The sequence below is a fragment of the Strix aluco genome, chromosome 3 (genome assembly GCF_031877795.1).
Source record: "Strix aluco isolate bStrAlu1 chromosome 3, bStrAlu1.hap1, whole genome shotgun sequence".
NCBI classification, from domain to species: Eukaryota; Metazoa; Chordata; class Aves; order Strigiformes; family Strigidae; genus Strix; species Strix aluco.
In genome coordinates this window covers 29,607,313-29,672,947 of record NC_133933.1, presented here as the reverse complement: position 1 = coordinate 29,672,947, position 65,635 = coordinate 29,607,313, and the positions used below count along the sequence as shown (strand labels likewise).

Sequence of the window (65,635 nt, the reverse complement as noted above, 5' to 3'; positions counted from 1 at the left end):
TCTGGGCCCTGGAATCACATCTGTTTTTTTCCTGTAGTTATTGTACACTAAGCCAGCAAGCACAGCCCAAGGATTTTGTTTTGTTTGTTTAAAACCTGTTTGCAGCCATGAGGTTTTGAAATTCAGACTTCTTTTCAACTGTTGAAGCAACACTCTGGGATAACATATCACAAAATCAAGGCCAACTGCTTTCCAGAAGGAGATATATCATAAAATAAAATAAATGACAAAGAAAAATGTGCCACTGTAAAAGCAAAAAGAAAACAGTGCAAGGTGGTAACATAAGCAAACAAAAAAGCAATGAAAAAAAAACTGTACAGAACTCACACCACTCTTTCAATCCACAAAAATACTCAAATAAGGGCAGCCGTAGTGGAAACAACACAACAGCACCATCATCCAGCGGCTTCATTCTTCTCTTATAAAAGTGGATCTAATATTAAACACTGCAGCTCCTTGTTAGAACATGAGGAACTAATGCTAGCCACACACTATGAATCATAGTGAGTTTCTATCTGTATTTAAATTTTCTGGACTTTGAACAAAATGACTTAACAGCTGAAAATACAATCCAGTTCAAATTTCTAAAATCCAATTTCTGCCCATCCTAGCAGTTCATAGCTGGTGATGGGTGGATGTGAAGGTACCAGTGATGTGATGCAAGCTCTTACTGATTGGCATGGATAGGTATTCAAGCAGACAGTTTCTCTGAACTATCAGTTCTTAACTTCTGTGTTGCCCAGACATGATGACAGGAATCTAAAAGTTAATTACCTTGCAATTTTCCTTCCTTAAAAATATTTTGTAAGACTGACTTCTGGCTCCTGTTACATGACTGTGGGAACACTACTACTCCCTGTATTTGGTCCTGAATGGCACTGGTAGTAGCAAGCAATGAAAGACATCTCTTCTTACCAACCACAGAGATAAAGCAGGAGAAAGAAAAAAGAGTGGATTTTAATGTCAAAATTACCACATATATTACAGATTCCCTAAAAGATATAAAGTTCCACACTGTCCACTCTGACTTAACAAAAATATAATTCAAAGATAAAACAATAATTATGAATAAATGGCAACATCGAATTTTGCATAGGTAGCCATATATACTGTGCAGACAAGGCTGACTAGACTTGAAAATGTTTCTATGAGACATGTAGACCAAGCCCTTACAGTATGGAAGTGAGGATTTTTGTCCTGCATAAAGCCAAATTCAAACACCAGTGTTCATAAGTCAAGTTTGGAAAACAATAATGATTCTTACATGGTCACGTAACTACATAATTTAGAAACTTCACCAAATACTGCAAGTCTCACTACACATTTGGCAATGCTGTGTAGTGGAAATAAAGTGACTCCATAAGCCAGGGTTATTTGGGGTATCGATGTGTCTTCCTAAATCAGCTTCATTTTTTTAAAATAAGTGGCAGGTCTGACTTAAGAGCACACATTCCTTGAAAGTGGAACAAGTCTTCTTTTCAGAGGGGTGGTGCCTCTGTACTTGTGTGAAAGGTATAATCCCATTCATCTTGACAAGAAGTCTGTAGGATTATATTTTTACAGTTCTTCAACCATGAGAACAAAAAACCAAATCACGCTAGAGAAGACTTCTGCAAAAATCACAGCGGTAATAAAATTATGCACATTACAAATTGAACACTTTACCTGATAAATAAAAATCATAGGAATTTATAACAAGTGAAGGAGCTGTAATGGCAAATTTGGAAAACCTATTTGTTAACTGATTAACTATGTGAATAAAGCAACAGGCTTTGTAAGTTTATTTTGCAAACAATACTACATTTTTTTTCTCATACAATATGCACTGTTTGTGTCTCATGCTCATTTTCTTCTACCCTCAGACCAGAAACAGCACTACAGCAAAGTAGTCAAATTGTGACCCACCACTGGTAATACTCTCTCATTTTGAAAACCGGGACCCTATCCCATTCTGGAGCAGAGGATCACTGTGCTTCATAGAGGGGGTGACCCAGTCCAGGACCATGCCTGAGAGTCAGGACATTATTACCACTGAGAAGTTAATATTTCTTGGGTACACAATAAAGATTATCCATATCGGACTAATGACCTCTCCTGGCCCCCATGGAAGAGTTCGGGGGGTGGACAAGCAGTGTTACAGAATCCAGCAGAGCTGGGACCTGCCTCATATGTGACCCTGGAGTTGCAAGGGAGCCATGGGGGCAGATCCTGTGCAAGCTGAGGGACAGGCCTCATGGAGCTCCTTGGCTCAAGGGCAGCCATGGTGGCTATGTCTGGGCACAGGTGAGGTGTAGCTCAGGTCATGGTTGAATGTACAGGGGGGTCAGGACAAAGTTCCAGGCCCCTGTGGGGCTGACCGGGGCCTCACATTGACTGATGTGCTAGTATGTAAAATGAAGGTCATATTATTTCTCCCAGAAAAACTTGATGGCAGCTACATCTTTGCCTGCTTTCTCAAGGAAACGGAGCTTATGCAATCACACCATCTGTCAGTATGTCCGTTAGATGTACCCCTACAACAAATCCTGAGTCTGTTGGCCAATTTTAACCACATCTGACAGAAGGACAGGGGTCTTAAAGATAAAAGTTCTTCTGAATGTCATGCAAATTGGCACATGGGTTGTGGTGGGAAGACCACAGCGGTTACTCCAGCATGAGAAGAGATCACTATGAGAGCTCAACAGCCATGGGGTTTTTGGCTGGTCAACGTGCAGCAGACCTCAGAAGCAACCATGGCACCATCTGCGTCCTGCCCACAGGAGCGCTGGGGCACCGGGGAGGTCATAAGGACTCACAGGGGACATCTGTGGTTAGTAAGGTGCTGTAGGGCATTGGACACTTATCATAGGAAACCAGGCCCCATTAGTTCTGCTGTACAGCTTGTTGTTCCTTTCTTCAAATTAATCCACAGAAGAAAGATCCTTGTTAAAGGTCACAGCAACAGAGATTAAACCTGCAAGAAAGTGTTGTCAAGAAACCAATACTTTAAAGTCTAATAGTTTCAAATGCATCACACTGACATGGTAGTATGACAGTGTTATACTACTCTAAAATAACTCACATGATCTGTAGATGCTCACGTAATCTGTAGATTACCATTCTGAAGCTCTTATTCAAAAAAATAATCCTACTGCCTTATTGTTATTTGGAATTTTATGTTGGACTAGACCTTTACAGGCCTCTAACTCACATGCAGCAATGAAAGAAAATGGAAGAATGTAAGTAGTTTTCCAGTGTTTTCTCCTGTGAAGATGAACAAGCATCTTAGGAAGCCAAGCACCTTAGAGAGCAGTAAGAGAAATCCAGTGAGCACACTAGCACCAGTTTGCAGTCAGTTGACAATGACATCTTCTAACTTTGAAAACATAATAAAAATTTGTATATCCTTGCCTTCTCCATCCCCACCAGCATCTTCTGCAGAGAACTACCCTAATCACCAGGAAAACAGCATGCCTTATGGTACCAACCAGAGGAGGATGTGGTCTGTACCCTTGGGAAAGCCCAGAATCATCAATTCTTGCCAGATTAGTTGAAGAGGAAGGGAAACGGAAAGTTTCAGAATCTGGATGGCAACCATGAGAAAAGCATACTGCTTCTTTTAACCATTTACTAACTATAATTGGGAATATATAGTTTATTTTCTGTAGAAGAAGAAATTGAGACCAATATTATTTTGTTCGGTTCTGTTTATTTATACAGAAGGAAAAAAATCCTGTGTTTTAGAATGAAAAAGGAATCAAGCAGCAGGAGAGACAGGCTTTGCTCACAAATCCAATCCCCTGTATGGCTAGCACTCTGCCCAAAGGTCCTCTTTTTTTAAAAAAAAATATTGTTAACATTGCCAGACTATTGGTACCTCTGTGGCTGTGGCCATCACTTTCTTACTGCCCTATCTCTGTTTCTCTGCTTTTTCTGCCCTTCCTCACGCAACCACAAACCTTTACCAAGCAGCACTCAATAAAACCTCTTTACCTGCATATGCTTGTACATTAGAAAATAACTCCTACAGTTTCAGTTATCTGGTCCATAAAAATCCCTTTTTTTTACTTAGTTATTACAACTTACCTAAACTTATTAATACTACTTACTCCTCTGAAGGCCTAATTAATGTTTAGACACAGCAAAATGATAGCAGCATGCAATCCGATTAAAAAGACACTCAGCATGATATGACCTATGAAAGTAATACAAAGAATTTAAACTCTGGTCTGCAGAGCTAAAAGCAACACTAAATCACATAGTGCTACAATTCCTACAGTGACAGATTGTTTGCAGTTAAAAGAGATCAGTGGTGAGTGAAAACAGCAAATGTAATACAACAAATGGGGGAGGAGGGGCAGAAAAAAATAAACTGATTAAGAAAAGACTAAAGAAATTGCCAGATCTTCAACTAACTATAATCGGTATATTTTCAGTGAAGGCGATGAACTTATTTAAGGTAATGGAGCTGAGAAAATGGCCCAAAACAATTATTAGAAATTAGGATAGTCATAAAAGAACAAGGGGGGAAACAAATAAATTAATGAAAACTAGTTTCACTTTGCATTATCTAGCAAAAGAAAAATACTTTAAATAACATGCTTATTATTACTCAGATGACCAGAACATTATAATATCCTAGTGATAAATCTAGTAACTGTGCTCTTCCAAGTGCTGCTGGCAGTCTCCTCTCGTCATCTGCACAGACTTCCAAGTCTCTTCAGACCCACAGTACTACTCCTTGAAAGCATAAAGTAGTTGAGCTGTCGCACCCACTTTCTAAGGCGTGATAAACAAAGAGCCAGTGCCTAGGAAGTGTCTCTTCCTAAAGGGAGAACAGTTGGACAAAGGGAAGAATAGCACATAGTTTTGCTGTTTGGGGTAATAGAGTGACCCGGCCAAGGAGTAACTGTAGGCTGTGCAAATATATAATGCAACTGAGCGTGAGGTGATTTCCAGGTGTTTCATAGATTAAGTATACTTCCATTCTGATAAATTAAAGTTTGTTGGAAACCAGCCCTTGGCGTTAAGAACACACTCTTACCCTCAAAACCAGGGCACTGCTTGTGCATGGCATACTGGGGACTTGGGAAGGGCAGCCTGGGCCAGGTGCTGATCCAGTAACATAGAGATAGAGGTGGGAGAGTCCCAGTACCTGGGAACAGTCCCTGCACCGTTTGATTTACTTGTATAGTCATAGGCTCTGGTTGCCAGTGAGCTTCATGAATCCTTTTCTATAGCTTCAGCTTTGTACATGTTTTGGCCTTTAGAAGCCAAAGACCTGGCCAAGTCATGCCCAGCACCTACATGAGATGATGGTCATGGTAAGCTACTTCTGTAGTCAGTGTAGAGAGACAGGTGGTCTCTAGAGAGCAATTCAGCCCATCTGAGATGTGAGTTTCCACTACAGAGTGCCTAGCTTGCTCCACTGACTAGAGGGAGCCTTGGTTAGCAGGCTTAACGTTTACACACCTCAAGTAGGTGCCTGCAGCTGCATAGGTTCAGGCTGTGTGTAAGTCTCTGGGTGTCTGTGCAAAGCAGGGTTCATAGCCATGTAGACTTTGTACTGAACTCTGAAACAAGTGACTTTGCACTTAGCTCACAAAAGAAATACACAGTCATGCACACAATAATAATAAACAATATTTTCCAAGCCTCCATTTCCACAGCATTATTTGGCAATATGTCAGACATCCTCTAGCATATCTACAATCTTCTTGCATTTCACTGCTTCTCGTCAAAATCAAGATTCCTTTCTCTGACATTGTAGGGTCTCATAGTTAAATTGCACCTCCTTTCTCTGCTTCAAAAAATCACCTTTTTTTTCCCATTCAAAACCTTTGAAGAACTTAATAAATCTTCTCCTTTGTTCCCTCTGTGAGTCCCTCTGGGACTGCCATTCTCTTAATTTCTGTTCCTTCTTCCTGTTTGAGAACTTTCCACTTTATCTGGTACAGCCATTAAAGACAATGGCTCTTCATCACTCTGACAAGTATGTGGTATAGACCCAGTCAGCAAACCGTCTGTTACACATTAAAAATACGACATTCATAATAACATTGTCCAAAATTCATAAGATGTGTAGAACATGCTGGCCACCCCATATGCCTGGGATCAAACAGCGTTTAAATGTTGTCTAAAAGGGATGTTTTAGGGTTTTTTTTAAGACAGATTGCAGCACTCATTTCTGAGCCTACTTTAGTCCCATAAACAGCAGCTGATCAGACAAGTCAATTAACACCAATATTTAAGTAAGACTTCGGTAACAATGATTTTGAAATTTCACCCTTTTTTTTCCCTACAAAAAAAGTAGTCAATGGCAATAATAAAACTGCAGAACCAAATATCTGTGTTTGAAATCCCCACTGCTCTGTTGGACAAACAAACACTAAAGAAATATACAGTTTTTTGTAGTGTTTAGTAATTATATGTGTAGACAACAGCCCATTCAACACTGGACTACAGTGAAGATACTTTTTAAATAAGAAGGTGAGAACTTATACATCCTCTGAAACCTCTGTGATAAAAATTGCTGAAGACAGAAAACAATTTTTGATCTAAGGTACATATTTGGAGGTACGAATGGGTCATTTCCAACCACAGAAATTATAAATATATGCTGTTATTATAGCAATTTGACTACATTATTTTGGAAATGCAGTGAATATCAACAGAAGTTGTCAGAAGAAGTGATACCATCTTCTATTCGTTAGAGTGATCTAGAATAGTAGTCAACTGTGCCTGTATTGAATAAAGCTGGAAGACATCTTTTAATTATACCCCTCTCTTTTTCTGAACACTTCAATTTGTACAGTGGAAAAGCAGGCCTATGTTCCACAGCATGACATCTGACCCATGGCGCAGTACAGCTGTTGACATGGACAGAATAAAAACATACTATACAAGAAATTCAGGACACAGTGACAGTACTTTAAAAACTCTCAACTCAGCAAACTTACTAGTGATGCTTCTTACCAGCCATAAAAGTCCAAAAGTCAGAGTAATCATTCTTAGGTTAGAGAGGAGCAACAAGGTCAATGCAACAAAGTCTATTTTTTTAATTCATACCATTGAAATCATAACAGCGCTGAATATTTTGGGATCAGTTTTACCAACGATTATGTTGAAATAACACTTAACATTTTTCTGCCTTATTTTTCACACACTGTATCAGCTCAGGTGCATTGATGCAATTTTGTGATAAATGCATGTTAAATGTCTTTAATCTACAAAGTAATCCATGTCCAAACCCAATTATGGTTTTCCTTGATTGCCTTAATTTATCAGACATGAAATACTCTCCTATTTCATAAGTTTCTAAGCTGCTTCAAGGATGTGTACCAGTGGTGGCTCCCCAGAAGACAAGAAGCTTCCACAGGCAGTGGGGTAGCAAGCTGGCAGTGCATACAGTGACAGCGTGATGCATCCTATGGAAACGGTAATTGCAATTATTTTTCTTATGAAAGCCCTCTCAATCATCATTATTATTTTAAGACAAGCAGAGTAGACCCAGGCACAGTGCTACACTTCATTGCACTGGTTCCCAACTAATGAATGCCTGTAACACAGGTGAGGCATGGAGCAGGCTGATAAATTCTGCGCGACTCATGCCAGCTCTGGGCAGAGAAAGTTCAGGACAGACTCGTATGAATGAGGGCCAGAAATCATCCTGACTGCAGCTGGTGGAAGTGGTAGGAGAGCAGGACACCACCCGGGTGAAAAAGGGAGGGGAGGCAGCAGCAGCAGCACCCCCCACAAGAAGCAGCACAAAGATGCTGAAGGCAAGGAGGGGAGGAAGGAGGCAGTGTGCGCAGCACAGAGGGGCACCAGGAGGGAACATCGATGGGCACCAGCAACAGAAAGGCTGGGAACCAGTGCCTTGTGTGATTTCCTGCTCATGGCGGGACAGGACCCCTACGGATCATTTCATTAACTTGCAGAAGGGTACAGCAAATGCATCTGGTTTTGTTGGAGATACTTGGTGTTGAGGATTGCATGGACCTGGGAGACCTGACACCAAACTCTGCAATTATTAGGCAGATAACTCAATGAAGAGCTGCTGAAGCGGCCCAGTGCAAAGGGACATTGCAGACCCTTTTATTCTGTCAAATCAAGGGACTGTCTTGAACTTAACTAACTCTTAACAGAATAACCAGAATGGAACATACAGTATAAAATTAAATACAAATTTGTCATTTAACATAATGCAGTGGTAGGACACTAGAAGCAATCAGACAGGCAATGGCTATGGAGATGGATGTTAGCCTAGCAAGATGTCTAACCCAAGCCAATAGTAGGTAGAGGTATCCTGGCTGGAAGTATATATATTTCAGAATATATAAATATCTATACCAAATATATATATTTAAGATTGTATATATGTATAGTCTTAGTCCAGTCCTATCCCTGTATACATTTAATGTTTTTAACTGTAGCAGGGAGATCAGGATCATGAGTTGCCTTTAGAACCAGTCCTCTCAGAACAGCACCAAGTCTTACTGGCAGATCAGCTTGTACTTCAGATGACGACCTGTTCTGTAAGAAAATGCATGGCTTTGCTTTCCAGACACCCACTTTAACGATAATTCTAAAGAAAAACTGAAATTTAAAAATAGATTTTAATTTCAGAAAAATACATTCCTGCATATTTACATTTTTTTTTTATTATAAAATCTGGCCTTCAGGCTCATTTGAGGAGTTGGTCCTTAATGACATGTTAGTACATTTTGTGTCAATGTATCTTTGTCAGCTTTGGTGGCTTTATGGCCTCCAAAAATTACAGTAGAGAAGAATCAGGCCACCAGTTTTTACAGAAGGGGGAAAATGGAAGAAGATTCTGAGATACCCCTGTATGAGGGCAGACATTACTAAACAGTTTAGCATATTTTTCCTTCAAGGTCTGTTTTATGTTTTAACTTATTAATCAGTGAGAAATAACCTAGAAAGGAATTACAGCAGGTGCTTGGTTATACTATAATCATTCTGCTTCACCTCAGACAGTTCTGAGGTCTATTAAGACAGAATGTATTCTGAATTTTTTTCTTTCCTTAAAAGCTGGCAGCTTTTTAACGAAGAGATAGACTGGGGTAGCATATGTAGTCATTGCAATCTGTTCTGATCAGTGCTGGCTAATTAGGGTTTAGCTAATTTAATTTTGAAAGATGGTTTGGGTTAGAATCTGAAAACTCTTGTTTAGTAATACAAATGAGAACTGAAAACATATGTTACAATCGAGAATGAAACAGCACTTGTACGACTCATCTTAATGGAGGCTGTAGGTGTCACTGACAGCAGTTCATTTCACAGTAACAATTCTGACTCAAGGAAGATGATGTCTTTTTAAAATGTGAAATAACCTACTGGTCAATTCCAGTGTTTGAAAAGGGACACTAAAAATGAGAAGGTCAAAGTAATCAGTGATGGGCTCGAGTGGAAAACCTTCAGAAAAGGCTTTATTCTCTGTAAAATATTTTTTCCAAGGCTTCCATTTTGTTTCATTTGAAGAAATGTCAATTGAAATTTCTATTAGTTTGACTAGCAATATGGAATGTTTTTCCCAACACCTTGAACTAACCGTCTTTCCTAGGACATCAACAGGACAAGAAGTTCTGCCATTGCTTGTTGGCATGTTCCTGAAGGGCTAAGCAGGAATGGTAGGACTTATGCACAGGCAACTTGTACAGCATGGCTATTCCATGGCGCAGTGTGCTTTGAGCCAGAATAATATTAAAGATGTTCTCATCATTTACTTCATAAGGGTTTAAAATTATCTAAGTGTTGTCCAGTATGCTCCTTCCCCTGTAAAGATGAGATTTTGAAGAAATGTGGTCAGGTGAGATGATGGCTTTGGCCTGAGAGAATCCCATCCCCATCCTGCTCCACCCTTCCAGGGAAAAAGTGGGTTGGGACTTCTGAAGCCAGCTTTGCACTGAAGCCAGGGTACTTTGTAACAGCATGGTAAACTCCACAAACTTTAGAACATATACTGAATGGCATTCAGTATGAAAACTGTATCTTTTTATGATTCTACATGACCGAGTAAAGATAAGTATGTCTACAGGAAAATTTCAGGTTGGAGTCCATTATATTTACTGTGATCAACCCTACACTGTTAAAAATGTTATATATTAAAAAAATACAGTTGACTCATCTTTTAAGAATACTCAAACATATTTAATATTCCTGACATTTGACTACCTGTTTGCATTCACAAAGCTCTTTCTTGAAAGTGGAAATATAGCACTACTTTCTTGGCAATGTTTAACTTTCTGCTTCTTAAATAGTAAAGCAATACTGCTATTTAGATTGCAAGAGCAGCAAGAAGAACATTTGCTCTCTTTAAATCTTCCCTTTCTGAAAACATGAGGTTTTATTTATTTATAATATGTGGAAAAACAATTGAAAAAAAGTAAAAAGAAAAGTAACAAACTAGAGTTATGAACTGAAATTACGATAATGGTATGAAAAGGCAAATATTCAGAGGTTAAAAACATGCTATGTTGACAACTGGTAATTCAGGATGAAATTCATCTCTTCCAAAAATGGCAAGGTTGCATACTGTCTAATCACATTTGTACTACATGAAGCTTTATTTCTCTCAAAATCTCTGTCTTTTTGGTTGGTGTTGATCTAAGACATTAGAAATGATTGCAATCTACAGCAACAAGGGAAAAAAATCAGTTGTTAAGCATGTCTGACTCTTGGAGATAATTCAAATGGAAAAAAATCCAGGTCATTGGCCTTTTTAAATAGACCCCCGGCAATATTTACTCCTCCATAAATAGCACAGTCACATGAAATAAAACTGTGTTCAGTAAAGCCTGCAAAACAAAAGAACAATTTACAGACTGAAACACAAACTGTGGCTCACGTGTTCGCCGGGTAGGATTAAGTGAGCTTGCTGCACGGTCTGTGCTTAGTGACTGTGGTGTCAGATCCGCTGGAAGGAGAGCAAGTCAGGTCACCGAAGGTGCTTCATCCTTCAGCGAAAGCAGGGAAACGCTGGGGTCCTGCTCTAGACAATGACGTGAGAGACAGCTTTTGCTATAATGTCACATTTCACCGTGGCAGAAACAAGCACCGCTGCCTTTACCATAATGACTAAGAGCACATCTACATAAGGAAAAATCACAGGCATTACTGTGCTGCTTTAAGTCGACCACTGTGGCTCTCCTGCTACAGGGAAGGCAGTACATTTCCCCAAGGTAGACCAATCCTAACATGGAGGTACATACTTCTGAAATCTCAGCAAGACCATGCATTTCATCTGCTGGCAAAAATAAATATTTTTAGATGTTACAGACAAAAGGACAAATGACTACATTACTATAAACGTTATTTACATCTCTCTAAAGCTCACATCAATCTCTTCTGTGTGCTTACCCATGCTTACCACTTTATTTCAAGTCTTACTTCTTTTTTCCCCCATCTAAAGATCCAGCTCTGGGAGTCATGTTATTACGCAAGAACCACAGCTGTCTTTTATTAGCCTCTTTTGCAGCTCCAATACAGTTGAGAAAAACTTGAAAACGTGAAAGAACTGCACACAAAAGCTGCATAGCCTATACGATAAATTAGTAGTATCTACAAGTGCATGTGACTTGATTTCATTCATTAACCTGGGAGGTAAAGGACTGATTATAATTAATCAATATTTAAGACTTCTCCCTACTAATAGCACTCATTCTGCTTTTGCAAAAAAGGTTTAAAAAATGCCCCTGGAAAGGTATAGTTTGAAATTGAGCCTGGTTAGAGAGGACAGATTTGCAGACAATGGGTGCCAGCCCACTTGTTAGTGGGCCACGGAGAACTGGCTGTTCAGCAGACTTGGCTCTTTGTTTCCAGTTGCTAAATCACAGCAGACACAGATGAAAATATAAAAATACTTTTCTGCTATTATTCTCCAAGGAGAATAGAATTACAAGGGAATAGAATTACAATTCAAGACGCAAAACCAATTCCTTACAGAAGTATTTTACACTGTCAAAGTGCTCAGAAACCCTGGTACAGCAAACTCTTTCCACCTTGGATTTATGGAGAGATTTCCCAATCCTCTTCATTTCTCTTTGTTACAGCCTATATATCTGCTTTACATCTCTTGGCTACATTTCGTACTTTTCTGGCTGCCACATTCATTAAGTTTCCAAGAGCAGCTGATTCTTAGCATGCAGTAATTCTTGTTAGCCCGCTGAGAAGCTGACAGAATAAACCTTGCTGTTTGTTTGTTTAATTCCCTTCACTGAGCATTAGGAATTATTTCTGAAAGAACTCAAGCTTCCAGGTGTTCGCTTTTACATGCAAACATTTCATAACAGAAATAGTTCCCTTTTATTTTCTAAATGCCATGTTGAACAATCTTTATAGAAGACTGCAATGCTGAGGATAGCGCTCAATGGCATTTACAAAGGTCTGGTTTGCCCCAGACAGAAGCGTTTAGAAAGTGGTAGAGGAAGGGCTACAGTGTTTTGTAGTGGTGGTGGTTGGTTGGTTAGAGGGTGTTTTTTTGCATTTCAGTGAATACAAGTGCCCTTTGTTACATTTAAAAATACTATGAATCTACTCCTCTTGCTGAAGATCTTTCCCCATTTTATATATAAAATGCAAACAAATATTCAGCACAGAGAACAGATTAATAAATACACATATGCTCATGTTCTGTAGCTTTTTGCTAAGGAAATGTCATTATGGCAAAGATGTTAACTGACTTTGAAAGCTTAGTTGTAAACCTATATCCCTAAGGGATGCTTTGCCTCTTACCGAGCCAGAAAGACTGCTGTTGAGTTCTCAGCACTGTTTCCACCCAAAAATGATGGTTCAAGACATAGGCAAAATTAAGGAGTTAATTGGGATACATTTTCATCGGACTATCACTTATGATAATCAGTGTACGAGTGTGTGTGTGCCTGTGTGTGCAAACTTCTTATAATACATTTTTTATTTGTAACACAATCACACCGGTTGTCTAACAGAAAATTTAATTTAAAGGTTTTTAAAATAACAACATGAATCAGAGCTAGTTTTAACAACCCATTGCCTGCACATACCCATACACATAGTTTTGCCTGGAAAGACTGTAATGACGTATTCATAGGTATGCCGAAGGAAATCGAACTCAGGGCCCTTACAAAGACGGTCTCACCAATTAATCTCTGAATTCCAATCCCAGAATTTCAAATCCTGCTTTGGGAGGAAGGTGACAGATGGTCCCTGAGATAACCAGTGCTATATTTAAGGATTTATCAAGCAGAAGACTTGGGAACTCTTCTGCTAGATAGTGACTAGCTAGTGCAGACCACAGAACATGTAAACATACAGTTTTACCTGAATTATGTGAACAGCTCATTTGGTTTTACTGGGACAGTCCAAGTGCTTAAACTTAATTCCATGCATGCTTGAAAGAGCACAGCCTTAGCCCAGAAGGTATTTTAAGTTAGTTGAAAGACCCCAAAAAACTGATGGGGTGGTGCAGTAGTAAATATAAGCACAGTTGCAGCCAACAGGGCTTTTCCTTAAAAATTTTCATTTTGAGAAGGAAATAAAAGTAAGTTTTCATAACCTCTCTCCACAAACATTTCTGGATGAGGGTTCACCCACTTAGGGCATCCTCTTTACTAAAATATTCCTCCCACTGTCTCTGAGAAGAGCTAGATTTCTTGTAGCTTGGTTTCCGAGCATCTGTACAGAGGAATGGGAAAGCAGACCTATAGTTAACTCCTCGTCTGCTGGCAACCAGGCAACTCCCTGTAGCAAAAACTCGGTAGCAACCTGGTACTCAAAGCACCACACTTCTAAGACAAGTTGCTCAGGATTCTGTAAGTCAATGATATGTCATGTTCTCATGCACCTTTCCAAAGGTCTCGCTCTTGGGTAAAGATGCTAAGAAAGTGCAGGAAATAAATCTCTATGACTGAATGAAAAGAACTGCAAATGTGACTTTTAGTTAAATCTGTTCCAGAATGTTGCTCCTCCGTTTTGAATAATGATTATGAATGATAATGAGCTTTCTTCCCAGTCAAGTTAGAGACATACATGAGGTTTTGCAGAATCAATGCTTCAGCGCATATTGAGGGCTCCAACTTAAGAGTGGGAATAGCTTGGCATAAAATTACTATTCACAACATTCTCTGTGGCCACCTCAGACTTTTATGAATTGGATCTGGAGCCAGCGGCTTATAACCTGGCATCATCACCGTGTGCCTTTAAATACACTCTAAAAACCAGGGGGTTCAGAAGCTGACTCAGAGCAGCTCCGACAGCTGTGTAGGAAGCAGTATGTGCAGAAAGCGGGGAAGGGCAATCTTCAGCCTTCTCAAACACAGCTATTTCAGATTGCCAGTCAGAGCTCCTGCTTTCATTTTTTTCTCCAAATACCCCAGTCCCACAGGCCTGTACATTCCAATGGCTTCTTACATCCATGTAATTCCACTTATTTCAAGTGTACGTTAATTCAAACATTACCATTTCAGTTTGGGAAACTGTAGCTGGCCTACAGAACTGCTGATGATTCTTTTCTGAAACAGAAGAGTTACATTAAAAAAAACACAAGAAAACTCAAGAGCTAAAACCACTTTTCATTTATTTGAGAGAATGAAACAGTTTCTTTTTGTTTGGCTGACTCACATTTCACCAATGCTTCTTTTATGAGTGATACACGAAGATACAGTCTGAAAATATCTTCCAGTACAATTAGTATGAAAATCCCATCATTGCAAAACTACATCTATTATTTACTGAGGTCTTTGCATCATGAATTTCAACTCAACAGATTTTTACAACATAGTTTTAAACAGCACGGCAGCCATTCCAAAGCCTAGTAACTTTTTTAAATCTCAGAAAAGTATTTTTACGTTACTTAGTACTTATATAAGGCTTTTCATTAACAAATTCAAAAATATTTAATTGATGAAACTTTAAGGTGGGCTCTTTTACACTAGGGACAAGCAGCAAGGCTTGAGTTGCCAATCAACACTATACAGGACACACTGGGCAGTGTCACTTTCTAAAAATGGATGCAGAAGAAAATGACAGCTGTTGGAGGGCAGGCAAGAACAGAGGAACACACCGATACAGGGTCTGGGCCTTAGCACTCTGTGAAATGCAAATTAACCACGTAAGGGTTTCCTTTACTGCAATGAATACATGAGCCAGCAGTTTAAAGAACTAGTGTCTAAAGACTGTCTTTTGTAACACATTAAAAAAATGAAATAAAAAGTCTATACACCTACAAGAAAGATAACAGTATATTACACTTACCCCCTATCATTTCTAGATACGCTGTATCCAGAATTGAGTCTGAAGTATACAGAAAAGAATTCTCTTAGAGTACTCTCCATCTATTTCCAAAGGCTAAAGATTATTTCACCAAAAGCAAAAAAGACGGGAGGTGCACAAATAATCATACATTAAAAAGTTAGTAAAGATTTTGCTGACAAAGGAAAAAGGAAAGAATGACAGAAGGAAACACAGACAAAAGTTTATATTGAAGAGGCTTCCAGAGTCAGCTTGTATGCTTGCATAAAGCTATAATCTACACTTGGATTTTGATTTTACATATAAAGATTAACTCATGAAGGCATTTAACAAGCACGTATGGACGTATTTATGTCCCACCACAGCTACTGAAACTTGAGCGTGTATTTATAATACTACAAATACTTATTTGCTGAATTGGTACCTAAAACTATGTAGTGAGAAGAAATGTGCTGATGTGCATAAAACTTATCTCTACGTGAACAGCTACAAGCTAAGGGCTCCCACGTTTGCAGTTCAAAAGGAGGGGCTGTTCATATACGGAAGCGGGACCGAGCAAAAGTCAGGCTTTAATGCAGCCCTGTACTGCATGCACCATCATGATTTACATCTGCTGCAGCAGTCACAGTTCTCATTTCTCACAGCCTAACTCCAGCCTCCACCATGGAAATTGTACAAAGCAGAAGAATTAGTTACTCCATAAATATTTACTCCTTGAAAGTTAAGCACGTGCTTGTTTCAGGCAGTTTTGTGCCTTCAGCCTGCAAAACGAGACTGACTCAGTGCGAGAAAGTAAACGCCATGGTAACAGAGACTCCCGAGAGCCAAATTCATCTGGAGATGTGAAGACGACCAAAAACGCTGAGGTGCCAGGCGGGTGGGCAAGAAGTAGTCTGAAGATGACATGAAACACATCCGCGCGCTGCCGTGGCTCCCGGGGCGCCCTGCTCACAGTTAAACACCGCTCCGGCGGTTTCCCCCGCCAGCCAGGAGCATCATCTCGTTGCGGTGTGCGGCTGCTAACGGCTCGTTGAAAGCACCAAGCGCGAGTGCTGCTTTCCCAGCAGCAGCAGCTCCTCCAGCACTGCCAGGCGAGCCCCGCCCTGCCTCGCAGGCCTCGCCCCGCAGGGCACACCGGAGCCCGGAGCTCCGGCTCACTCACCGCGCCCACGGCCCGGCCCCAGGGGCGGAGGCGTGCCTCGGGCCCCGGGGCAAGGCCCCACGTTGGGACAGCCGCCCTCTCCGCTCGCACCTCCTCCTCCTCCTCCTTTTCGCACCACCCCCTCACAGCCCACACCCGGCCGGGGCAGGGCGCCAGCGGCGGGAAGAGAGCCCCGGCCCGGGATCCCGGCTGCGCCGGCTCCCCGTCGCCGACCCCCGCGCCGGCTCAAGTCTCCACACAAGCGGCAGCGAGCGGGCTCGGGCTCCGCAAGGAGAAAAAGGCCTTCGCCGCCTGCGACGGCGGCTGCAGCCAGGGGAGGTTCGGTAACGGGGCGGCCCGGTAACGGCAGCGTCGCGCGCCCAACAGCCCCGCGCCGCCGCTGGCCGCTGGCCGCTTCCCCCGCCCAGCCCCGCGACCGCCCTCCGGCGCGGATTGGCCGACGCTCGCCCCACCCACCACCTCCACCCCTTCCCCTTCCTTCCCTCGCCTTTTACGTGGGCCAGGAAAACCCCGCCCACCCCACCTCCCTTCCTCTCGGTTGGAGAAGCGTGTTGTCAATCACGCCATCCACGGTGCGCGTACCAGCTCCCGCGTCCTCCTCAAAGCCCTGAGCAGGGGGGGGGGGGGGGGTGTTCCACGATCGTCTTCTTTCATTGGCTGCTCGGCGCCGTCAATCACCCAGCGCCGTCAGCGACGGCGGCTCCTCTCGCCCCTTTGGCGGTCGCCTCCGCCCCGCCCCTTCCCCCTCCTTCCTCCCCTCAACTCCACTCGCTCCGGCAAGTTGTGCGGCCGCTCGCCCGCCGGCTCCGGGGCTCTGGCGGCGCGGCTGCGGCGGGCGGAGACACTCCTGGCGGCCCCCGGCGGAGCGGGAGGGGGCAGGATGACGGCGGAGGCGCGGGGAGCGCCCGGCGGCAGTTGAAGGCGGAGAAGGGGCGTGTGGAAGCGAGCGACTGGGGAGTGGAAGCCGCCTCCCCGGCGAGCTCGGCCCAGGGGCGAGTCCGGCCGATGACAGCGGGCTCGGCGCGGGCTGGCGCAGGCGAGACCGACTGAGGGGGGCGCGGAGCGAGCGAGGCGGGAGCGGGGCAGCGGCGCCGCCGAGCCCGGCCCGCGGCGGCTCTCGTCGCGCCTGCCCTAAGGAGAGTGGGAGCCCGGTCCGTCCCGTGTCCGTCGTCCCCCATTCCACCCCCTCACCCCCCCGCGGCGGGAAAGTTTGGCGCCTGCCCGCCCCGCCGGGCAAAGTTGTCGTCGGGTTTGTTTGTTTGTTTTTCCCTTCCCTCCTCCCCCCCTTCCGGTCTCCCGCCGGCCGCCGCTCTCCTCCGCCTCCCCGGCAGCCGGCTCCGCACGGAGAGGAAACGGCGAGGGAAGCAGGAACTGAGGAGCCAGGCGGCAGCCCGGACCCAGGAGCCCCCCGGCAGCCGGCCCCGCCGCCGCCCCGCTCGCCGCTCGGACGCCAGCCCTCTCCTCCTTTCTTCGCGTCGCTGTGGTGTACGCGGGCAGGGAGGACTTGGCTTTCTTTTGGTTTTGTCTTTTTTTTTTTTTTTTTTTTTTTAAAGCCCCTTTTTTGCTCGCCCGCTTCTTCCTCCGCTTTAATATATGCTTCTGGAGAGCGACGTCCCCCCGCGCCGCCTCACCGCCCAGCCATGTCGGCGGCCATCTCTGCCGCGGAGAAAGTGGATGGCTTCACACGGAAATCGGTGCGCAAGGCTCAGAGGCAGAAGCGCTCGCAGGGCTCCTCGCAGTTCCGCAGCCAGAGCAGCCAGGTGGAGCTCTCGCCGCTGCCCCAGCTCAAAGGTACGGTCCGGCGTCCTTCCCGGCCCTCCCCTGCTCGCCCCAGCCCTGGGGCTACAGGTGCCGGTGCTCCCGGCCGCCCAGGGCTGCCTCCTCTGACACCGCTTTGCCCTGTCGCTGCCTGCCCTGGCTTGTCCCCTTCCCCCGCACCCTCTGGCCGTCTCCTCCTCCGCTCCCGGGGCTTTCCAGGTGGGGACCCCGCAGGAGCAATTCTGCGTGCGGATGGGCTCGGCTCCTCTGCTCACGTAAACAAGTGTCGTACAGGTCGGTTCTCGTTTGCTGCCCCGGGGACTGGCTCCATTAACTCGCCACCCCTCCTCGGGGAGATTTAGGAGTCTTGGGAGGGCAGGTGTGCTTTTTGAGGGCTTACTGCGGAAAATGGAGACGCTAAATTGAGTTGAGAAGTGCAGGGAATTGAGCACTAAAACCTAGGAGCGAGCTGTGGCTCCTCCCCCGGGGGATTTTGCAAAGAGGAACTCTGTGCCTCTGGCATAATATCCTCAGTTACCGGAGAGAGTTTGTGTTTGGTTCCTTCCCATCACTTTTGGACGGTGTTTGAATGACGCTTTGCCCGTCTTGTTTTAACGTTCAGGAGTTGCCTCAGAGACCTTCTACGTGGTGCTGTATGCGAACGCTCACAAGTGAATGGGAATTGTAGATGCTGGCATTGCTGACGTTAAAATAGTTAGGTGAAGGTTTTAGCCTTTGTACTGGAGCTAAAATCTGAAAAGGCTCAGTTCGTTAGATTCCAAAAATGAAACTAAAGTTAATTGCAACCTTCCACACCTTTGAAAGTCAAAATAAATTTCTGTGTATTTCTTCTTCTAAGAATTACAAAAATTATTAGGCAGAGAATATAAACTTGTTATTAAAGTATTTGACAGGGACCTGGAAAATACAGGAGAGAGATTACCTTAACATGACCCAGCGTATTAATTTTACACTAGTGTTAAAGTCTTAAGGTTTTTGAAGCTGTATCATATGATGGTGGAAAACATCTGATGATTTGCAGCAAATACCCCAAATCTGAATGAAATATGGCAAAATTAAAAATATTCCTAGATACTAAGTAATTTTGTTTCTGTTTGATATTCACGGCTTTTACAGTCATGAGTTGTATTTCATGACAATTTTTTCTTCCTACTTCCGAGTGGCAAATGTACACGAACTATAAAACTGGCAGAAATGTTATTAAACACAAATAAGCTTGGGTAGAAGAGTAACAAGGGGAGGTTGTTGTTTTGGGTTTTTTAGCATGTTTGTTGCAGCAGCCTTGGGTTTTACTTTAACAACAGCAAGGGTGTTCTTGCTGCTTGTTTTGGGCTTGCTTTGTGAAGTTGTGTCCTGTCTTGGTACACTAGTTTGATTTGAGGGATTTATAACCGGAATAATTGGTTTGAAATCAAGATTTAGTCACATGCTGTTTAGACAGTATATTTTCCTCAGATTAATTTTATAAAACCACACTTGAGACCTTGTAAAAAGCACTTGGTAAATATTGCACATAGGTGGCAGACTTCAGAAAGTTTGAGTCCTGATCCAGCAGACAGTTAAACATACATACTTTATGCAGGGAGTATTTCCAGTTTAACTCAGCAAAATGTCCAAGTTTACATTCTTTGCCGAGCTGTGACTTTTATATTAATTTTTTAACTCAGTATGATTAAATCTTACAGTTTTGTGAGTGTGGTTTTACAGCTTTTTCCTTATAACACAGAGAAGATTTGCATGGGATCAGCAGCTCAGATGTTCAGAAATTTGAGGCCATAAACTATCAGGAATTTCTTCAGTTATGCAGAGTTGTACAGTAGTTTGAATTGTCTTAAATTCTTAAAGGAGGATCTCATCTGTCTTTATGCTTATGATTTAAATTGCCCTCTAAACCTGCTTCAGAACATGAATTGTGGGCAAAATACACTTTTGTGAGTTACAGTATCCTAACTAGCCAGTCAGCAGAAAGTCAGACAGTGCTCTTCTGCGTGTTTTCTCCTTTGGGTTTGTGATGTTAGATTTGTCCTGAACACAGCTATGGACATAGGATGATTTCTCTCCATCTGCTTGAGGGGCTCCCTCTCTCCCTTCCTCTTTTGAACCTCCCCTGCCCCCCAAACCTAAAAAGCTTCTAGGAGGGAAGTGTTTGCTTTCTCTATAAATGTATCGTTTTGTAAAACTTCTTGTTCTAATCACGTATGTCTTGGGAAGATGAAGCTTTGCTTTATTATTTAAAGTTAATATGGAATTCAGTAATAGTTGCAATGCTGCCAGTGTAGTATCATCTACAGAGTAGTAGATGAGTGTTCCTAGGGAGGGGCTGAAAAAGGAAAGTACAGTCGTACTGATGCCTGAGGGTGCTTGGCATACACTTACGAAATTAGGTTAAGACTTTTTGCTTTTCCAGATATCTTCAAATAAATGGTTAAATCTGAGGTGTTTGAAGCTTGTATTGGGAGAAAAGAAGCATTTTGTAGATGAAAAAGCAGTTTGGTATTATGCTGCTGTAAAATATTTCATCTTGTTTATAGTTACTGTCTTGTTTCATCACTTTTAAGAAAAAATATTCCGAAGTAAGTATAAACAGTATTCTAAAACTCCCCAATGGGTTTGTGGCCTAAAATACTTACATCTACTTTACTGGAAGGAGAGATGTTCCAGAATAAAAATAAAAATTACCCATCCACTTTAAAACCTACCTTCTTGGGTAGATAGTGTTGTGGGTTTTTTCCCTTTTATCTAGGGACTGTTGTTTGTTTGCCACTGAAATGGCCAGATCAGATTGTGTAACATGCTTTCGTAGTTGTGTTGTTTGAAAGCCTGTACATATTTCTGGAGTTAATTGTACTGATGGTGCGTATTACCAAAATTCCTTAATTTTACTGCATATTCTATGACTGCTAGGAGAAGAACTATATCTGCAAGTAGTAGGTAACAGTCCCAAATAGTAGGTACTCTTCACTTTGGAGGTTTTGTTGGGGAAGTGAGATTGAGAGGAAGGGCAGCAAGACTGTGTGTTGTCATTAACATTTGGCTTATTTTTGTGTGTGATGATATCTATAATTTTTAGATAAAAGCTCAGCAAAACCTGACTCATGTCAGGATACATAAAATAATTAGTAATGTGTTCTTCAGTTAAGTTAGCAAGTTTCCTGTGTGTTTGTCATTTAGGAGAGTGTCCATTTTACTGTACTCTTTAGAAGCTGAATAAGAAATACTGAAGACCCAGTGACTGTATTTAAAAGAAAAAAACCCTCTCGTTAAACCTGTTAGAAGTTGAAGTTGCTTCCCCCCATCTCCTTTTCATTTCGTTACTTTATAGTTTACATAATACAAATCCTTTGAAAAATCTGCAGCCAAGTAATGTGCTGGTTAACAGCAGGATTTTATCACTTCATGGGCAATTCTGAGAGTGGTGAGTTTAAAGAAATCTGGCAAAGGAAGTGTTATTTTTAACATCTTAAGAAGCGGTAATTTTGTCTCAATAGCAAGTTGTTTTAAAAGGCTGTGATAGCACATGCAGTTACCTTAATTTTTGAAAAAAGAGATACAACTTGACCTTGGAACCTGATCTGACTCATTACAGTAAATGTATGCATACTTGTTTGTCATTTTTGGTTGAAGAAGCATGTAAAAATACAGGTGGAAAATGGTGAATAGAAAGCACAACTTGTTGCTTTTATTTAGTACAATTAATATGGTCTGTCCGGTTGTAAAGCAAATACACTTTTTTCCCTGTGTACCAAACATGTCAAGTGCAGCTGGAATGAATAAACATTTCCTGATGCCTTTCTGTGATCTTAATAGTGAATATCCATTTGGGAAGATGCATGTCACCACAGGCTTAATTCCTATATCATGCTCAGAGAATAAATATATGAGAAGAAATTCTTAGTATTCACTTCCAAATTAAACTGTCTCCCCACCAAGAAAACTCTGGCCCTTACAGCAGAAGAACTGGAAGGTGGTCCAAAAATCTTTCAACCACAGGCTAGCGATGGTTATAATGATCTCTGTGGGGCTGAGAGTTACAGTGGTGAAGTATACTGGAATAAGACATTTTTAAGAAGACCTTCCAATGTGTAGTTTTAACATTGAAATACGGGATCTAAAATAGGTGTTAACAATAGTATTTTCTGTACTTAAACCCTTGAGAGAGAGCTTGTGTTTGATTGAAAACCAGGTGTTGTGTTCAAGCTAAGCTTTTGTGGAAACATTACAGGAAGGCCTAATAAGCTTGCTTATGGGGAAAATTTTAACGTTATTAAATCTACCAGGGTCAGTTCAAACCTTAAACTTCGAATGTTTGGAGTCATATACTGTGTGCTTCAGAGCAACAAAACTAAGTGGAGTTAAAAACAGCTGAGAGGAATTCTCATATTAAATTGGTTTTGCTCCCCAAAGGAAAATGTCCCTCAGAACCTGAGAATGGTTTACTTTTACTACACCCTTAATAAATATTTGTCAGTGAAATGACAGTTTTCTGTCTCGGATTTGCACTTTATCTTGTATCCTTCATGATTCATGGTTATTTCCTCTTCTGTAGTCCCCCATCCTCTACCTTCTGAATTCAACATCTCTTGCAACTGCGATCTTGTTGGGTGAGTTTTTCCTTGAGAGAGATGATCTTTATTTCAGATGAAGAATGAGGATGTTCTGTGAGGAATTTAGGTGTAACTCTTATGTATAATCTCAGCAGGGCATACTATAAAGTAGTCAAACTTCTGTTTAATGAAGTTACAATCTTGAGAAATAGAGAACCTATAATAGCTAAAAAAGCTTCAAGAATTTTTTTAATATTCTAGTGTAGTTCCATGAAAAATGAGCTGTTTAATTTTTTTTTTCTATATTAAGGAACTGTTCCTAGTTTATGGAGTGGAACATTTAGTCTTTAATTCTTAACAAATTGACCTTTTTTACCCTTAGACTTGAATTTTTGGTCTTAGAATATACTTCCATCAAGAGCAACTCCTAAATATAGAGCCTATTGACAGTCTTCACATGAACTTTTCTATTTAAATCTTGCACATCTTCTGTGTGCCAGCTTAGTATCAGATTTCTTTTTCCATATTCATTGCTTTCTAGTTTAGTCAGATATTAGTTTTGCAGGTGCTGAATTTAATGTTAGTTGCTGTAGGAAATACAAATGGAATTACTTATTGCTCCAGGCTATCTGATGAAAAGAAGATTACTTCAATCTACAGATTGTATTTTTTTAATATCTATCTATCTTAAAATCATTCAGTGCTTTTGAAAAGGTGTCATACCAACAGTTCTGGGCAGATTAATTTTCCTTTTAAGCACAGAAGGGGTACGTATTGTGTTCTTATGAAAAAAGACACTTCCATTGGGAAGGATATAAAATTCAGCTTCTATGCCATTGTAGTCCTGACTCCTGTTTTAATCTAGCAGGCTAAAATTGTATTTATAGTCTCATAACAGCATGTGGATTTTGAAGGTTGGAACCACAGCTGAACTAGATGAATAGGTAGTAAATAACATCTGTTTTATAAGACTCCCTTGGCAAAATGCTCTACTAGAAACTGGACCGACAGTGACAGCTTCTTTTTAATGTCTGAATCATTGATTTTTATCAGAGAGTCACTGAACTAGTTTCTGTTAAGTTTTGCTGAGTTCATGGCCAATGAAGTATGTTGTCTACAAGATGACTATTTCATAGTATACTTTTGACTTAAAGATAGAGCTCATCACAATTAAGGTCACCTACAATTTTCCTTCACAAGACCTTATTCTCAGCTGCTTACAGCATTGCTAAACTGTTTGGACTGAAGTTTTCCATGCCAAGTATGGACAGTTTTATTTGGAACTGTTTCTCAGGCTAGCTTTCTTAGTTTCAGCAAAAACAGTTCAAACTGCTTCAAAGACTAGAGGAAAAATAAATTGCATGGTGTCAGTATTAAAAAAAAAAAAAAAATAAACTAACTGCCTTGAGGTTTAATGTTTGCTGTACTTCGGAGCTTAGCACATAGGTCTTCATGAAAATTGATCTAATTTGATCCAAATTCTAAGACATGCTCAGTAGCAAGACTGGTGATTCAGTATCTACTATGCTATTCTGTATAGATACTTTAATATCTACCACTGCTCTCATCTACTATGCTCAGTGAAGCTACTATGCATGGCTTTTCTTTGGTTTTCTCATCTGTAGTACTGTTAGGCATGGCAACGAAGTGTATGGAAAACTTGTATTTTTTCTACAAGCAAGACCCCAGAAGTGTCTTACAAGGGAGGGGACAGAATGGAATTGGCGGGCTGGTTAGAGAAGCTGAAGTGGGAGGAGAGGGCAGAGGCTAGCTCTTCTCCAGTAGCTGCAGTAAGCTTAGTATTTTGAGTCTCAGCACTCCTGTGGACATCTGGAAATGTTTCTTACTGTACTCTCTTCTAGTTTCTTCATAGTTTTTCATTGCAACTATGGTTTTTGAGTTTTCTGTGATGTTCCTAAAACTTCTTTGGCTTAAGGTTTTTGTCCTGTACATTAGGAATTGATTGCAGATGAGTTGGCTCACCAAATGAGTCTTTACTTGAGAATTTAAAAATGAGGAGAATGTAACTGCAGTAACCATGATTAGAGCATGAAATTAACTTTCAGTCATTGTGCTCCTGGCTACTATATGTTTGGGGGGGGTGTGTGGGAAGTGAAGCTGAGAAGAGCGGATGGAATGTAGATGTAGGATACTAGGCCTTGGTATTTTAAGGGTATGGAGGCTATGGGAAGAGACAGCAGTCTGATTGGAATTTTAGGTGACCTGTAGCCTGCTAAAGTAGTAGCATGTATTGCTGCTGTGAATATGATGAAGGGAAAAGGATATAGATTTTTTTTTTTTTTAAAAAAGATTGTGCTGTTGTGTTGCCCAGCTGCCATTGGGAAAAGATTTATATCTTGTTCTCATCTTGAGTTTCCTCTCTTTGCCATTGTTTCTTACTATCTTACCAAGCAAAGCTTTGGTGAAATCAGTAGGTTTTTTGTCAACTTCATTGATATGATAGGGTTCAGAAGAGAAATATTAATTTTGCTGTGGAGCTGGGAGGCCAAGGTGCAAGTAGCAACAAAAATAATATTTGTACATATATATTCAAGAATAGTGCTGCAAAAGGAAGATGTTCTAATTCTAGTAAGTGGTTTTTAAGCCTTTGAGAATTAAAGGCATTAAAGCTACTCCCTACCATGTCAGGAAAACTTTCAATGTATTGTACAAGTTTAATTTTTCAGATTACTCATTAGAAGTTTATATCTGAGACCATCACACCCTTGGAGAGCTGACAAGCTGTGAATAACAGAGGTGAAAGCAGCAGGGTAGATTTTTCTCAGAAGAACTGAAAGAGGAGGTGAGGTGAGTGAGTTCAGAGAAGGACAATATAGCATGGGCCAGGAAGGCTAATCTGAAGAAGAGCAGGAATAAAAAGTCACAGCAATTTGTCTGAATATGAAGCTTTATTTCTGCTGTTGCTGTATTTGAGAATTAGCAGGGTGCATCCCTGCATGAAACAAGTGAACTTTTAGAAGTGATTTAATAGGTTACTTTGTTTCTGTAGCTGGTTGGTCCTTTAAAAATAAAAGCACAGCTTCTACTTTATTAATTTCTTCCCAAGTAAAATTCTAAGGGAAAGTGTAGGGGAATAAAATGTTTTTTTTTTAAAAAGATATTCCAATTTAGTGTAATTGGGTAAAGCTTTTGAAGAGTGTAATGTGTCTTCCATTAAAAATTCTATGCTTACTTAAAATATGGCATACATGTATGACTGAAATCTTGTTAAGAAGCATAAGTTTTGGTTCCATGTGTATGTAACAGCAACAAATGATGAGAATTTAACTTAGGTTCTGACTTACATATGTGGAATAAACTTGTGCATTTCAGCGTTGTTAAGATTCTGTAGGAAAACAGTCATTATTTTGAGATGAAAAATTAAGATGCAGATGTCAGAACCCCCTAGAGAGGCATAGACTGGGTCCCACAGTACAGTCAGGAAGGACAAGATTCAGTAGCTTATATTGGTGTGTATTTTCCCTTAAGAGTAGGAAGCAGGAACAAAATAAACTCAGTGCATCAATATGGTGTAAAAATAGCCAAGAGATTTTGCCAGATGGGAATATACTTCAGTGTAGGATCCCTCATTACTGAACACTTGATGTTTACAGTTTTTGATAGAAAGAACGTAATGGTTAGAATATGGTTAAAATTGATTTAAAAAGTAGCTCAACCTTCTATTTATGAGGCTAAATGTTTAATTTAAGTGAACTGGGTGAAGACATCCTGCAAGTGCTTGAATATTCATCTGCTCGGGATGATCTATTCGCATTGAGGTCAGTGGGAGTTAGGTCACTGAATGCAGCAGAACCAGGATTTCACCTGTGTTTCCAGTCTAATTTAATCTTAGTTCTTCCTACTGTAACACTTATCATTATAAAGTATGTCATTATCTTATTTGTCTGAGAGAATTGTGAAAATTAAGAAACAGTGGTTTAGCCAATTCATAAAGTATATATTTATTTGAAGAGTTAATCCACTATCTGTAACTTCCACCTGGATTTACACGGGGATTCAAGGGAAGAGGAGGAGGTGTTTCCCTGGTTTTTGAAAAGCTGGATTGCATGTTTCGTCTGGCACAGACTTCCTATTAAATTATTCCTCTATATGTGCCCTTCACACATTTAAAATAGCTGAATGCTAAATTAACTGCAAAATGAGTTTCTGTACTTCTGTGAAGTAATGTTTAAAAGCTACCCCTTGGTTTCAAATAAAAGGTATTTTTATATTACACTCAGCACTAATTTTGCTGTGTGAAAACAACATGAGTGTCTCTTCAGTTGCTGGGAAAATGCAAACAAACTTGATTTGTAATGTTGATTTGCATTTTCTAGCGTGATGTTGAAGTTGGTCTAGTTTGGTGTCTTATTCAAAAATAATTTTATACTTAGATAAGGTGAGGAAATGATTGGGGAAGAACACAAGGTAATAGATTTAAAAAAAGCCCAGTATCCCACACTAGATACACTTATGGCATACTTCATTATCAATTCTCGCTAATTATAAAATACCATCATTTCGGTCAGACAGGAGTTTTGCAGTTGACTTAATAAAAAGGGAACTTACTCAAATTGTAAATAACAGTTTCTGGCCTTTCAAGCTTAAAAAGTGCAAATCAATTTGTTTTGGTCTTCTGGTCAAGCAAAGTGTTTCTGTTCCTATGAATAGAGAATGCTTTTACTACAGTACTGTATAATGGGTATTGAGCTTAAGTTTTTACTGAGTCTGTGTGGCACACAACTTTGTCACCTGCTTTTCAGCTGTCTTTTTCCCCTGGTAATGTACATACAGAGTACTACAGCTGTTGGGGGGTGAAATAGGGAGCAGAGCTTGTTCAGATTATTCTTCTTTTAATTCTTAGCAGGGTAGATGTGAAACAGTTCCTTGAGTCTGCCTTGTCACAACATGAAGGCTTGTTTTACATCTTCAAAATTACATGTGAATATCCGAAATTGTATTGAACCCTTACACTTCAATAAATAGTATTTCTTTAAGGGCAAATGCTTGTGTTTGAGGAAAAGTGTACTTAACAGTTCATGTGTCAAGAACAAGCAGCATCATACTGATTGTCCCTTCAGATCTTTTTGATTTGACAGTCTCATAAACTGGTCTGTAGTTTCTTCCACTTTCTGTAGAGTCTTTTGAGTCTTGCTGGTGGCTAATTTTTCTGGCAGGTGAGTGAGTTACCAGGAGTAACAGTTACCAGGAGTTGTTGTGTGCCAGCTTCTCTGTGGGTGCTTTCAGTTTGTGGCTAATACAATGTAACCCCAGTTCGACTTTAGAGAGGACCTGTTTATATACCCAGGACTTTACCTTGACCTTTATTTGCCCTCTTGTTAGGAGGACTTCTTGAAAGCCTGTATGTTTTACCATAACAAAAACCTTTGTTGCATTTCAATATAACAAAAGCTATTTAGGAGTTGTGTTTTCTGTTTTGGGAAAGCACTTTTAATTCTCAGGCCTTTGTATCAACTTTTGTAATTTTAAGTTAAAAGTTGCCATCTATCCCATATTCACATCTGAGAAACAGTTTCCCATTCCAGAAATCAATTACTCTCTGGTCTTTCCCAGTTTAATGACCTGTCTGTGCATGTTAATTCTGTGATGGGATTTATCACCCTGAAATTTAACACTATCTTCCTGAAAGAAGCTGGGTTTCCATTTTAAATTAATTTACGATCACTATTACTTAATAATCATGAGCTATTATGCCTTTGTCAAGCCAGTGAAACCATTATTTGGGCTAATGTCTTGCATGCAGGAGAGAATGCTAAGCTCTTAGAGCCTCTGGTTATATTCAAAATAGGCCCATCCTGGCATGTGATCAGTCATTAAAACTGCTTGATGGGTTTTAAATGAGGTCAGCAAATACAGTAGCAGCGTATGCCAAAAACATAAATGAATGCGTTGGGGAACATAATGGTTGGCTTACTGGTGGAAGAAAGCTGGTTTCAAAGATGAGAGGAGTAGCATAATTGTTGTTTGAAAACATACACTTCAGCTGTGCAAGAAGTGCAACTTTGCCTTTTATAATAAATATAGTATCACCCTGAACAAAACTTGCATAGAATGAACCATACGCAAATTGCTCAACTTCTCAATACCTTCAAAGGCAGCATTGATTCAACTGTGTCAGGTCATCGGACAATAACGGATTTTTTTCTGCTTTGCTTTTTTTTTTGTTGCATGAAGCTGAGTTTCAGTTAGGTTCTGAACTGGTGGCGTGCTCTTGAGGAGATCTTTGTATTGTTCAAGTTGTAAATTTTGTTAAGGATGACTTCAGGGTGTTTTACGTTCCTGTTCCAGTGGTTGGTATGTTTGGCAAGTTTTTTGTTTAAGGAATCAATGGTGCTTTAATTCTCCTTTTTGAGAAAGTGTGGTAGAAATGAGGTGAACTGTGGCAGACCTGGTTATACTGGAGTCTTACTATTTAAATTTTGAGGACCAAGAGAGTAATTTCTATTACTTTTTGCATCTGACTGCACGTCGTCTGAATTAAACAGTAGGAAATAGGGCTATTAATATGAAAGCACTTCAGCAGGGTACTTCCTTACTGTCTGAAGTGTCTCGGTTGACTCAAATCTTCATTAAAATCAAGGGATTTAATGTGATAGTAACTGAAGATTCTTAACTATATGAGATTATAACAAAGCTTGGAAGATAGTAGAAGCAATCTAGACAAGATACTTGCAGCTTACCATCACTGCAAGGAGTCATTTGTTAGATCAGCATAGGTTTTCCAGATTTGCTGGACTGATTTGTTAAGGTCAACTGCAGGCCACGTGGAGTGGCAGGTGAAGCCATCTAAACAAACAGTGTCTGTTATTGAATGGAAGATAGCTTTTCAGGAGTACTTTTTCAGTAAATGATTTCAAAATTATCTATAGCCTAGACTTTGTAACTAACTTCAGAAACCACAATGCTGTGTATGAGTAAAAGTAATTGTTTATTGTTATCTTCCCCTAGTTTTACTTCTAATGTGTGGTTTCTGTTTTTTCTTTCTTTTTTTTTCTCTTGTTCTTCCCTGGCATGTATCAGAGAATTAGTCTTCAATCCAGAATATTCTCATGACAAAAGTTCTGATTTCCTAGCTAAAGAAAATGGAGATTTACTTGGATGGTGGTATGACTTTTATCAGGTTGTTTTGTTTTGGCCGTTTTAACTTGACTTTGCACAACTGGTTGGAGAAAGGTATATATTAACTTGGATAAAACATGTGCTGTGGGCACAGTTGAGCAAGCAGGATGTCACAGTGTATTTTTGAAGTATTGTTCATGCAGATCTCTTAGTGCAAGTCCTGCCCGACAACCATCTGCAGAACAGTTTACCTATAGGTGGAAGTGCAACAGAAGCTGAGCTTATCTTGATTGCTCCTTTGCAATCCTTTTGATTTCTGAAATGAAGAGGTTAAGTGTTAGTATGAGCACATGGGTCCTAAATAGGGTTGGCCAATGTGCCATCTGTACCAAGTCTTTGTTTTGGTTATCTGCTATATGTAGTATGAATTTCCTTGTAGCATAATGTTTGAGAATACCATTCTACCTTGTCATCTTCCCAACCTGCTTCTCCATTGAACAAACTTACTACTGTATAGGGAGCTGGTTAACTTTTAAGATATATAATATTGTTCTATCTGACTCCCTTAGCTGACCTGGAAAGTCAGAGCTCTGTTTACTGAAAACACACAGAGGAACTTACTTAGCCCCTTCCAGAGTTCCAGCAACAGCTACGGACATTGGGGTAACAGGTAATTTGAAAACATAGGCTGTTGAACTCTGAATGGAGGGGTGAGAGGAAAACCTACAACCCTAGTCTATGAGGAAATGGCACTTATTCCTTAGGGTGGCAAAGTTTTTCTATGTGGGAAAACCTGAAAATACTGATGACAAGATTCCTTGGATGCATAAGGTGCTGCATGAGTGCTCGTCTGAGTAGCCTCACCAGTTTCAGTTGGGCTGTTGAGTTACCAAAAGCTGGAATTGTGCGAACTTCTCTTACAGGTGTATGGATTTACTGGAGAATGTTGTAGACTACCAGTATAGCCAAGTATACTGTGAGATTTCATATAGGGGCTACAGTTTTCTTTAAAAAGGAGTTTAAAGTGATTTTTTAAAAAAACCCAAACAAACCCAAACCAGAAAACCAAAATGTAGTATTCAAAAAAGTGGCTAACTTAATGTGTAGGTAGGATTTTTCAGTTATCTCCTACCTCTATAGTTGGATGATATGATTCCAAAGGAGATGGTGAACTAACTCAACAGCTCACTGCAGCTGAAATGAGTTTCTGCTCCCATTGCTGATCTTGTGCCAGAGCTGATGCACATCAGCCCCCTCCAGAAGCCATTTAACCTCACTAATATGGCCATGTTATTGAGTTAAAGCAGCTTACAGAAGAGTCTGACAAGTTCCAGAGCCAGTGTTGAGGGATGGATGTGACTGGGACGAGAGGAGGGGAAGGGGAGGAGTAAATGGCAAGGGGCAGCAGGGAGAGAGACCTCTCCTTTTCATTGTCAGCCAACTGTTTTGCTGCCTGTCAAGCTGCAGATGTAGACTTCTGAGAACTTGGAAACATACTCTCTCTGTCTCCTGTTAGAACATCAGTTGCATCAGAAGTCCCGTTTCTTAACAATGTGTTACCATGCCTATAACATAAACACTGACACCCAGATACTATAGGAAATCACAACAATAATGCACGCAAGAACTCCCCAGGACAAAAATAATCACAACAATAATGCACACAAGAACTCCCCAGGACAAAAATAACCCTTAAATTTAGGTTAAACAGGACTCCCTATCCTTGATTTATGTAGGCTAGGGCATAGTTTACCAGGCTAACCCCTTTGCAGATTAATGGTATCTCTGAAAAGAGCAGGCTGTACAACAGTGTTGATAATTTACTGATGTGAAGAAATAAATAAAAAAGCAAACAAAACCAAACACTTGATGTCTCACAGTACACGTGTTCCTCTCTCTGTGTCAGTGTTAGAGCTTCATTCTGCTCTAGCAGATCCCTCCACCATTGAGTACAGCTGCATATATCACAGTAGATGTTATGGACAACACAGACTAAATGCTAACCTTCACACTGTGGAATATGACATAACTATGTCATAATCCTTGTCTTGTATCAATCCTTGTCTGTATTTCAGCCTGTCAGAGAATTATGTAGAAGTGTAGGATTGCCCACCAAGTTAGGTTTGCTGTAAGGAGAGATGCAGTACTTTATTTCATATTATCATTGCCCTCTGAAGTGTTTGAAAGTGCTGTATGTGAACTGCTTTAAGAGACTGTCAGAAGAAAACTTCGTGGTTGTTTCTCTGACTTCTGCATTTTCCTGGGGTAGCTTTTTTCAGGAAAAAGTAGAAATACTTAGTTTGAGATGTTAAAAAAAAGAATATTGGAAACTTGTTGCAAATGTTTGAGAGGGTTTACTTTATCTTGGCAGGGAAAGTATGTTTTTTGAACTTCCAATTTGTGTAGTTGACAGAGAAGTTTTTGTAGACTTAGATTCTGGTTCCTGCTACTGAAACAAGGATTATGTTAGGTTCTCTGGCTTTGTACAGAAGGTCTTGGGTAAACAATTCTGTTGAGAAAGGAGAAGTATCTTATCTATTCCTTCCAGGAGAAAGGCCTGTAAACATATGAGATGAATATACTGTGGGAAGATGTCATTGTAGTCCCCTGGCTAGTGATGTTCGTGGTGTTTGTCTCTTCAGTTACATACTAGTGAGGTAGCTCTGTGATTGTGAATTTTCCCTATCTATATAATTTTGTTTGAACCCTTTCTGAAAAAATTAATCTTCTAACTCAATATTCCATGCTTAGACTTGGATCGATGACCTTATAAATTTGGAAGCATTTGACTTAAGAGGTGAATCTATACAATCATGCAGTTTTAATGTTTAATAACTTCTGCTCTGGAGAAGCTTCCAAGTGAACTTGTTTGTAACTTTTTGTCCTTTGATATTGTGGCTGCTGTCTGTAATGATCAGCTCTTTGTAAATAGTAGAAATAGTCTGTTGAGAACTTCAGTATTATGATCAAATGAACTATTTTCAGCAGTTACAAACATTTTACTATCTATCGTGTAAATGACCAGAGGCAATGCATATCCTTAGAAAGAGTCACAGTTAAAGTGGATCATAATTTACAATAATTCTTTTGGTGTTAGATGGAAATTTTTGTCTTTAGGATTTCCTACCTGATTAAGAATTTGCTTTCTGTGGCTGCCTAAAATCTCATTACTACCTTCCCAAGGACCTTAGATCAACTTAAAACCAACCTTTCAAAGAATGTAACAGTGGATTTGAAAAAAAACTTCCTAAATCACACATCTGTTGAGCAGCCTCTAGAAAATAAAGTTGAGGCAACTGCCTTTTGATCATCTGGATCACATGGTGTGTAGACCATTTTCTGGGGTGTGGTTCAATGTTATGTATCTTGACACTCTTTTAAATAGCATTAAACGTCTTTGTTCCTTTTTTCTGCTTTAGGCTTCCTCATGTTTTGTTTCCTTCTCTCCCTTTTTTTTCCCCTTCAACTGTCTCTTCCAACAACATGCAGCAATTCAGGGACAGGCTGGTCATAGAATTCAGGATTAATTTTTTTTTTTTCCCCCGCCACCCCCCCATACAGTCTTACAACAGGGTTATTTTATTGAGGCATTCACTGTCTACTTTGAACCTACATTATCTTCTATGGTCCTTATGGTATTTAGGGTATTTGAAGAAAATCAATTATCTTGAACCTTCAGATGTATGCTGTGAATCTTGATAGATATTAAATTGAAATTGGTTTAAAAATCATGCCACAGATTGTTAAACTGCTAAAGCTAAAAGCTCCGATGTTAATGCAATTATGGTGGCACGGTTTATTTTGTTCATAGAACTGGAGTAAACTATTGCAATGTGGTCTTATTGTGGTGTAGAGTTGTCTAGCTTCCATTGTGCTGGGATAGTTAAAGGCAAAGTTTTAAAAAGTTAAGAACACGATCTGACAAACAAATTTTCCCAAGTCACTTGGAGATACCCATGGTACATCTCATAGCATTCCTGGGATAAATGTACTGTGTGTCGAGCAGGGATTGAGTGCATGAAGACAGGTAGTGCTGGTACAACGGAACTGGCTTTCTTTTTACCTTATTTGTTAGCATGGTTGCGCATAATTTTCATCTCTTGCGGATGTCTTTATGTTATGATTTCCCCTTATAAGTATGGAAAATGGATGTATGCGTAGAAGAAAATACTTCCTTTGGTTTTGCTTTAAATAAGAGTAATAGAACAGATTAATGGGCAGGTTTTTCATTAGAAAAAACACGTCTAATTGAGATAGATCATGTTGCTGATGAAATGGACTGGTGATGCATGGCAGGAGCAATAGGATCTCTGTTAACGCTAATGTCTAACTAAAAGGGGTTAATGCAGGGATTTCTTTGATATTCTAGCAAAGGTAATAAGTGATGTGATTATTTTGTCTGAATTTCTGTTACTTGCTTTTAACCTTAGGTCTTCAGTATGTTTTAACCACTGTTAGGAGTATTCACATGCTGTCTGCTGGTTTTCGAATCTCCTAGGTAAATTTTGGTTAATGATGTTTCATTTTATTGAACATCAGCTAAATACACTGTATTAGCAGTGAGACACAGCAGTGGGCTTTTGTAACTTGAAGTATAGTTAAGTTTGTAGTGAGGAAAAATAAGAGTAGGTTTGACTCCTATTTGAGTCTGGCTATCAGCTTGGGGCTAGTGTCAGAAAAAGCTGTCCTCCCTGTGTTGGTTTCTTAAATTAGGCTTTTTGGATTTTATCCTTAGCATGTCACTGTTGTTGCTTTGTTGCTATGATACAGTACTTACTCATGCAATCCGCTGTAGAATATTAGAAGATCTGAGCTGAAATGTTATGTAACTTACAAATGTTTTTACAGCTGATGTTCATTATTTTGCAGAGTGTAACAATTCATGTCTTTGTAGTTATCTGAGCCAAATAAGCATCTTGAAAGATTTTTATTCAAAAGAAAAATGGTTAAAATTGCAGAATTAACATCTGAAAGTATGAATTGCTCTTTATGAGGGAGTAGTAATTGCTGGCTTTTTCAAAAGCTCACTGAAGTTGTTATGCTCAGTTAATAGGATCATAACTGTCAGATGGGGAAAGGGAATACAATACAATATTCTGGTGTTTGAACTTGCAGGGCAGAGTGAGCAGCTGGGATTACAGTGGCAGTGTTTTGGTCCATTTTAGCAATTACTTTTTGCTTATGAAAATGAAATAATTTTATCAGATAATTACTGAATATTACAACCACTGTTGTTCCAGCCACTAAGTGGGAGGTGTTTTGGTAAGAAACTTGAGGAACTGACATTATCAAAGAGTGTTTGAGTTGTTAAATTTACAAACTTAAAATGACATTTGTTTAGTTAGAATAATCCTAAAACAATAAAGAGGAGCATGAGATCTCTCTGATGTGTTCAAATTTTAAAGTGAGGCTTGAGATTTTCAACACTCAGTGTTACAAGGCAGTTGCCTTTTTCTTGTCTTGATAATCTTATGACTAAACAGCAGTGTTAGTATCAATACTGCAGTGAATGAATGAAGCTAAGGGATTAGTAGGTCTTGAAAATTCTTCAGGGGGAGAGCATTCCTTATTTGCAGATAAAATTGGAAATTTTTTTACCAGAACAAGTGAAATCCCAACTGACTGATAGATGAGGTGATGCTGTTGTTGCTGGAGTGGCTTAGAACCCGAACAAACAATTAAAAACAAGAATGAAAGGCACTAAATAATTTTTTCTAGTTAAAACCATGGCTGCTTTTGTTGTGATCATGTAACTTTTGAACGGTAACAATATTTTAAGGATGTATTAAATTTTTGAAGTGTACCATACTTAATAATCCATCTTTCTTAGAGCTAATGTGAAATACTAATGGAGGAATTTTGCTTATCAGCTTATAGAGAAACTGCACTCTAAAATGAAAATGCCAAGTCATAGCCAAACACGTTGTCTTAATAGGCCAAAAAAGCTGGAAAACCTTACATGACTAAGATTATTTAGACAAAGCATGAAAATTCAGGACTAATTCTTCTGAAATATTAGAGTTGATTCTTAAGAGAAACATTCATCACATGATGTCAAAAGTATGTGAAGTATTTTGCATTGGGATAAAAAGACAAGGTTCCTTCAAAGCAGATTTTACAGCTTTTAAGCAGGTTATATAATACAGGATTAAGGAACAGAATGAGACAAATAGGATGAATGGTTAGTATGATGCACTGCTTCTGTATATGACTTTTGGTGAGGGAGAGTTGGTACTTATTAATGTCTAATAACTTAAAATAAAGTTAATTCAGGAACTCATTTTCCATAAATATATCTACTGCCATATGTTTATCCATCATTTCTTGTATAAAGCACAAGTTGTGAATGGCAGGTCTTTCATTCTAACATACTTAAACAGATCTTTTCAGTTTTGACAATACTGCTTATTAATTTGCTGACTATAGAGCATGCTATTCCCCATAATAAAAACCTGATAGCTATGCAAATTTTAGTCAACAGAATAGATTTAGAAATCCCGAGTTCACTTCTACAGACTTAAGGGTTGGGCTTTTTTTTTTTCTTTTATAGATGCAACCTTCAATGAACAGCAAGATCTTTTTTGTCAGAAGTTGCAACAGTGTTGTGTACTCTTTGACTTCATGGACTCTGTTTCAGACCTGAAAAGCAAAGAAATTAAGAGAGCAACGCTGAATGAACTGGTTGAATATGTTTCAACAAATCGTGGGGTGATTGTTGAATCAGCTTATGCTGACATAGTGAAAATGGTAAGTAGAGTGCTCTTTTACATTGTGATTTTAATAAAATACATTCATCAGTTTATGACTCTGATGGCATCTAACTCAGAATTGCTGTTGGTTGTTCTGCTTATACAATATAATGTAATACGTTAATGATAATTTGGCTTACAAGTTTGTTTAGAATGGCTTGTAAAAACAAACAACTTGTAAGTTTTAATTATTAGCTGAAATATGATGCATTCTGGTTAATTAAAATGAAAGAACTGGTATATTGCAGATGCTTGCAGTCTGGGTAAGCTTTGAAGTTTTCTCATTCAGAAAATGGCAGTATTTCAGTGCTGCCTGTCTTTATTTAGGAATGGCGATGGAATGACAGGCTAAAGTTTTCTGGTGAAGATTCTTGCAGATATTAGTGTCAATGGAAAGGTTTATCAGTGTAAGAAAGGAACTCTACTTTGTAAATACTTTATATGGCTGTTTGTTACTGTTCTGGCCTTGGAGAGCTGTGCTAGAGTAGTCTAAGTAGTTTCCCTGAGTTGTAAACCACAGGATGACTTGTACTTGCAATTTCTACAAATGGCTTGTTGAATAAGCAGCAAAATATTTGTGGTCATTATCTGATGACTTTCCCAGGTTTTTTAATATGAATTTTCAAATGCTGTGTAAGTGATGTTTTCGATAGGCCTATACTCTTATGTACAGGGAACACAAGAGGACATTTGACAATAATCTGAAATAGTTTAAATCTTTTTAACGTTTAAATTTTTTTAATGTGTTTAGTGCCTGTGCATTAGGCTAATGGTTCTCTAAACTTCAGTTAAGTTTACATGGGCACAATGCTGACTTTAAAAGTAGCTATTGGGAGTGTAAGCAGACCAGTTCAAATATTACGGCCTATGACTTCTGTAGCTTTCTATACAGTGCAAGCTATTTTTTTCTTAAGGTTTTGTTTGGGTTTTGTTTTGGTGGGTTTTAGTTTTTTCTTTTTCTGTGAGCAGCTGATACGGAAGATCAGATCCTTAATATCAATAAATGTAGAAATTACTGAAGGGCTAGGAATATTGAAACCTTTTTAATCATTTTTGCTGTTTTACAAAAGATCTAGGACACTGGGGTTTTTTGTATAGTTGTTCTTTTCTTGAAAGACCTGTGTTTCTGTCCTAAATGCTTTTTACAGAAGAAAATAAAGGACAGAGTATGTCCACCTCTTTGGCTTTTCCTTTTTTTTGCTGCTGGTGGCAGCAAGCCTGAATCCTTGCAGTATTTTCTTACTCTGTGTGCCCTCTATAGCCTCTTGTTAGAAGAAAGAGTATACTAACTAACCTATCATACTTGTTGAAGGGAGATTTTCTTTTATATTGTAGTTGTTTTCTTTTCGTGGAGATAAGGCAGTGTTGAGCTGTTCTTTTGAGGTTATTGTTGTTGTGCAAATGACTGGGCTCTGTGGATGCTTGTTTTTCCTTCCATAACAAATTTCCATCTCCTTTTCTCCCCTAAAATGACAGAAAATGAAGGCCTTAAATGCTCAGTGAGAGCTTTTTCAGAGCTTGAGACAAAAGATCCCTCCAAGCCTGAATAGTATTTCTAGTCTCCCTGGCAACTGGCAGCAGAAAAGGTCTTTGCTGTGAATTAGGACGAAGTACCAGCTTTCAGAAAGAACTCTGGATGGCTCTCTCCCTCCAAACAACACGTGTGTCAAGCTTGAGGCCTTTCTTTGTAGCAAAACTTCTATGAGATTTAAAGGAATTTTTAAAAAAATTTTTAGACTTTTCAGTGTTACTTTTGCAGAGTTTAAAGGATAGCCTTTTTGGGACAAAAAGGTAAAAATCAGCTTTAATGAAACCCAGCTATTATCTGACTGGTAGTAAAGGATGAACAGACTACATAAATGCCATGAAAAAATCCAGAGTGGCATCAGTGGCAGAAGCAGAGTGGTTTCTTTCCAAAGCCCCTTGTCTTTCCCTAGGCCTGGGACACCTTTCCTCCAGCTTGCAGAGGAAGCAGCCCAATTTCCTTGGAGTTGCCCGAGTCTTGGGGAGGCAAAGTCAACAATCCCTTACAGATATCAAGAGGAAAAAAATGTTGTTCCTGACCAGTGCATAGGCAAGGTCTGTGCAGGTGAGGAGGTCTCCTAGCATTCCTTCCCTTCACATGGTCTCTATTACCATGATAGCTGCTGGGCCAGTACCACTCAATAATCACTTGTGTAGTTGTCCCTGCTCTACTTGGATTCTGAGGTAGGGAGCACTGGTTGAAATGATACCAATGACTTTTCAGGCCACCAAGGAAGGAATGAGATCATTAAAAAAAAAAAAAAAGTAAGTAGGCAGATGTGCAGGACATATGCTGTAGGTTCTTTTTGGTGCCTCAGGCAACCTGATTTTCCTATAGTTTTTCTGCCAAAGACTTTGAATTAAGAACTGAGGAAGAGTTTTGCTTACAAATAGTGTTGAAGGGATAGCACAGTGGTCTGTGCACCTTCTTTGTAGGTCATCTAAAACTAGTGTCTTCACTGTTTGGGAATTCTTAGTTATACTCTGAAGCTAACAGCAAATTAGGGTTTGGCATTGTGAATAGGTTTTTAAGCTTCCTGGGAAGTTAGAAAGCTCTAGCCTTTATCAGATTTGGGAGCATAATAGAAATGTCCCTCCAGTATACATTACTCCTCCATCTCCTTGTGCCTGCCAACCTCCCCTCATTCCCCACAAGCATATAAAAATCCAATGTAAATGAGATTGTCCTAGAGGCTTGCACAAGCTATGAATTCAGAATTTCAAAAAACATCAGGTATCTGCATGCTTAGCAGTTGGAATTGAATCTAGGGTCTGTCCAATTGCTTAGCTCCTTGGGAAGTGTAAGAGGCTGCTTCTTTTTAATAAAATATAATTGCTATATCTTAATACATTAACTGGCACATTTTCAGATGTCACTTTCGCAAAACTTTGAGATTTAATTTAGAAAGCTAATGCTGAGTTTGTCTGGAAACCTATCCAGCTGTAAAAGCCTTTTATTATTTGTATTTCTCAAATCACAGGTTTGGGGGAAGACCCCACTTAAGAAGGAAAAAGGGATATTTTAAATAATATGAGAGGATTGTCGCAGATGAAAGTATTAACACGGTAATGATTTAACAGAAATTTTAGATTTATTAATAACAGCAATTGATCATTTACAAAATAATTTAGAAGATGTTATAAAAATAGCGACTTATTTACAGATTCTAGGATGACAAGATTCACACTAACTTACTTCATGGTATCTTAATTTATACATATGTACATGCGCATACACAAACACAAAACGTACAAACACGCATCCAGAAACAAAAGTATTTGGATCCAGTAGAATGAACACAAACACACACAGAGATAAAAGTATTCGGATCCAGTAAAATGTACCCACACACCAGTAAGCAGAGAAAGAGTGGGTGAAAGAGAAGCTAGCTCAAAGTAAAATTTCCCTCTTCTCGAGTTTAGAGCGAATACTCACAATGCCTTGGCATTCCTCAACGGGAGATAATTGAGACTCGAGCAGGGGACTTCGCCCTGGCCCTCTGTCTGAGCTGACGACACCTTAAGGGTTTGGTACCTGAGAGGCGTCCCAGCTCAGGGGAGGTGCTGGTCACAGGCCCGCTGTCATCCAGGAGAGCTCAAAGGGTCTCCCTTGTGGTCGTGATTTATAGGGTCCAAGATAATTGACTTTTGTCAAATACCTTTTGCTCACGCCCATCTCGAACAACGAAGTATCCTGGTGCCTTCCAGCAGTTGCACAAGAACTTGATGAATGTGCAACTCTGTTCTTGTCCCATTCCACCCCATCCCAGGCACAGGTGTGCCAGGCCATTAGCGGATGATGGGCCGTCATAACTGTTTCAGAGCAATCGGGAGGGGCAGGAGCCAGGCTCGTTAGCTTGGGGGAGGTGGGTGGAATCACAGCTAGCACCAAGCAGCCCAACAAGGAGGGGCAGGGAGGGGTAAGAATTGCACCACCACAAGGATATAGAGAAGAAGTTGCCCGTAGAAAAACAATGGGGGTTTTAACCCAAACCACATTTTTGATCAATACATTAGAAAGAAGCAAGAGAGAGGAAGCGAAAGTATTTCAGACATAAAGAAGTAAATGAACCAGTTCTTTAGGGAGACAGGCTGGTACATAAAAATGGTACATAGTTTATTCTAAGTTTCATATGGTCTCAGGAGACTGTAGTAGAAGTACAGAATACTCTGAAAATCATGCAATTAGTTTTCTAAAGATCTGGCCAAGAGGCTTGCTCTTTGTTTCTGCTAAGAAGTATGTTCAGTAGTTAGTACCTTTGTTTTAGACTTGAAATTTTTGCATTCTGTACTGAGGTTCTGTCCTAAAGGGTTGACTGGTTCAGTTCAGCAAGATGCATCTAGAGATAAAAGGATGCATTTTTCAAGAAATGTTAGTAGAGGACTTGTAAGCAGAAGTAGGGGAGTCTCTGTAGGGGGCTGATTTGTATGTTGGATGTTTTTGCTGAATACCCGAGAAGAGTAAACAATATCAAATAACAGAACCAGGATTGTGTCTTGATTTTCAGTTCACGTTCTCTGACTCCTATTTCCCCCTTCTTTTCCCCAGCCAGTTTCTCTTGTGCTCCAGAATCCCAAGTCCCTTGTTTTCACAACATTAAAGGACAACTGTATTGTTTTGTTTGGGTTTTTTCTGCTGTGCAGTAAACTAGGAGACTGCTGTAGTGCCCATCCATACAGAGCATCGTTGCCCTTCTACTCTAGAGCAGCAGCATCTGCAGCTTTACCGTGTACCAACAGGAGACAGTGACAGGACATGGAACGAAGTGCATAGGAGGAACTGAAAAGTCCGTTTATGCAATAGCTTGATATCTTGTTTAATGAGGCAGCTGATTCTTCTGTGCAGAGCCAGCTGGGTGACTTCTTTTAAAGTCCCTTTGCAAGATTCTTCAAACACCTCAGACATGGAAGCTGTGCAGCAGCATTTGCTGCAAACTGTCAAAGATTTTCTTTTGTGTTTAGTAGGCTTGGGTGATTAGCAGCTATTTGAAACAGATTTGATCAAAAGGACTAAAGAGTTTGAAAGATGATTGGAAAAGCTGGGCTAAACATGTTCCTGAATAAACAGCAGAAAATGCAGAAAGGAGATTTAACTTCACGTTCTCTTTTTTCATGTTAGAGATTTAAAATCCAGTATGTTACATCTGGCAGAAGAGACGACATTATTTTACTTTTGACATCTTGGTCTTCTATCCAGACTTCTGTATGCTTCAAAAATCCCTGAAGAAACCTTTTTAAACTTGTCCTTTTGAAATTTATTTGATACGACTATATTGTATTTAAAGTAACTTGGTAGCTATTTTTCTTGGGTTTTTTCAAAGTTACAAGTCTGTGTTAAATCAAAAAGTTACAATTGTTACATATTTCTGACTTCCCAAAACCTCGAAACATCTTGAAATTATGAAAGTTGAAAAATTGTAAACAGTTCTTCAGTTCTACTTGAAAGTGAGAAATATCTTGAAATTAAGTGAAGAACTCTAAAATCAGATATATTTTTGGGATTGTCTGCCTTACATGTGAAGAGAGCTCAGTTTAAATCATAATTGTTTAATCATACTGTATTTGTTGTCTCATATAAAACCTCAGTTCTCAATGTCGCAGTTAACAAACAATCTTTACGAGGGGAAACTGAAATGTTCTTTTAACTTTCATGATTTCAGAGAAAAATTTTAAATATGACCATGTCTAGGTACAAACTTGTAAAACAGTTGAGACAAAAGTTACTTTCTTATTATTTTCATTGGCCTGTTTCAGACCTTTGGATGATGGTTTTGTTTAATGTAATTTTAGGGTAAAAGCAGTACGTTGTTGAGTGTGATCTGTGGAAGCATAAAAAATTATACAATTAATAATATTTTTTTTCTCTTGCAGATTAGTTCTAATATTTTCAGAACACTTCCACCTAGTGATAATCCAGATTTTGATCCAGAAGAAGATGAACCAACTCTTGAAGCCTCATGGCCCCACATACAGGTATGCGATTCCTTTATTTTCAAGCCTTCTTGTAAGGCAAGAGCTGTGAATGGATACTCGAGTCATTTTGTGCCTTTGGTAGAGAATGTCAAAATGGCTTTTATAACATAATTGAGTTTCTATAGTTGGGAGGGGAAAAAAAAGTGGTGCTTTTCTTAACATGTATAAATATGGTAGAATGTAAGTCTTCCAAATTGCTTAAATACTTTTTTTTTTAGATGGAGTGATTACACTGTTGAAGTGTGGTATATGCATGTTTTAAATATATGGATATTTTAAGCTATTATATTCTTCACTTAAGAGGTTTCTTTTCTGCACTTGAGCAACTTTTTTTGTGTGATTTCAGTGAAATATAAGTGGATGTTAACAGTTCGGTTTCTTGTGACAGTAACAAAAAATGCAGTAATATCCTTTATTTGTCTTTTGAGCAAGAAATAGATTATCTCCTTATTGTTCCCACCCTCTTCCCTCCCTTCATGCAAAAACTTTACAATATTGGCGTTGTTGTTTGGTAACAGTTGGTTAGTTATTCTATTGTTGCACTCCTGTGCCAATCTCGTGACTTTTGTAGCACTGCTGTATCAATCACGTGATTGACTTGCAATACTGCTGAATTTTTATTCTTTTTCAATTAACTGTTAAAAGTTGAAGAAACCGAAATCACTTGTAATCATCCAAGTTCATATCTCAGGTACTCTGTTGCTGAATTTGTATAAGTAGTATCTGTTAAATAAAATTTATGTAGCAACTCCTAGTAGTGGGTGGAAGATTAATAGCTACTGCACATCTGCATACCATTTTCTCTCCTCTCTTAAGAGTTAAAATGCTACTCTGTCCCTATAATATTACAGTTCTAATGTATCAACAAATACTCTTATTTAAAAACTGGACTTCTAATATTGGCTATGAAAAGTACGTGTTCAGGATAGTATTTGAGACTTAAACCAAGTAAGAAACAATTTATCACAAAAAAAGGTTAAAGGCTGTGATAATTATCTTGTATGTGGCTGATTCTAATTCATAGGAGAAATAGCTATAACTGAACTAGATGAGAGGCTTGATTTTGTAGGGGTGGGAGGGTGCAAGGGCTATGCAAATGTGTCTTATATAAGATGTCACTACTGACTGACTTAAAAATGCCCCTGTCCCTCAGGAGTAAAACTTGCAAATGTTAGCTCAGTTCACTTCAGGTCATAAGTAAACTATAGTTCTTTTTATAGAAAAAGACTTGTGGTTTCTACGTCCAGTTCACTTGTGCTTTAGGCTTGTGTAAGAGAAACTGAGAGGTTCATAGCCTGTGGTATTATTTGAAATTTTATTTTCAGCTTTTTCCTTTGTCTTTTTCTAAATGAGGTTTGGCCAGGCTGTCTGATCATTGATTGTGGATTTCCCTCACCTGCATCGGTTGTTCACCCTGTGCTTGGAATAGATAGCTCATTGCAGCACAATGGGAACAGTTTGTGTTTTCCTCTCCTTTCTTTTACAGTTTATGTGCTACTGGATGGTAGAAGTGAGTTTGATAACTTACTAATTGCCTTCCAGGAGCACAAAGCTGCTGGAAGTGTCAGATTTTGTGTATGGAGGAAGGGGTTGTACACACCCATTCCCTCCCGCACCCATCAGAACCCATTACTACTTTTGGTATAGTCTAAAGAACTGCTGGTGGGCAGGCGTGGATGTTTTGCTGCCTGTGATTTGTGATTGCTCAATTTCAAACAAATTCAGAATTCTATCCTGATCTGGCAGTCAGGTAGCCAGTTTTCTAGGAGGGAGAAGAAAAAATCTGAATCTCTACTCTGGTTGAATCTGTTGGCATTTCTCTATAAAATAACATGACAGTTAGTGGCTTAGTAAGTTACCAGTGTGTGTAGTCACAACAAAAGACTCTGGACCTTCAGTAAAATGAGTGCTGATTGAAAGACATTGCTTTAAAGCTATGCTCAAGATGGTTTGTAACAGCCAAGCTAGGTTGAACAGGTTGGCATTAAAGCCACTGTGTATTCTGAAGCCTGGGAAGTTGCAGAGTTGGTGGAATTGGTAGCTTAAAGCAGTAATATTCTAGCGGTCTCTGCAAGAAAGAAGATTGAATCACCAAAGTAATAGGAGTGTTATTTCATAGCTCTTTGACCCAAGCAGACCAATTTTGAGACCCAAAATTACTAAATCCAACAGTTCTCCCCTGATTTAGTATTTCCAGTGGTAATGCTTCAGTTAAACTGAAAGGTGAACATACCTGGGGTTTTTTTGTGTGGGTTTTTTTTTTTTTCAGGTAGGAGCAACTAGTATCTGTTGTGACTAGAATCCATTCTTGTCCCCCTAGTTGATAGTTGTTGTTGTTATGCTTCTAAGTTTGCAAACATTAGCATACAGGAGAAGGGAGAGGCTGACTATCCAGCAATGGCTATTGCAGCTTGCTTCCTGAAATGCCTCAGATAAAGCTTCATGGATTTCCCAAGGATTTCCAAAGTTATTTGATACCTTTTACCAGCTGTACATGTTCTAGGAGCAGTGATGCTAATTATCAGGATGCTAAATGATTCAGTAAACATCAGAACTGCATAAATACTCTGGTGCACAAAACTTCTCTGTGAAACTTCTCAGAAGCTGGATTTTTGAGCACGAAGTTTTGCTTTTCTGAAAACTCTTTAAGAACAATAGCAACAATTGTGGTTCTGGAATTGCATGTGTTTATATGAAGCATTCAAATGGTTACTAATACATACTCTCCCTGTATGAGAAATGAGACTTGTAACTGATTAATTTGTCATCATATATTGAGAATCTTGCGTTAATATTGACTTATTCTATTTTATAGATGAGATGTACCTTGGTTTTGGTCCCAATTGATACCCTAAACTTAATTTGGGGCAGTTCGTACTGAGATGTTACAACACTATGCTTTAACTTAGTTCTTCTGCTTGACATTTATCGCAGTCCCCATATCTATTTATGGAAAGAAACTGTAATTGTTCTTCCTCCCCCTGTCCTTTAGGGAAAACACAACATGCCAATTTAACTTTTACTTGTGTAAGGTGCTCTGTCCCATGACAATTCTAGTGGCTCCTTCTCTGTATCCTGTCAGGTTTGAATAAATTTTCTCAAGCATGTGTAGGACTGTGCTTCTGCATCTGTGCTGTCAGTATCTTCCTGGAATATCCCAGGTTTTCATCTGTCACTTCCTTGGCTTCATTGTGTAGATGGATATTAGTCATCCTATGGTTAACCCTTTCTCAGCCTAAAGGCTTGCAAATGCTTAGCAAAGCTTTTTCTTGGATCTCTAACTGTGACTTTGCAATCCTTGAGTTTCATCCTGTATTTATTACTCCAGGCCTTCAGGGTCAACTTGTCCTTTATTATTGATAACCTCTCATACTTTTTTTCTTCCTTTTATTTTTTTTTTCCTGGTGGTAGCTTCTGATATTGTTGCATCATCTAAGCAGTTATCACACATGACTATCCTGTGTTGTGGTCACTGATAGAAATGTTTAATACAGAAATTTGTTACAGAAATACTTAATACAGAAATTTGTTACAGAAATACTTAATACAGAAATTTGTTACAGAAATACTTAATACAGAAATTTGTTACAGAAATACTTAATACAGAAATTTAATTCCAAAATTAATCCTTATGAAACTGTACTAACTGTCCTCCACCCCTGTTTCCCATTTCAATACAAACAACTAATGAATTTATCTAGTTTCTAGCTTGAAAAAGACCAGTAGAATCATAGAATGGGCTGGAAGAGACCTTTAAAAGATCACCTAGTCCAACCCTCCTGCAATAAGCAGGGATATGGTCAACTAGACCAGGTTGCTCAGGGCCCCATCCAGCCTGACCTTGAATGTTTCCATGGATGGAGCATCTACAACCTCTCTGGGCAACCTGTTCCAGTGTTTCACCACCCTCACTGTAAGAATTACATAGATATATTCCTTATATCTAGCCTGAATCTACCCTCTTCTAGTTTAAAACCATTACCCTTTGTCCTATTTCAACAGTCGGTCCGCATCTTTCTTATAAGCCCTCTTTAATTACTGAAGGGCTGCAATAAGGTCTCCCCAGAGCCTTCTCTTCTCCAGGCTGAACAACTGCGACTCTCTCAGCCTGTCCTCATAAGGGAGGTGCTCCGGCCCCGATCATCTTCATGTCCCTCCTCTGGACCTGCTTGAGCAGGTCCATGTCCTCCTTATACTGGGGGCCCCAGAGCTGGACACAGCACTGCAGGGGGGGGTCTCACCAGAGCAGAGTGGAGGGGGAGAATCCCCTCCCTCGTCCTGCTGGCCACACTTCTCTTGATGCAGCCCAGGATACAGTTGGCTTTCTGGGCTGTGAGTGCATATTGCTGGGTCATGTTCAGTTTTTCATCCACCAGGACCCCCAAGTCCTTCTCCACAGGGCTGCTCTCAATCCCGTCATCTCCCAGCCTGTATTGATACTGGGGGTTACCCTGACCCATGTGCAGGACCTTGCACTTGGTCTTGCTGAACCAGGTCCCTCTGGATGGCACATCCCTTCCCTCCAGCCTGTTGACCGCACCACACAGCTTGGTGCCGTCAGCAAACTTGCTGAGGGTGCACTCAATCCCACTGTCCATGTCACTGATGAAGATATTAAATAGTCATGGTTGATCTTCTAAGATGGAGGGTAGAGTATGGAACTATTTAAAATTACACTATTGGATTGTATTACCAAGTTTTTAAAAATTCTGTCCTATGTTGTTGTCTATTTTGCAACTGTGTGTTATTGTGTTTATGCACAAGACAACAAATTAAGGCTGTACAGGGAAGCTTGGGTTTTAATACAGTTACATGGAGTTTGTGTACATTTAAACTGCTGATATGAAAAGTTCTTGTTACACTTTGTCAGAGGGGAAGAAAGAGTGAAGGGGAACTTGTGTTTCTGAGCTTCTGCTTTGCAGATACAGCATACCCTCCTTGAGGCTATGCATAAGTAGCTGCCATCCCAAATGTTCTAGATAAAAAGTACTTAATGTCAAACACTTCTCTCAAGTGAACTTTGTAATTATAATTATGAATTACTCAGGTGTTGGCTCTCAGTTTAATAAGCACTCTGTGGTAATAATTGAAATACATGCCTGTGAGTATGACTAGAGCTCTGTGTGGGTTTTGTTTAGAAGTCTAATCAGTGATGTCTGTATGTATCTCAATTGCATTTTAGTATTATTACTGATCACTTGTTCAGCTAATGTGGAGTTAAGAAATAGGTGTTGAGAACATCAGCAGCCCTGAATGTATCTAAACGTAAGACATCTTTCCTCTCAATTCTGTCTTGGTTAAGAGATGCCCTGTGTGTATCTTATAAATCTGCCATTGATATGCAAGTACAGTATTTTGTGTCTTGGACTTCTGATGAGCCCCAAAATATGGGACTTGTGCTCTGGCTTCTTCATGCCTCTCTTCTACCTCAGGCCCTTGCTAGCTCTATCTCCTGTCTTTTTTTCCATCTGTGGGCATTGTGGGATCACAGCATATGGGGACTTAAACTCAGTAGAAATAATACACTACAAAATATGAAGGATGTTGAAGATAAGTCTGCAGTGTCCTCCTGTGGGTGTTGGTCTCTTCTCTCAAGTGACAAGTGATAGGACAAGAAGAAATGGCCTCAAGTTGTGCTGGGGAGGTTTAGATTGGATTTGAGGAAAAATTTCTTCACTGAAAGGACTGCTAAGCGTTAGAACAGTCTGCCTAGGGAAGTGGTTGAGTAACTATTCCTGAAGGTATTTAAAAGATGTGTAGATGTGGTGCTTAGGAACATGGTCATGAGTGGTGTCCCCCAGGGCTCGGTTTTGGGGCCACTCCTCTTTAATATCTTTATTGATGATCTAGATGAGGGGATCGAATGCACCCTCAGTAAGTTTGCAGATGACACCAAGTTGGGTGGGAGTGTTGATCTGCTTGAGGGTAGGGAGGCTCTGCAGAGGCATTTGGACAGGCTGGAGCGATGGGCTAAGGCCAACTGTATGGGTTTTAATAAGACCAAATGCCGAGTGCTGCACTTCGGCCACAACAACCCCCAGCAGTGCTACAGGCTTGGGGAGGAGTGGCTGGAGAGCTGCCAGTCAGAGAGGGTCCTGGGGGTGTTGATTGACAGCTGGATGAACATGAGCCAGCAGTGTGCCCAGGTGGCCAAGAAGGCCAATGGTATCCTGGCTTGTATCAGAAATAGCGTGGCCAGCAGGGACAGGGAAGTGATCTTACCCCTGTACTCGGCACTGGTGAGGCCGCACCTCCATTACTGTGTTCAGTTTTGGGCCCCTCACTACAAAAAGGACATTGAATTACTCGAGCGTGTCCAAAGAAGGGCAACGAAGCTGGTGAAGGGTCTGGAGCACGTGTCCTACGAGGAGCAGCTGAGGGAACTGGGGTTGTTTAGTCTAGAGAAGAGGAGGCTGAGGGGAGACCTCATCGCCCTCTACAGCTACCTGAAAGGACATTGCAGAGAGCTGGGGATGAGTCTCTTGAACCAAGTGACAAGTGACAGGACAAGAGGTAATGGCCTCAAGTTGCACCGGGGAAGGCTTAGACTGGATATTAGGAAACATTTCTTTACAGAACGGGTTGTTAGGCGTTGGAACGGGCTGCCCAGGGAAGTGGTGGAGTCCCCATCCCTGGAGGTGTTTAAGAGTAAAGTTGACTTAGCACTGAGGGATATGGTGTAGTTGGGAACTGTCAGTGTTGGGTTGATGGTTGGACTGGATGATCTTCAAGGTCTTTTCCAACCTAGACTATTCTGTGATTCTGTTTAGTGGTGGACTTGGCCGTGTTAGGTTTACGGTTGGACTTGATGTTCTTAAAGGTCTTTTCTAACCTAAATGGTTCTATGAACTGAGTGTCCAGGATATGGAAACCTAATGTTAAGCCAAACTTTTAAGTTTCTGTGTATTCATTTTTGGAGTTTGCGGCTGAAACTATTTCAGGAACACTTAGTTAGCAGACTTTTCTTCACCTGTTTAAGGAATTATGTGATGTTAGAGCACTTAATTTTACCCTCAGTGTTTATAAGTGTTTGGTAACTTATTTCTACATAATATATTCTTAATATAGTAGGAAATGTGAATATATGTAATACTTGTTTTTTGTCTAATAGTGATAATTTCAGTAGATTATTTATTAAGCTTTGACTCTTCTGGGAAGTAAAGTGTTCTTGATAACTTACTGTAATTCTTTCAGTAAATTCCAGTAGAGGCTGTGATTAAGCAGTGATGTGTTAGGTTTTGGTTTCCTTGTGTAAGTTTTAAGCATGTGAGTAGTTCCCACTGACTTGGTGGTGGTGCTGAAATCTGTGTTATGGTATACTTACTAACTTCAAAATTTTCATTTCAATGTTTGTAGTTGGTGTATGAATTTTTCCTGAGGTTTTTGGAGAGCCCAGATTTTCAGCCTAGCATTGCAAAGCGATATATTGACCAGAAATTTGTACAGCAGGTAAGTAGAGAGTTTTCCCACCCCCAGATTTAAAGATATCTCTCAAGCCTAACTTATCAGATGACTGTAAAGCTAAGGAGATATTAAAGGTTTTGTGTTGACAGAGGGTTAAATTTTAGTTTTTCCAACAGTGGTTTCTGCCAAACACTAAATAAACAGCACATCATACCACACAGGCTATATGTAATTAGTAACTTCAGAAACTCTGTTTTGAGGTATCGACCTTAGTGCTTTGCAGTGTAAGATAGTTGTAATTTGTAAATACAAGTTGTGTTTTTAATGATTTGTAGCTTGTTTCCAATCAGATCAACAATATACAGATTAAATTGTTGTTGTGCTTTTATGTTTGGGGTTTTTTCATAGATTTATCATTGGAAAACTTACAGCAAACTTTTTTCCTGTAAAAAGCTCGTGTACTTACTGTACATTAAATGTGTTCCAACATCTGCTGACTTGTGACTAGGTAGTGTCATTCTCTTTACTATTGTCTGTTAACCACAGGAGAATCAAATAAGAAAGTAGATAGGAAAACCATGCTTCACCATGTAAAGTACCCATGAGCAGGAAAGTGAAGTGAGATTTCATTTTAAATATAACTTCTTAAGGAATTAGGCTGCAGAATACTATAACAATTTTTGTCCAAGGCTAACTCAGTGGGGATTTTTTTTACCACGTCAAAATACTTGTTTGTTGAAGAAAAGCTCAGTATCTGAAGAGTGAGTGCTGGCAGGCTATTGCAGTACAGCAATGAAGAATAAAAACATAGATGGACACTTTCCCTCCCAACCTTCAGTAACTGCATTTAATTTCCACTTGTTTGGTTTTAGTGTTCTTGTTTATAGGTGTTTTATTCTGTTTTATTCCCACAAAATTTAGGCCTAAGGCTGCTGCTGAACTATTGGCTGTGGGTATCCAATTTACTAATTGACCCGTGGTTCTTAAAAGCCATGTTGCAGAGTTGCAATTCCTGACATTTCACTTGATCTCTTTCTAGAGTACAAGACAATGGAATGAACAGCTAGCTATATATGGGGGGAAAAAAAAAGTGGAATAATGATTCTAAGAAATTCCTTCTAAATATAAAAATGAAATGAGCCTGAACAAAGTTCCTCAACAGCTCTTTCCAGCCTTTCTGCTGCTTGGTGTAGACATACCTAAGCTCACAGACCTGGACTGAGCAGTGACGTTACAATGACTGTAGTGACTGCTTGAGCTAAGTTACTAACTTGTTCAGTGCAGGTAGCATTTCTGAATATGCTCTTACTTGGACATGCAGGGGAAAAAAAATTACTAAAGTAATGGTCTGTAATGGGATTAGAATATTTCTTGATGTCTTCAAGTGAGTATGGTCTTGGAAAACTCTAGAAGAAAAAACTGCATGAAAATCTTGCTAGCTTATTGCGGCATTTAGTCTGTATTAGCAGAGAACTGGTTCATAATTACATATCTTATGCTTATTTTGTGACCCCTGCCATATTAAATCATTAATTGTGAAATATCTTGTATAGGAATGTTTCTGCTTAACCTTCAAGACACAGGCAGCTATTTGAGATGAGCAGTACAGGATTTTAATTAAGAAATTGTAAATATCTGACACAAGTCTGATTCATTCTGATCTCTTAAGGACCAAGTGTAAACCACTTACCCAAGTTTTGATAGTCTCATTCTTACAATTTCATTTTCATTTTGGTAGTGTAATAGTTGTTGAAATGGCTTTGTCTGTTGTGTACAGACTTTTGAAGGAAATGAAGCTTCTGGGTTTTTTTAACAAATAATCAGCTTTATTGAAAATCTAATTTTGAAAATATCATATTGACATCCAAACAAAATTTTTGGTTAAACTGATTCTAATTTTTCTAATGTAAATTAAAGATAAAACTCAAATTGGTTAGTAACATAACAAAATTTAAGTCTTTCAAAAGTAATAAATTTCAATTTCATTTTTAAAGCTGTTGGAGCTCTTTGATAGTGAAGACCCACGAGAACGTGATTTCCTAAAGACAGTTCTTCATCGAATTTATGGAAAATTCCTTGGTTTAAGAGCATTCATCAGGAAACAGATCAACAACATTTTCCTCAGGTATGCTGTATATGTATGTGTGTTTATGACTAGGTTGAGGAATATTTTTATCTTGCCTTCATGGTTTGGGTCTGCAGTGATTTATTCTTAAAGTAAAAGGCCTGGCTTTGGTCTGTGATCTGGCTTTCAAATATTTGAAACTTATTGAAGGTTATTTCTTTGGAATCTCAGATCTTCTGTTTTGATTTTTTGATGGTTGTGTTTTTTCATAACAGGTTTATATATGAAACGGAGCACTTCAATGGTGTTGCTGAACTTCTTGAGATATTAGGAAGGTATGTTCAATCTGACACAAAATATAAAATGTTATTGTGGGTGTTCACTTCAGCTTTCTTGCTTTGGGAGTGGAGGGAAGGAAGAGGATTATTATAGTGATGAGTGAAGTGCAGTCACTTATAATCTAATACTGTCTGGTTTACCATGTGAATATCAAATTAGGATATAGAGTATAAATTGTTCTTTTTCAGTGCAAGTTTTAAAAATGACTGGCAAAATATTTCTCAAGAGTCCTTGTTTGTGAGGAATGTCTACTCTTGCTTATCTTATAGCTGATAGATGACATTCAGAAAATTAATGTTAACTTTTGCCCTTATGCTGAATGAAATGCTTTAATCTTCAGCAGGTTGTTTTCTTTAAATTCTATTCAGGAAAGCCTTCTAAGTGCTAGGGTTTTTTAGTTGTCTTTTTTGACGTTATTTCATTAATTTCATTTTGAACTTTGGAGGGTATTGTGGTAGTATTTTACTGTTTTTCTAAAACTGTCACATATATTTCACAGTAGACAATTTTATAAATATTACTGGTTAGACAGCAAGACTTACTGTAGATGACTTTACTTAATGGAGGTCATGGTAAAAAGACTCATCTAATGAGTATTATTTGACTCTTACTATGGTTCTCTGGTATTTCTACCAAGAGTCTGAACTTGCATGATACCAACACTTTAAAGGTTGTGCATATGTAGAGTTATCTTATGGCTTCAAAATAATCAGGTTTAGAAATTGAATCAGAAATGGAGTGCCTCTTGAATTTACAGAAATTTTTGACTTGCGAAGAAAAAGCTATTTTTTAATAAAAATAAATCCTGCTTATTCGTGTTTTCAGTATTATCAATGGTTTTGCACTGCCACTGAAAGCAGAACACAAACAGTTCCTTATGAAAGTTCTGATTCCCATGCATACTGCAAAGGGATTAGCTTTGTTTCATGCACAGGTAAGCTTTTGCCTATTTTTGAGTGGTGGGGTTTTTTGTATTTGCATTTGAAACTAATGAAATTTAAAGCAGTATGTGTTGTATCAATATGCCAAGATATTTGCAAAATCAGTCACTTTTTTAAAGATCTGTAAGATCTTATGTCTAAATGTTAATTTTGAGATACTTAGCATATATTAAAAGTGAAAGAGTATAACAGCAAGTCACTCATGTCAGCTGAAGGGGGAAGCTAGTCTTGTCACACTTTAAACTTCATTGAATCCCAGGAGCTTGTGCTGTTACCACTTCCTTTATGTAACCTAAATGCTGTGTATAAAGGAACCTTGAGTATGGCCAGGTACTTATTTCAGAAGTGCTTTTTTTATTACTAAAACCATACCAGTGATGGGGAGGGGAGGAGAATGTTGCATATAAATGGCAGAAACGTATAGTAGGATCAGTGGATCAGCTAGAAATTATGTGGATCCATGACACGCTGTCCGAATGCTGCAGTTCTTCATTTGACTTCCATTCCAGAATTTTATTTGAGGAATAATGTATATCTTTGCCAGACATATGGCACTTGAGTATTGAATACATTTGATGCAAACTTGCAAGTAATTCTGCTGTGGCTAATTAAAAACTTGCTTTGTGAACTTCGGTTGCTAATACAGCTCCTTATAGACTAAAGATACAAGGAATTGAGTTTCTAGTTAAAGTGAAAACATTATGACTATGTAGCCTACAAACAGGATCAAGTTAAGAGCTCAGTTAATTCCTAATTCTCATATAAAGTTTTAATTTAATTAAATCACTTGTGTTTGTGGTTTATTGCTATGCAATAGGCTGCTTCATGGAATGAGTCAGTGATACGAAAGGGACTTGCCAAAGGTATTCTCGCTGATAGGTCGGTACAGCACGCTGTCCTTTTCTTCATGATACGTTTAATCTGGTTCATCGGTACCTGAAAGGGTCCTATTAATTCAGCTGTACTGTGTACCAGAAGGTAGCATTTGGTTTGCTGACCAGGCTACTCATCCATCCCTTATAAACCACTAGTGCCACGTGCAGTTTGCACTCTGTGTTTCTGGTTTCGTATTATCCTGAAGGTGTAAACAAGTGTTAAATCTACTCTGCAGTCAGGAGTGGCCTGCTTGCTTTGTTGCTACAGCACAAGTTTAGCCTGCCCTTAAAAGTTGAAGCTGTAAAGCTAAATTAAGTCTTTGTCTTTGAACAATAAAGCATTACTGTACAATATATATAATGGGATTTTATGAGATTAATGTGTGACATTAATTATTTTTTGAATGTACACATATACATCCTTAGCCTAAGGGTAAAAAATAAATTAGACCTTTTGTAATTACAGCATTGTAATTATCTGCTTTGGGGTAACAGATTAAAGAAAACAATGGAAAGGTAGTACTTGAATTCAAGCATCCTAAGTATTGAAATGTACATGTAATGCATGTAAATAATTTTTCTTTGCTTTATATTGTGAGATGAAAAATACTGTGACTTCTTAAAATCAGTCTTAATGGAATCTAGGACTGTAACTACTGTAGTAATAGGATTATTGTATGGTTTCTGTACTGGGCAGAAGAGGTATGGTTGTTTAGTTACTTAGCACATAGTTAAGTAACTAAACAATAAGCAATTATATAACGTCTGTCATCACACTTTGGCCTGAGAAGACCCCTGGACAGAAATCACTAGAGGCTGGGAAAGCATGCTGGTGACTTAATCACATTATGCTTCCCCCACTTCATACACTCTTCCACAGGCATTTGTTGTTGGCTATTGCCGGGGACAGGATACTCAGCTGGACAGATGCTGCCTGATCTCTTGTGGCCATGTAATATGTTAAAATTCTTTCACCTGTAGTCTTATCACTGAATGTTGCATGCTGTAGATGTCTAGTACTTCAGCAATGTGTGCTCAGTCAGTCCTGTGTTAAAACTTTTTTTTTTGACTGAAAGTATCACCTTCTTTACTCCAGTATAGATGTTTGAAAATGATAGCTTTGTAATGTTAATACAGGAATTGATGTTGAGACAAATCTGTCTGGATACTGGATCTGAGTTAGGGAAATATCTGTCAAGCTTAAAAGCAATTTTCTTCTAGGATGAAAAAAAGATTTTTGGTATGCAGGAAGTTTTTGTAAGATAGAGCAGGCCTGTATATCTTGCTGCTTTAATTGCTGTTTTGTTTAGTTTGGAAGAATTTAAAATGGCTGCACAGGGGTGGGTTGGGTTGGGTTCCCCCTGCCCCTGTCCCGATCTGAAGTGCTTCCATTATAAGTTGTGATATTTAGTTATGCTGCAATGTCTAAACAGTGTCTGTTTAAACTAAATAATCATATGACTTACATTCTAGCTTGCCTATTGTGTTGTACAGTTCCTGGAAAAAGATACAACTTTAACAGAGCCTGTAAGTGTTTTTCAGTTGAATGTTTTTCTATTTTTAATTTCAACTAAATATTTCAGTGTAACTTCTTAGAATTGTATAGCAGTGTTATCTGTGCTATCTTGATTAATGATCCATAGGTGTTTTTGGAAAAAAAAAAAATTAAATCTGGAACAGTTGTCAAGAAAATTCTGGGTTTGAAAGGGCAGTATCTCTTAACCTGTGACCAAGATAGAGCACAAATTTAAATAAAAGTTTGAACCACTGATACAGTGGAAATTACCTCATATGAGAAGGCATGTAACTGTATTCCCTCCTGCTAAGGACTAAAATTTCAGTATTTGGTGCTGATGGCTTGTGCCTAGCTACTGCATAAAGCTGAAATATTTTAGGGAATAAACAATCCCAAAATAAAAGTTGGAAAGAATAACCACACTTTATTTAGACAGAAAGAACTCTGAAATTCCAAATGCAGTGTTTCTGTTCTGTCTCTTCAGTTACTGGGGTGCCTGTTGGCAGTTACAATACAGGTGCTCCAGGCATCGGTGCCTTTTGGCAGACGGAACCTCCCATGATGTGTATTGACAGCTTGGCTAAAAAGGGGTTTGCAGTGCTTCATGCAAGGGCTTTGGCAGTGCCCGTAAAGCAGCATGCAGGCTCAGGGCAGTGCAGCAGCTCATGGGGATGCAGACTGATGTCAGACCAACTAGGACAGAAACTGGGTTTAGTTGGACAATCAGAAATCTTTCCGTTAGGAGGTGTATGTTGATATTTGAATACTTTATCCCTTTTTTTGACAGAAAATGAAGAGCTTATGCAAAATCTAGATTTTTCTGTAAAGGAAAAAGATAAACCACTTTGTGGAAATAATGTAGATCTTCACTGGCCTTTCAGTGGATCCTTGTTTTCTGCACAGCCACTTAAGTATTGGCGTTCCTCATCAGAGGACAAATTATTCTGTAGGTGGTGGAAGGGGGTCGACTCGACTGTCTGTAAATTTGCTGGAAGCATCATCTTTTCCCCTCTACTGCAGTGTTGCCAGCTACACCAGTCAATAAGCTTAACTTGTTGGATTGGGCAAGCAGAAAGGAATTGCGTAAGCCTTACTCCTTAAGCCAAGAGGTAAAGCAACCCAGGCATTTTGACAGTTAAAGTTGACATGCGAGCAGAAAATGTGTAGTATTGCATAAAAACCTGCAAGGTTGAATGAAGTGACGATGCGACAAAGTCAGAACTTCCTGATAGGAATTTACAGAACTGTGATGCAGGATCCAAGCCCGAACTTTGAAGTGAAGAAGGCAGGGCTTTTGGAGAAGGAGTGCCATAGTGCAGCTCTGAGACTTCATCTGGACTATAGTATATACAATTCTGATTGCCTCTTAATCAGTAATGATGAATTCAGAATGGAGAGGATACAAGAACTCACTGCAGAGTTACTGCCTGTGCTTGCTTTGGTCATTACTCTGAGCGTATAGTAAAATTGGCTTTATAAAGGAGTAAAAGTTAATAAGATGATAAGAAGTGAAGCTTTAAGAAACTTCCTGAAATGCTTGAAAAGTAAATATTAAAATTTGGGGCAACTGCTGAGATAACGTTTGAAATTTTTTTGGCTTTAGGTCAAGTTATATTTAAAGAACTCCATCAGAAGGCTGTCTTCATGAGTACCTTACTGTTATTTTTCTGGCAGGAATTGTCACTCAGGGTCAATTTAGAGGACATTCAATCTGAGCTCTTGTAACTATGGTAGTCAGCCTTAGGTCAGTCCTGACGTTTGCAGAGCTGACAAGAAGAGTTTGTTACCTAACCCTGCTAAGTGCAATGGCCTTTACATTTAGGAAGTCAGGCTAAACATGCAGTCCTTGTAGGTAGGTAAGTGTTTTCTAGCAGGTGCTTACTATTGCAAGTCACTTCATGGGAAGTTTGTGGCTTGGGGAAAAATATTAGTCTTAAGAGTTTTGTGTAGTAAGAGCAGCAAGATTTCAGATCTGCATTCGTGTTGACTATATCTTTGAATAAAATCTTTGAACATAAATGTGCATGGATCAGTTTTTTAATATGAAAGCATAGTCAAGGTGGAAACTGATGCTGTCTCTGAGGAGCCCGGAATAGGTATCTTGTTGAGGTTTGCACTGTTACGCTCAGAACATGGTATTCCTTTATCAAGTTGAGAATATGAGTCTCAGTAGTGAAGTATATTCAACACTTACAATAACAAGTGCTGGAAACTGAACTCTTCCAGCTAACCCAATTTTATGCTTTTGAGACCAGTAAATTCATGCTCCAATTAGGGATGTATGGTAGGTTCTCAGAGCTTTTCTTTGGCTAATGTGCTTGTCTGAAATTCTTTGGCTTACTTGCATTGTTCTGGGGGAAGGGAAGGTGTTGGCAGAATGAGCTATCATACCTTTAAATGTTTGGGTTTGTTCTTTAAAAATACAAAATCTCAATAGTATGTAACAGAGTCATTCAGTTATGAGCTAATTAACAGAAAATGGACCTAGATTTAAAGTGTATAAATCTAGAGAAACAAATGTCATTAATTCATGCAAATCTGACTCCTTGAGAGTGGAGGAGAAGTAAGTGAGCTAAGGACTGCCGGATCAGATAATTTCAGTGAAATGGGGGAGCTCAAAACTTCTCCCCCTCACTGTGCCATCTGCCCCAGCTTTTCTGCTCTGTCCGTGGAGGCAGCAAGGAGGCTGGGTCAGTACCAGCCAAGCAGCTGAGGGAGGGAGCACTGCCTCTGTGGGCCAGACACGAAGTTGTAACCTGTGAGGGTTGACCCAGGCTGCCTGCTCCTTCACCAGGTGTCAGATGCTGGTGTTAGTATTTGGCATTCTGTGCATCTTTCAGCCAGCTTGGTAGTGGTCAAGGCTGTGTAAGGAGCCTGCTCTTCCCTTGTAACTTGGTCTGGTTTTGTGGATTTGAGCATAGGACTTTACCAGCTGCCTGAGGTTTCTGCGTTTGCTCAGTGTCATTTGAAGTGACATTCAGTTTTGTAGTAGCAGGATATGTGAGTATCCTAGGATAAAGACTTGTGGGCACTTAAGATCATATTAACTTCTTCTCTGGAAAGTCACTTTTTATAGTACACAGTTATGAATAAAATGGCCAGCTGGGAGGCTGGGAAAAAAAAAAATTAACATGGCAAAAACCAAATACGGGAGGTATTAAAGAGGTTGAGTGAGTTTCAGTTGGATGTGATAAATTAGGTGCTGTGGTATCATAAAAATAGAGGTCCTTTCCTCAGAATGAGAGTTTATAAGGCTCTGAGAATGTTTCTGCTTCCAAAACAGTCACAGCTTTTTTTAGCCAGCATTAACTTTGTAATTCAGATGCCATGTCAGATGATTGTTTCTAAGAAACAGGCCTCCAGCCTTTGTTTGTTGTGTGTTTCCCCCCCTTCCTCTTGGGGACTGTACTTCCTAATTATGTTTCCCGAAGGCTTTTTTTCCCAGTCTTGTATAAGATAGTTTTCTATATAGATACTGGAATATATTTTCCCTGTAAGTCCACATCTTTTTTTTCTTTGATTTTTAGTTTTCAGACTTTAACATTTCAAATCCCAGAAGAAAAAATGAAGTGGTGGAGGCCATGGCCCCTCTGTATAGCCCTGTTTGTGCAGTCAGCATACACTGCCTGCTCTGGGGCTTCTAACCTGGTTGCCAGGACAGGTGCTTCCCAAAGCATGGATGAGTAGAAGACAAAAATGTTCTGGGATATCTAGCTACAGGGGAGTTAGCTTCATCTTCTGATGTTTTAATGTTATCAACATCCTATCAATTAATGTATATACTGGGATGGAAGCAGTGTTAACAGATTAATCAAAGACTTGTGAAGTGATAAGGGTCTAAATTATTCTGGTAACCTAAACAAGATACATACTTACAGAGCGCAGTATTTATTTTCAGTGGAACTACATTTAGCTGTATTGAGTTTTCATTGAACCTCTGGGTAAGGAAAAGCAAACTAGTACTTTTTTCTTTTACATCTATTTGATAAGATTAACAGAAATTTGTTCTGCTTTAACTTGTTTGTGTTTTTAATATAGGTAATCAGAGGACTGCTCAAATTTTGGCCAAAAACTTGCAGTCAGAAAGAGGTTGGTTTCGTCTCTTGTTTCTGGTGTCTGCTGTGATGTAAAATGTAGTGTGGCAGGTTCATATACCTTCCTTCTGCTGTCCTTTTTCAAGAGATCTTGCCGAAAACTTGCAGTTCTTTTAGCTTCTTGAGGCATCTTTGTCATGCAACTCAATGCAATTGTTTTGTATGTCTGTTCTCACTATGGTGTTACTATGTTAAAACTATATTAAAACTATAAAAAAGTTCGGAGAAGCAATTTTCTGAGGTGAGAAGTATTTCAGTAGATACAGACCAGGTTGGAGGTGGTCATCTGCAATGGGACACACATTTAGCATTTGAGGTACCTAGTATTTGGTAAAGCATACATATGTTCTTTTTCCATAGTATAAAAATAACTTTAAATGATATCAGGAAATTAATTTTTTCTGGTTTCTTCTATGTAGTTAAAATGAGTTTAAAAATGAGGAGTTTTAATTATGCCACCAGATCCCACCCCCCAACAGCTCTTTAAAAGTGGGGTCCCTTAACACTGTTGGTCCTGTTTGTGCGAGTGGTGTTACATTTTTCTGTGCCACCTACCTAGTGTTCTGCTGGTTGTAATTTAAAACAGGAATTAACTATCACTTCAAAAGCTACTTCAGAGAGCTCAGATAATGGTAATCTCTGCAGCCATTCTTGAAGAAATAAAATGCTGTAGCGTTTTTTTTAACTGTTAAAAAAACCCACCTGTATACTGCAGAAGCAGTTCTGTGAAGTGTTCAGAGCAATTACACAAAAGAAATTCAAGATGAGAACTGTAACCTGGTAGCTGAAGCTGATGATTGAGTTCTTTCAGGCTGCAAAAGATCTGTGGATGTCTAATGCATAGTAATTACATACCATGTTCTTTGCAGGATTCATGACTAATGTCTAAGCTGTAGTTTGTTTCTGTTTACAATGGCAATCTAAAACATTCTCATGCTTTTTGATATATTTCTTTTATACAAACAGGTAATGTTTCTAGGTGAAATTGAAGAAATCTTAGATGTAATAGAACCGACACAATTCAAAAAAATAGAAGAACCTTTATTTAAGCAAATATCCAAGTGTGTGTCAAGTTCACACTTTCAGGTAAAAAAAAAAAAGTATAAAAGATTAACTTGTAGTAATAGTAATTTATTTTGTGGCTGTTGACCCCTAAACTTTGTGTTTCAGGTTGCAGAAAGAGCTTTGTATTTCTGGAATAATGAATATATTCTTAGCCTGATTGAGGAGAACATTGATAAAATTCTACCAATTATGTTTGGCAGTTTATACAAGATCTCCAAAGAACACTGGAATCCGTATGTAATGTTTAACTTTCTCTATAGTACCATAAATAAATTGTCCACTGTTTCAGGTTTGGATCATAAGGCTGTAAATGTGACTTCATCTTTACTTAAATCACATTAAATCAATAAGAATGAGTGCTAAAATGGACAGTTTTCAGCTATATCATGCTTTCACTGTTCTGCATTGTTACGATGGAGATCTGGAATTTATTGCAAAAGTATGAGGAAGTGGGATGATGGTCTTCAGTACTGCAGTCACATTTGATCTTATGCGTTAGTTGAAAATGCAAATTAATACTACTTAGACCAAAACCATTTCCAAGGGATGCTTCCACTGTATTTATGCTTTGGTGTCCTTTACTGCCTTAGATGAACAAAAATCTGTCAGTGTCTTCATAAGTAGTTACTGCTGCCCAGTGAGATGAGGAGGAAAGACCCAGTCAGAGCAGAGCAATGCCTACCACTGTAAAGGATGGTGGGAATGGGAGATGAGTGACTACTTCATTTTACATTTAATGCCACAAGTTAAATATTAGTATCTTTATATTATATTTGAAAGAAGCAAGAATTATACTGAAATACTAAAAAGCAAAGTTTGCTTGTGTTGAGCATCCTGAATTGAGTTGCAAGTCAATTTGTAGAATGTAAAATGTCGTACAGGCAAAAGCCAGGGTAGGCAGGAGCCTCCCACAACTTTGAAGTAAAGCAGATGTCCTGTTTTAAGCCTGTGGAGGCTCTGAAATTATTCTGAATTTACCTAGATGGTGTGTCTAGTTGCAAAAGTATCAGCTGAGACCGAATATAAACTTCGGAGATGTAGTTCTTGGAGCATTAATAGTACTTGGGGCCTCAACAAGTTTGTGGGATGTCCTTCTTTCTCTCACTGCAGACAGAAGTTGCACTTTATGAAGGAAGTGAAAGACACAGGATAATTGTATAACTTGAGGACAAGGAGGCTTGGGGAAGAAAGTATAACCCTTTGGGTCTTTTTAATCTGTTTTGGGGGGCAGAGAAACGTGCTCATATCCATGTAGCTGTCCCATGTGGACTTAACTGCTCGCTCAAAATCAAGCTTTTCTACTCAGAAAACTAAAACCCCAGATAAGCTTTTGTCTTCAAACCACATGAAAGCCAGTGTTCAAAAAAAAAAAAAAAAGGGGGGGGGGGAACCAAAGAAGGTGTGTAGACAGCAGGCTAAGGGCACCGTGCATTCTGGACAAGCATACGGCCTCTGATGAATAGAGGGAGTGCCACAGCTGACAGAGCATACTGAAAAGGCAAACCTGGTCCTTTGGTTACTTCCTTAGATTTTTCTTTCACTTGTTGTTCAAGGTCATGAGACTGTACAGCACCCTGCTCTACAGCCTGACAGTCGTTTACCTACTTTTTTGATTAGCGATAAGCTTCATGATAGGCACCTTTTTAATATTCAATTTTATTGCTATTTTTGCATTTCTTTGTATAATTAAGAGTGAGTTCAAAGGAGATAAGCAACACGGTATTTAAGATAATTATTGAAATATGAATGTTCTCACAAAAAGAAGAGTAATACCTAATGTGGAAATACAGCCAGCCACCTAAGGCACAGCCAGTATTGCTCAAACTGTTGTTTCTTAAAGAAACCGAGGTACCAGAAACCATTATCTGAGGTTCTCAATTCAATTCTCTAACAGGGCATATGCAGTAAAACTGATCTGCCCAGAAACGCTTCTGGTAGAGCTCTTAGTAGCTGTATTAAACCATGCGACTGTGGTTCCTCTGCTGCATTCTTCTGCCCAGTCTTGAAGCTATTAGCCAGAAGTTTTATTTTTCTAGACTCTCATATTTCATTACACAAATATTACAAAATTGTTAAAACTCAGTTTATTAAACATTAACATAATTGAATGGCTTTATAGTACAGCCACAGGACTAATAATTATATCCTGTGCAATTACAAGAGTCAGGAATTTAAGGTTAAATAGCCGTTTCAAAAAAATGTTTAAATATGCATTTTATTAATTTACAGGGGAAGTTATAGTAAAGGATTTTGTTTCAGAAACTCACTGACCTTACAGTAGTATCTTAAATAAGAAGCTCAGAGTGCAAGAAAGTAAGTGAACACTTGGTTACCAAAGTTAATTTTGTGTTGAGCGATTCTAAAGGTTGTGTTCCTTCTGTCCTAGAACCATTGTGGCACTGGTGTATAACGTGCTGAAAACACTGATGGAAATGAATGGCAAGCTTTTTGATGAACTTACAAGCTCGTATAAAGCAGAAAGGCAAAGGTACTGCTGCTCCCTCCACTGCATGTTGATGAATACGTATCTGAAATGTACCAGCTGAAAAGAAACAAAACTTAACTGTTGTGGCTCTGGGGTTCTGTAGTATTTGCTGCTGGCTGGTGGGTGTCCCGGGGGTGAAGCACCCACGCAGGCTGTCAGGGGTGTGGGGCGGCCAAAGCCCAGGGAGGCGGCAGGAAGGCCCCAGCTCCCCATCCCTCCTGGGCAGGGAGCGACGCCCTCTCCTCTGTGGGAAAACGGGGCTTGGCTGCGGCTGCGAGGGGCTGCCTGGTGCTGGCTCTGCGGCTTTGGGGGTGTTGTGGGAAGAAAGCCGAGCTGGGGAACACTTCATAGCTCAGCTAAAGCCTCCCTCTTGCCCTGCTAACCCACCAAGCCGTACGGCTGGAGGAAGGGAGGCAGGGCCTAGATGATCCTAGGCCAGCTGAGACCACACACTGAGTCTCCTTTCAGGAGTTGTGTTCTTCTCCCCCAGAGATGCTTCGTCCCTTCATTTGTTTGCACGTGATAAAGAACCTCTTTAGAATTGCAGTTGCCTGTGCAAAGCCACGCTACAGCAGTTGTCTGAGTTTGTTAGAGCAAAGCTACAGTTTTACCGCGAACCATTACTAATTTGCTCACTTTTTAATACAGGAAACTGTAATTGCCTCTAAAAATAGCTTTGGAGAAAAACTTACAAGAAGAATTACTAGATGTAAATCACAGTTGTTAAGTAACTGTGTCTCCACATTGCACTTAAAACACATCTGAAATTGATGCTTCACTCTTTTCTACAGAGAGAAAAAGAAAGAATTGGAACGTGAAGAGTTGTGGAGAAAGCTTGAGGAGTTAAAGCTTAAGAAGGCTATGGCAGAAAAGCAGAACAGCACTCACAATGTGCTAAATGCACACAATACAAGTGCCAAATAAAAGAAATGACCACCTAAAAGAAATGGCTACTCGGCAGATGTACTTTTTTGTACCCTTTTGAAATATATAAGGATTTGCAAAATAAACCTCATCAGTATGATAGAAACAGCCAATTTTTTCTCTGGCAAATGTAAAGATTTGAATTTAAATACAGCAGTTAAGTGATGTCATTACCACAGCATATTGTAAATTTGTCTAATTATTGATATACTGTCACTTCCAATGTTTCATAGAACTGAATTATCATCCTTAATGAGTGAAATAATTATGGGAGTGGTGAGAATTATGACTTGAATTTTTGATTGTGTTGCACATAGGTGGTATAGTTTGCTATGTACATTTTTTTCCTTGTTTTATATGTGCTTTTCACATCGCTGCATACTTTGGTTAAGATGATAGAAAAGGCTTCTAGTTGTGCTGTATTTTCTCAAATAAAACCAAGGTACGTTACCAGTAACTTGAGATACTCAGTATGTGCCCCTTACAGCACTGAGAGGAACTCAGATATGGTGCTGTCCTTGAATTCCTGATCAGATTCAGATTTCTGTAATGCTCACGTTAGAATGAGGCAAAGTAGGGAGAGCAAGTTAGCTTGAATGGGTTGGGGTTTACCTACCACTCAGTGAGTGCCTTGGCCCTATTCTCGCTGCCTCTTGGTCCTGGGCTACTTGGAGATTTCCTCCTGCTGCAGCTGAGGATGGAGCTTCCTCCAGAGAGCCCATCAATGATGCTCCTCATCAGCCCAAGGCCTCCCTGCAGAGCAGTGCAGGTCTCTGAGAGACTGTCTTGGACGTTTCTGCATTTGTTTTAGCATCTCATGGACTGAAGAATGAGACCAAAATTGGGATTATTATGGGGGTTTTTCAGTAAGGAGGGAAGGATGTTCCTTGTTTTATTTAAAGAAAATGCAGTCTGTTTCTTAAAGATGGAAAGTTGACAATAGAAGTCTTGTCTGTTTACTTGATCAAGTATTTTTCACATCTTTTATCAGAGTACCATTCCAATCTCTTAAATTGCAGTTGTGTGGAAAACTTTTGTAATGAAAGACCTTTGGGGAATTGAGCAGCATTCAATAAAGTCTTTATGTTTGTATTTAGTGCTTTATATCCCATCTTTGTGTTTATAAAGACCAGAAGAATTAGAATGGCTTTTACGAACAACCTCTTAACCGCACACATCTGTGAGTAACCTGTGGCTTTTCACTGAGTGGCAGAAGTGGTGGAGGCGCAGACCCCGGGGGTCTCCTTTTCGGTGAGTAGGGTGGTGGCTGGCTTTGTTCTGCACTGGGGTGGTCAGAACAGCCAAGGCAGGCAGCCTGGGCTTGTGTTACCTGTTGCTTGGCTGGTTTACTGACTTTATTCAAGCAGTTCCCAGGGGGAAAAAAGTCT

General features: G+C 39.5%; 1 protein-coding gene across 1 annotated transcript; it reads left to right on the top strand.

The window, feature by feature from the left end:
• The first annotated feature begins 17,149 nt into the window (after window positions 1-17,149).
• On the top strand, window positions 17,150-65,339 carry PPP2R5A (protein phosphatase 2 regulatory subunit B'alpha). Its single transcript, XM_074817945.1, has 13 exons — window positions 17,150-18,181; window positions 36,344-36,540; window positions 42,438-42,539; window positions 49,896-49,988; window positions 51,938-52,068; window positions 52,284-52,343; window positions 53,173-53,281; window positions 55,637-55,690; window positions 59,718-59,768; window positions 60,740-60,859; window positions 60,944-61,071; window positions 63,225-63,326; window positions 64,115-65,339. Exons 1-13 carry the CDS (start codon window positions 18,031-18,033, stop codon window positions 64,245-64,247), a joined length of 1,431 nt encoding a protein of 476 aa, XP_074674046.1. The 5' UTR covers window positions 17,150-18,030; the 3' UTR covers window positions 64,248-65,339.
• The last annotated feature ends 296 nt before the right edge of the window (window positions 65,340-65,635 follow it).

Bases quoted from the DNA above. Each gene is read 5' to 3' on its own strand.
- PPP2R5A (XM_074817945.1), top strand. From the start codon at position 18,031: ATGTCGGCGGCCATCTCTGCCGCGGAGAAAGTGGATGGCTTCACACGG. The intron at 36,541-42,437 runs GTAAGTAGAGTG...TTTCTCTTGCAG, and splicing joins ATGCTGACATAGTGAAAATG to ATTAGTTCTAATATTTTCAG. The intron at 60,860-60,943 runs GTAAAAAAAAAA...TTTGTGTTTCAG, and splicing joins TGTCAAGTTCACACTTTCAG to GTTGCAGAAAGAGCTTTGTA.